The sequence below is a fragment of the Cavia porcellus genome, unplaced genomic scaffold (genome assembly GCF_034190915.1).
Source record: "Cavia porcellus strain 051 isolate PalLab524CR breed Dunkin Hartley unplaced genomic scaffold, mCavPor4.1 scaffold_23, whole genome shotgun sequence".
Taxonomy (NCBI): Eukaryota; Metazoa; Chordata; class Mammalia; order Rodentia; family Caviidae; genus Cavia; species Cavia porcellus.
This window is the reverse complement of record NW_026947506.1, coordinates 15,664,816-15,736,904: the sequence shown is the minus strand read 5'-3', so window position 1 is coordinate 15,736,904 and position 72,089 is coordinate 15,664,816. Positions and strand designations below refer to the sequence as shown.

The 72,089-nt window shown below is 38.0% G+C and overlaps 1 long non-coding RNA gene and 1 pseudogene across 1 annotated transcript; one reads left to right on the top strand and one right to left on the bottom strand.

The window, feature by feature from the left end:
- The first annotated feature begins 19,568 nt into the window (after nt 1-19,568).
- LOC134472321 (uncharacterized) lies at nt 19,569-42,660 on the top strand. The gene is made up of 4 exons (XR_010042155.1): nt 19,569-19,864; nt 20,532-20,665; nt 39,807-39,861; nt 40,810-42,660. It is a non-coding gene; the product is annotated as an uncharacterized LOC134472321 (long non-coding RNA).
- A 27,170-nt stretch (nt 42,661-69,830) lies between these two features.
- The window catches only part of LOC134472261 (macrophage migration inhibitory factor-like), a 2,842-nt pseudogene continuing 583 nt past the window's right edge, over nt 69,831-72,089 (bottom strand).

Below are 72,089 nucleotides of genomic sequence, written 5' to 3'. Positions count from 1 at the left end.
TGCTGGCCCCTGTGACATTTCTGCTGGGCCTGCGGTACTGGAAACCCTTAACATCAGCAGAGTGAAAGTGCAGCAAGCTTGTCAAGTCACAGGAATCAAATTTCTTCTTCACCAGATGGCACAAATTTCACTGCAGTCAGCACTTCCAAGACAGGCAGGGCAGTATGGCAATCACAAGTAGAGAGCCTAATTTATAGATTAAAAGAAATACTTATTTAGAAATAAGCTGACTGAGATTTCCTAGTATATAAGTCAATTCTGAAATGTTTCTTGATCACTCAAAGAAATAGCTCACCAAAAGGCACAGACCTGAAAATATGAAGCCTTGTTGAGTCCCTTCTGAGTTCCTTTCAGGATGCTAATTCATCTGGGCTGGAAGCAAGGATATGTTTTCCAAGTTTCGAGCAGGGAACAGCCTCATCATGGAAACCAAAAGGATTCTTCCTTCTTGGTATCCCTTTTATAACTCTTAGGACAGGATCCACCCTATGGTGGTTCTTTCCACCCTATTCTAATCCAATTGCCCTAGGTGTGTCTCACTCAAAATGTGAGAGTCAGTCAATTTTCATCCTACCTGTCTTTTCTATATGTTTATGAAAACCGTCTGTTTTACTATCCCAGAATTTCTTTGTTCTCATTCATATGGGGGAGTTCTCTGGTCTATCGCCTTCCTAGCATTGACAGAAGATGAGAGGCCGGGGTGGAGGATAGTAACTCCAACATGCCACTGTTCTCAGTAGGCCCTCTGTGTGTATTCCTTTCTGGTGGTAAGGAGCAAAGCAGGACAGAGAGGGAAATAAGGCAACTTTTCCCTTGGGATCGCATGTGGGTGAAAGCCAGTTGCAGGGAAGTAATGTGAAAGGAGCAGATTCAAGGCTCCATGAGAAATAGGTGTACTGGGAGTGAAGAGGTGGTTCTTCTGGTTAATCTGATACAGTGTCAGGAGCAAGAGACATGGATTTGGGAAAGGTACAAACAGGGAATATTGGTAGAATGTCTCTAAATGTAACGTCTAGTGTGGGATAACTGTAAATGCTACTTGCTCAGAGCTCTTAGATCTCCTACTAACCCAGTTCACTCCTTGGACCCAATGTTTGGAACTAGTAACAATACTGAGTTCCACTGGCATTTCTTGGGACATGGGTCATGCTGGGAGTGCCCGGAGTCCAAGCAAAGCCTCTCCCCACCGTGAGCAGCTGTGAGCCTGCCAGCCTGTAGGCTGAGAAACAAACATCACATCTTCTCCCCCCTCCCATTAGCAAGTGGGAGCCAGTAATCTGGAAGTCCCTTGAGAGGTTGACCCTAGGCAATGTAGTAAGGAGGGGATTTCCTTCCATCATCTCTTTAAAGCCCAATACTTTTATCCATGTTTTGCTTTTTTCTATATAATAAGGTCTTTTTTTAAACCTGGTTGTGTTTAACTGAGTTTCCACATACATGAAAGTATGCACAGGTATTTTGAAGCAAAGCAGAGATTCTAGCACAGCCATTAGTGACTTCCTTATTGTCTGATTTTAAAGACCTAAAACTCCTTTCTCATACTGTTTGGATTAATTTTATCCTAGGTTGCTCAGTATGAATTCTCTGTATTGTAAGACATGGACAACTATTTGGAAGAAAACAAGAGACAATATGATAGATAGGGAAGATCTCAGATTATGTAGTTTTGAAATTTGTGTTTTTACATTGAGTTCTTATGTCCAATTTTGCTCTGTTCCATTGTGTTTAATTTTATCCCCTTTGACACAAAACAACAATGCTGATTTGCAGGGTGCGGTCGCACACATCTTTAATCCCAGCACTCACAATGCTGAGGCAGGAAAATCATTGCAGTTTCAAGGACATGTGGGATTAAATACCAACCTGAATCAAGAACCAAAGGAATGAAAGCACAGAAGGAATGAGGATGGAAGGAAGGAAACAACGATGGAATGAAGGAAGGAACGAAGGAAGGAAGGTAGACCTTAAGAAGGGCTACCACTTCAGGAATAGATATCACTGGCTTTCTTCCAAAGCTTTACTTTTTCTGTTTTACATTCTCAGATGTGTGCTCCAGTTTTCCACCAGACTCAGAAGTGTTACATACCCTCAAGTACTTGGGGACCTTATTGGGAGGAGTACAACAGTCCTAATCCCTAACAGAATTTTTTTTTTTGTGTTTTTCATTTTTATTGTTACCAGGGATAGAACTCAGGACTAGTGCTTGCCAGGCAGGTGCTTATCCTGCTGAGAAAAACCCCCAGGCCCTCCCTAACAGATTTTAATACTCTATTTTTGTTTCATTGTCTGAAAACTTGTCTATTACAAATGGGCAGGTAGAACTCATTTAATCATTGCTACCTGGAGAAATAATTGCCTCAATTATTGATAGGTTAAATTCCTTTTCTTCTTCCTTCTACATTGGTGAGTTCAAGGTCTGGAAAAATTAGAGGTAGGCCAGGTGACTCATGGCACACCCATGGGCTGGACACCACAGATTTATATTGGCACTAAGCAACTTAGGGAATGTGAGAAGAAAAATACCCAGGACGTGGATATTTGGACCATAGGAATTGCCTGTGATGCATCTCTTTCCTCACTTGGCAGTGAATGAGGGGCACTGGCATCCATTCTAGGCACTTGTCTACACTTCCCAGCAGTGACATTGAATGGAACTGACTGCCTCTGAAGAAGCAGACCAATCATCAGGATCCTGGAGCAAAGGGAGGGGAAAGTGTTACATTTTAAGAAAAAGGAAAAGAAATAAACAATAATAGAATCAATTTGTGTGTTACACAAGAATTCATGTTCAGGGGTGCAAATTTATTCCCTCCAACTATACTAATACAAAGGTGACAGTAAATATGCCTCCTCATTGTACAAGATTCGAGAGAGTCCTAGTCCAGTAACTGCTAACAGTTACTGCTTGTAAGAACAGAGTATACAATCTTTTCCTATCTTAAAAGTGAGGAATGGAGGATAAAAGAGGAATTAGGAGTTCTAACTTGTAAGGGATTGTCTTGAGAATTTTACCTTTACCAGAAATCACTGTTGGTGTTGTTTTGGAACCAGTCTAAACATTTCAGTTTCACAGGCATTTAAGGACACATGAGAGTAGAAACCCACTTGTCTTCAACAGTTGCATAATGAGATAAAATTGTGTAACCGTGAATTTCACATTCACTTTAATGGCACTCTATGATAATGCAAATGTGAGATAGAAATTAATATAAATACTGAAGAGGCAGGAGGCTCTTCCACTGGCTCTGTTGCTCTATAATTCCCTATGTTTCCTGTTCTTGTTGGTTACACACACTTGTGTGTTCTCCAACCTTGCCAACTCACTCACATAAATCTCACTCTCTTGGGGGCTCCACATACAAGATAACAGTGATGAATGCTAAAAAACCATTTCATTCACTTGTCTTCACAAGATCTATGGTCCTTAAATATTATCAGAAAAGTTTTTGAAGCATTTCAATAAGTTGATTTCTCCTACATTCACTTCCCACTTTTTCTTCAAAACAAGAAAATGCAAAGGAAGTCCATAGAGAAAAAAAAATACGTATTTCCTAATAAATGCTTTTTAAAAATATCACATTTCTTCAGCTGCTTATAGCAACCTAGCTGCCTGTGAAGGAGCCATCTCAGTATTTTCTGCTTAGCACCTCTTCTTACAAAGAACATCCAAATGTTAATTGTTTTCTTCTTGGAAATATAAATTATTGCTGTTATCTAAAAATAAATCTGCATAGTAAAATTACAGGATTTTATCTCTATCTCTAATTAACCAGCAAAAAAAACAACTGATAAATTGAAAATCCCTCTTGGTGAAAGAATTGGAGCAGAGTGGGTTAGAGTCTATGATTGTGCAGAAGCAGTGCCACAATTCCGAGATTCCTAGAGTGTAAGTATGTGTCACAGTGGCCTAGTGTCAAGTGATTTTGTAGAGGCAGACATTAAAACTAAAGCACAAATATAAAGAAATGGTTTTAATTGCAAAGGTAAAGGGAAGCCAGGCAAGGTCTGAAGTTTAGGTGGCTATAGCAGGATCATTGTGATTTGGGGTCTAGTTTGGCACTCTGGCAAGAAAGGGAGGTCAGCTGTTGAGAATTTGCTAGTGGGATTGGGGATGGTTGATCAGTTCCCTAGGGTAGTGTCAACCTTTCAGAATCTTCTTGACAGAAAATGTGTTTGAACCCCAGGAAAGAATTGTCTCTGTATGTCCCAAGCCCCATCACATAGATTTCTGTGTTTTAAACAATAGCAGATATTGTAGTGAAGCTACCAACTGTTTCATTTCTCGTGCTATAAAATGAGTTGATAGCAGAAGACCAACAGGCATTTCTAATCAATTTGCAGTCCTTTTAAGGAAACAAGCCGCTAACTGCACTTGGCAAGTCTGAAGTCACCTCATCAAACCTGTGTGTGTTATGCAAAGATGCCTTGCTACTATCCTTGAGCTACATTTCAAAGAACCCTGTCAAATTTTTCAACACTTAGATGACTAAACAAACAAAATAACAATGTTTCTAGTGGGCCAAGGTGTTGTTTGTGGTGGCAGTACAGTTAGAAACAGAGAAGCTGCGAGAGACCCACTCCCTTTCCATCATTCTACTATAATCACAGATGTCTTGATTACCAATGTGTAAGTTAACTGGAACAGTGAATCATTGAAATTGATATGGTGTGGGATGTCAGTGGAGTTAGAAGGTACTCCCCGTAGTGGGAGGCACCTTCAGCCAGAGGGATCTGGCCACCAGAGCAGGCACTTGAAATAGAGCTGTCTGATCACTATGAAGGGCACCTGAGTGTGATTCCTAAAGTATATTAAGCCTGAATCATTGAGGATCCTGCTCCTCTTTCTCCTCCTTTATACTGTCTACATTCTGCCAGTGCCTGCTCCTCTCATCCTGTGATTTCAATAGACAGAGAATGTTACTTTTTATGAGCCGTATGCTATGTAATTCTTTTTTATTTGTTTATGTATATCTTTGCCAAAGGAACCAGGACAACTGACTGTGACAGCAGCCCCATAGGTGGGTTAAAGGCAGAAGCATCAGTCTCTCAACCTTCATCTATCATTCCAGAAGCCTGGCTTACCAAGCATCTCTGCAGAAAGGCATTACATAGAAACCTGTTCAAGCTTCTATTACAATAATGGAGGTGGGCTTCTTGTGTGTCTTATAGACTCATGGTCCAAACTGCCGGGTGTTTGGGTGTGAGTGCTGCACTTAAGTGTATATTCGGCCTACATAAAATATATGTGAAGGAGTCTTCTCTATGTGATCCTTTCCTTTTGCTGCTGTTGATTGAGCTGCTCTCTGCTGCTGAGATCTGATGCCATATGCCATGTGTCACTCTGACTTGCAGACTGTGTTTTATAGACTGAAGACACCAAAGATGGTAAACTGAATTAATTTAAAGGTCAAATATTTTGTTTCATCAATAAGACAATAGTAACCAACAGAGAATTTGGCACCAGAGGAATGGGGTCCTTGCTTTAACTACCTACCCATGTATTTCAAGAGCCTTTGAGGATGTCTTGTGGTAAGATTTTGAAATGGTTTAGAGATGTCCCCTAATGCCTAACACTACATCAAATTATATCGTTTTCCCCATGAAATTCGGTTCAGAACACAGAAGACCTAAATTTTGATAGAAATCCTGACATTCAAGCCCAGTTCAGGTTTGATCACTGGAACTGAGTATTAAAAGGATCTGATTATTCAATTCCTTCTGCTTTGACCTGAATAAGCAAAGCTTGTGTAGTTTTGCCTGTTATTCTCACATTTGCCTTGGGTGGAGGTGCAGAATACAAACTCTATTGAACAATAAATTCTGTGTGACTTATATTGTTCTGTTCTGATCTACTTTGTTCTGTCCCCTTTTGTCTTAATCTCCTTATAATAAAATTTTAAAAGCAAGAAAATTAACAGAGACCTCTCAGATTTTAATATGATTGAAATATTAGGAGTCATTGAATGGTTGCCATATGAATGGAAATGAAGAAATAAACATTCAATGAAGAAAATGCAAAGAATATTTATACCACAGAATAGTACTCTGGCAGCAAGGCTGATAATCTTGACTCATTTGTAGAAAAATAGATGACATGGGGATCAAAAACTAAGTGACACCAGTGTATATTTGCACCCATAGTTATAGGAGCATAATTTATAATAGCTTCATCTTGCAAACAACCGAAATTCTCATCAACAACAGAGTAGTTGAAAAATTTGACGTATTTTCAGCAATGGAATACTACTCAGCTATAAAAAGGGTGATCTTGAGGACTTCTTAGGTAATGGATGCAACTTGAGACTATCCTCAGAAGTGAAATAAACAAGACACATATTAGTAAATATCTCGGTATCGTTCTAGTGTAAAAAAAAAGTTGAAATAGTAATACGTCCAAAATAGATAATAAAAACTGTAATAATGAAAGGGAAGGAAAGTGCTATAAAGGATATAACTGTATATGTGTGTAAGATAGATGACAATGTTACTAAATTTTTGGTGGAACATTGAACAGATGGTCTCCATTGTGAATGTTTGGGTGTTTATCCACATTTTATGCTTTGATTCTGCAACTTGAACAACTACTTCTAATAAGCCAGTATGCAATACGTCAACTATTATTTGGTGTTATTTCTTTTGGAATTACTTATCATTATATTTTTTATTTTCTTTTCTTCTTTCTTTCTCTTTAAGTACAAACAAACCCAACTAACAGAATTGGGTCATCAGAGTTTAAATATCATACTTTTTCCTTTGTTGGATGCATGGAAAGGGTAATAAAGGAATGCAATGCATGATAAATGCTGAGAATTAAGAAGAATTCTTTGAAATGGGGAAGGGAAGAAGAGAGGAGGCGAAGGAAGGGAAATGAAGCAACAATTGAGTTATAAAATGGAAATTATTGTAAATGGTGTGGGGACGATTAAATGAAGGGAGATGAGAAGAACATGGGCATAAAGCATAATTTTGAAATCTTATGCTCTGGTGCACATTCTCTATGATGAATGTGAAAAATACACCTGAAAAATTTTAGTATGAGAAAATAAAATAATAAGACAAATACAAAAGAAATAAATGTAATAAAAACTTCCAGTACATCTCAAATGTGCCATCTGGAAAAAAGTGAGTTGGTCCTCAGGTCTCCCTCTATTGCATCCCTGATGATATGGCTAGCTGCAAAACAATTAGTTTGCACTGGAGACCTCCTCCAAAGGCAAATGCAAGAATGACAAAATGACAAAACTGTGCAAGCTTTGCAAATTCAAAATTCCAACTAAGAGTAGAAGGAATTGAATAGTCTGAATCCTATGAGCACTCAATTGTGGTGGTAAAAGCTCCTGAACCTGGTCTTTAAGGTCAGGATTTCTATCAATATTTCAGTCTTCTGTATTCTGCACAGAATCTCCTATGTAAAGTAACATAAGGTGATCCAGCTTTACTCATTCAGAGGACATCTCCAAATCTTTCAAAAATCTTCCCAGAAGCCATTCCCAAAGAATGTTGAACCACATGGTCAGGTACAGTCACAACAAAGACGCCATTCCTCTGGTCAAAATTCTCTGTTGGTTACTTTTCTCTCAATGCTGACACAAAATACATGATCCTGTAAATTAGGGATGGAAAAATTTATCTATCTTACTGTCTTTGGAGTTTTAAGTCTATAATCAGAATTCTGCAAATTAAAGTAGAACATGCTAGATGGCATCAGATCTCAGCAGCAGAAAACAGCACTAGCAACAATAGCAAAAGGACAGGATCACAGAGAGATTCTTTTGGTTCCTTATATTATAAGTAGGCCACACACACTTGGGTGTAGTACTCACACCCACAACTACATCAATGGACCTTGAGTCATTCACAAATTATAGAAGCACACTTCTGTGATTGCAGGAGTTTCTGTGGGCCTCCAGATTCAAAACATAACACAGGCTCATTCACACAGACAACCACTATGCATTAATCTCTAATAGTGTTCTAAGCATACTGTAAGTGCTCTGCTATATTAATGCTGGTATGAAAATTATGAGTTTTATTCTTGAGGGCAGACCTGGTATATTTGTGGATATATACCTTGGATCATACTCACAACCTTAAACGTGCCATGTAAGCATGTACACCACTGAGCTAAATACCAGTCCTATTTTTCAATTGTTTTAATATTGAAAACTAACATAAGCTTTAACTTCCATATCAGTTCAATACTCACATTATATATTTTCTGCCCTCGGATAGACACATGTTCCAAATACTCTTTAAAATTTGATCAACTAGCTGTACTTCAGTTCTCTAAATTTTGGTATTTCCAACTCCAAAAATACTTTCTTATGGTAAAGGACAATACACATAATCTTTAATAAGGTCCACTAAGTTTTCATGTGTACAGCTCCTTTTAAAAAGTGCACCACTGCATTCAAAGTAGCTAATAGAAACCTGAGTGTAGTTAAGCTAATAAAATTCCACCACATTTACTCCAATTTTCAATTAAAAGGTGGAGGAAAATTTACCATAACCAGAAAATTGAATAACTGACTTTATCTGGTACACAGGGAAGGCTCTTCCTTCCGTGGAAGTACATGTCAGTCTTGCAAGAAGTTTTGAACAACTTTCCATATAATACATGTCTGCAGAAACACTTGGTAAGCTAGGATTCTGGAACTACAAATGAATGGTGGCAAACTGCTCTTTTTACCTCTACTCCACCACAAAGGCTGATGTTACAGTTAAACTGGCCAAAAATATTCTGCGTTGCTGGGGCAAAACAGAAATAAATATAGAAACGAATTACCTAGTATACACCTCATACAAAATAATATTACAATGTCAATTGTAGCCGTAGGATAATAGCAGCAGAAATTGGCAGAATGTAAACAGGAAAAAGGAGGAGAAAGAGAAGCAGGAACATTCAATATTTCAGGCTTCACATAATGAATCACACTCAAGTGCCTTCCATAGTGGTCAGCCCGCTCTAAACCAGCTGCCTGCTCTGGTGGCCAGATGCCTCTGGCTCCAGGTGTCTCCCATTGTGATCAGACACCACTAAGTTCTCTGGTGTCTCAAACCATCTCTCCCTAGTGTCAAGGATTCAGTGTCTCAGTGTCAAGGATTCATTGTCTTCTTTCAATGACTGAAAAATAACCAAGATATTGTGTTTATAGTTCAGTGAAGAAAAGGTAATGTGTCCCTCAGCTTCACTGTTTCTCACTATACTACCACCACTAACAACACTTAGGCATCCTGGGAAACTAGTTTATTTATTTATTTGTTTTAGTCATTTAAATGTTGAAAAATGTAACAGGATACTTATAGCTCAAAGACAGTAGACAGACATCTTAGGATGACACAGATAACTCGATGTTGTGACTGCAGGCTTGCTAAGTGCAGTTGGTGGTTTGTTTCCTTAAAAGGACTGTAAATTGATGAGAAATGCTTGTTCATCTTCTGCCATGAATTTTTTTATGCATGAGCAATCAAACAGTTAGTACCTTCAATATTACCTTTTGCTTTTTACTTTTAAAATACAGAATTCTATGTGACAGGGCTCACTACACAGAGACAATTATTTCCCTGTGATTAGACCACTTTTCACTCATAAATATTCCAGAAACATGACAGTAGCCTAAGGAATTGGTCAGCACTACTCAGGCTCACTGGTTATCCTTAACAGCTGATCTCTATCTCTTGCAAGAGGGCCAATATAGACCCCAAATATAATGACCCCCACTCACCACCTAAACTGCAGTCCTTACTGCCTTTCCTTTACCTTTGAAATTAAAATATTTTTGAGAATTTGTCCTTTGGTTTAATTTCCATCTCTACAAAAGCATTTGAAACTAAATCACTGTGGCAATTATTTTTACTCAAAAAGCTGGGAAATCTTGCTCTGGTCCTAGATAATCGTACCTGCTCTCTGTATTTCACCAGTGAGAATTTTCAATTTGTCCATTATTTTGTTTGTTAGTTAACTTGAACTATGGAATCCTAAAATTTGTAATTTACAATTTTTTTTTACAAAATAACATTTATATTTCTGAAAAGAACACAATTAACATTTGGATGTTCTGCCTTGTAGGAAGAGTGGCTAATGAGAAGAAACTAGGCTGGCTCCTCTATAGCCAGCTTGTGAGGCATGGACAGTTGAAGAATCTTGGCTGTGATTTTTTTTTTTCTCAAAACATTTAATGATAAAATTTATGTTTTTCTTCTTTATGGTTTTCTTGTTTTAAAGCTAAGTGGGAAAAGAATGGAAAATAAATATCTGGGGAAGGCCCCAAAACTTTTCCCACTATATTTAAGTACAATAGTTCATGCAAAAAAAAACAAACACAGAGTGAAATATTTTTTCAGTATTACTCACGGTGATCCTGCTTGTGGAGGACTAGAAATATTTGTGTGAGTGAGGTTGCAAGGTTTAAGAACACACATATCTATGTAACCAGTAACTGCAGGAAGCATGGAAAAGAGTGCAGCAGGAGAGCCTGAGGGAGAGCCTCCTGCCCCTTTACTATTTATACAGGGTGCTATCTCACATTTCCATTCTCATACAGTGCCATTGAAGTACATGTGCTGACTCATGGTTGCATAATTTATCTAACTACGCACCTGTGCAACACAAGTGGGGTCAAACTCTCCCCTGTCCTTACATCCCCCTGAGCTTTGAAACTTTCAGAGTATTTCTAAATCAACAACAATAGTGATTTTCGTTAAATATAAATTTGTCTGAACACTCACCTACCAGAAAAAAATCTCTTTATTCCTCCTTTATGCCATCAGGCCTCACTTTCAAGAGAGGACAACAGTGTATATTCTGTTCTTACAGTTAGTAATTGCTAATAATGTGGGGACTTTCTTGAATGTTGTACAATGAAGAGGCATTATTCCTAACACTCTTGTACTGGAACAGTTGGAAAGAATAAAATTTGCTTCCCTGAACATTAATTTTTGTGGAATGCACAAACTGACCCTGCAGTTTTGTTTTTCTTTTACTTTTCCATTTTCTTAAAGCTGAGCAATTTTCCTTCCCTTTAATCCAGGGGCCTGATGATTGGTCTGCTCCTTTAGAGGCAGGCAGTTTCTGCACTATCAATGCTGGCATGTGCAGACTACTGGTTAGAATGCATGCCAGTGTCCCTCAGGCATGGCAAAAGCAGCAAAGAGAAGCATCACAGGGAATTCCTTTGTTCCCAATGCCTAAGTCCTGGGTAATTTTCTTCTCCAATACCCCAAACTGCTTCGTGCTATATAAATCTGGGTTATCAATCATATGGGTGGCCTCTAGTCACCAGACCACCATCAGATTTTGCCAAACATTTGCCTGCCAGATGTAGAAATTTCTAAAAGAAGAGAAATCAAACAACTGTACAAAAAAGATTAAATTTTATTTACAGCATAAAGAGAGGGTGACATATAAATGTACTCTGTAGAGTACAGGTCCCAGAGCTGTGTGGTAGGGAAAAAGGCCTGGAAACCTACATTTATGGAGTATGGTCATGATTCCTCCTCTTAAGGCAGCTCCACCCCATGAGATTTTGTGTCTCCTCACTGAAGAATTTTATTTTAGTTTCGGATTCACATTGTCACAATCAGGGTACAAGACATTATATCAGCCATGTTTCCTGTCATCTCTAAGTTGCATACTTAGAACTCCAAAAAAGTTACTCTTCTCCCAAATTCTAAATGATCCATTTTTCTTTAAAATTGAAACGGTGCTCCATCTAACCCTAGAGAGGGACAATTCAATATTTCCTCATACTGCAGTAAGATATCCACAGATTGGAGAGGCTCCAATTGGATAGAGCTCCACAGATTGCCTGATCTAACAAAGGTTCAATGGAAACAACAATTACCATTGTTTGGAAAGATAAGAGAAGAGATGGTTTATTAGGCCAGCCTTGGACACTTGCATAAGGGACCCAGGAAAGCACGCTGCATGGCAACCAGAGACTGGTAAGCTTCAGCCAACAAGTGAGGGTGAGACACCACCAGGCACTTCCACTTGGATGTCTCCAGAATGTCAGAAACATAATAGCTGATGAAATCCAAGTTCCAAATTTTCAATTGATGTGCACTGTGGTGGTCAGCCTACATGAGGAATTCCAGGGAATTCTCCACAGTGAGGCTGCTGCAAAGATGGTTTTCACAAATGAGCTTCAGGGGCTCCAGATCAAACCTATCTGCAGCTGCCAGCAGATCAGATGCAATTCTGCACAGGTTTGGTTCCTTTCCAGTGTAGATGAAGAAAATTACTGCATTGAAAACCTCAGGCTCCATGTTACTAATTTCAACTCAACCTTGTTATTCTCCTGCATTTCATTTTAAAACAGGGCCCTAAAAACTGGGAAGCAAGCTGCTAAGATGGCATTGTAAACATGGAATTCCTGCACAGCCACACGCAAGCAACAGTCTGCCAACAGGGAATTCTTCCACATCCCTGCTAGATCATCTGTCAAGGAGCACTCAGGAACATCCATATTCAAGTCATTCTGGCTAGAGATGTTGGTGGAGTCTTGTGCCACTTTCACCTCACACCAGAAAGTCAGCTTGTGACCTGGGAGAAGCCCATTGCTTTCATCTAAAAGAAACTCTCTCAGCATGAAATTTCTGAATCCCCAGTCTGTGCCTGGCTCAAAACTAAAAATTTCATGACTTGATACACCTTTGGTGTTCTGTCCTTTATCATTTACAATGTAAAATATGAATTTTGCCAAGTGTCTCTCATTGGACAGCTGATCAGTGCCAGGCACAGGGACAGGTAAACTTTGCTTTCTTCATCAACCACACTTGGATATACTCGTAAGCACCATCTCAGTTTATCATTTGGTTCAGATGAAAAGGTTGAACTTTCAATGCCATGACCTCTCTCCCTTAGGCAAAAGCTAAAGTTACTGATGGTCCACAGGTAGGAAGATTTCACTACTTTGATCTTGGTGTACAACTTCTCAGCTACTTGGCCCATTTGACATTTCTTGAACCTCTGCCATCACTAGTGCAAAAGAGAAAGAAGTTTTCCCATGTCACAGAGAAATGATTTCTTTCTTCACTAGATTTAAAAATGTCACACCAGTCAGCAGATCCTAGACAAGTATAGAGATATTGCAGTCATGAAGTACAGAGCCTGATTTGTAGATTACAATATTTAATTAGAATTAGATTTACCAAGATTTGCTAGTGTATCAGTCACTACTCAGTTATTTATTGATTCCTGGAAGAAAAAGCTCACCTAAGAAGTCTCCTTTTTGCTTGTTATCATGATATTTTCCTGTAATTGAACCACTCTGGAGAGCAAGGAAGAAGAATTGCTAACTATTCAAGGAAAGCTGGAACTCCACAGTAAGATTCAGTTCCATTAGCAGCAAAAAAAAATTTTTTTTAAATTTTATTTAAGGAGAGAAAAAAAGCAGAGAAAGGGTACAAGTTATACAGATTTACAGAAAAAAAAATAAACAGGAAATCACTAGTTAATGGATTACATATTGTCATCTTAGAAATAATTGTTCAAGTCACAAAATTAAAGCTTGTAAAGTGGACATTCCAACAATGATACTGCAAACAGTTCTGTTCATTGATCCAATAAAACTCAGTGATATCATTTTCTATCTTATACACTTAAATATACATGCGGTTATATAGTTTAAAGCACTTTCTTTTCCTCTCTTTTGTACAATGACTATTACACATTTTGGGTTTCTTTGCTCCCATAGTTCTTATTACTTTTTTGGAAGAGAGTAAAACCAAATGTGACAGAACAGAGTCGGTCAAATCAAAAGGGTGGACATAATAGATAATGTAAAAACATAACACAAGGTGATCAACATTGGTTACCATAATGCCTCCCGCTATCTCTAATAGAATTGCCTATATCATTAGTTATAATAAAATTGAACAAAACAGTAAAGAACAGAACCGACAAAGCCAAAACATTGGAGACATTGTAGGTCTTCAAAAGTAGATAAAAGTCAACGAGAATGGGCGTCATAATGAATCTCATTATCTTCACAGCTGTTGCCTAAACTTTCAAACCTGATACTATCCAGCAAAACAGAATAGGGGAACATCAGTCAAAAACAAGATGGTGAGAGTAATACAGGGCTTTAAATCGAGATAATGGAAAGTCAAAGTGGGTTACTATAATATATCCTGCTATTTTTATTTATTTTTCCCTTAATTAAAAGGGTAAAAATAAAAAAGTAAATAATGGAGTGGAGATTGAGATAAAAGAGGGCATAACAGCAAAACAGCGTAGATCAAAACATAACCATTTAAGCAGAATAGTGTTTCACCACCAGATAATCCTGACCTAAAAGTAGTTACCATATTGTCTCTTTCCTTGAAATCCTTGAGTACAACTTCATATACTGTAGCATTAAATATATCAAAACAATGTAAAACCATTTAAGAGAATGACAGCATTACAGGCTATTTAGAATCGACTAACAGAAAATGAACAATGGTTTCTGTATAATCTCCTTGTCTTTAAAAGGTTTTTGCTTATACTATCGTACATAATAAAATCCAATAAGATACAACCTATTTAGACCAATGGAGACAGAAGAACAAAAGCTAGATGAGACTTCAAAACAAGATGATACTAAATCAGTATTACCTATTAAGGTGTCATTTTCTCCAAAATAGCTGTTCCTATCATCCAATCTTCTCTGCCTCATTTCTGTTGAGCTCTTTTTCTGTCAGTAGCTGTCAGTTTGTCTTCTTCATTTTGTTCTCTGCTCCATTCGTTGTGGCCTCCCCGCCACTATTTCTGGATTTAGATCTATGTTAGTAATATTTTATGACACAGTCGATTATGTTTTGTTTGTTGCTACTGGAGATTGATAGACTTGCCACTGATTTATGTCTCTCATCCAGTTATTTATTTGGATGAGAAGATTTGGTCCAATTTATTTATTAGACTTACAAAGATGGGATTTACATTTCCGAGCCTTCATGCTAAATTCCCCAGAAATGCTGGGATTGGAAGTGTGTACCAGCATGCCTGTTTGGTCACCTGTTTTTCTAACACACCTTCTCATTGCTGTTAATCTTCCAAAGCAGTCTAGGGCTGTGACACAGATAACTGGAGTGTACTTCAAATAAATGGTGCCCTCTGAAAATGTATGGGGTTTGTTGTGATAATACCTAATTGAACACTGTATTTGATCGCCATTTTCTGCCTATGGCACTATATTCTTCTTAACTTAGATTTTGGAGTGTAACGGGATAAAAAGTTTGGTGAGGATTAGGCAGAAAATGTGACTATCTCTCAGTCCCTTCCTTGGCCATAGAAAGTTTTAATTTGGCAAGCAGATGCCTCTCCTTCCCACTTGTTCTCCTTTGCTCCCTGTTGCATGCCAATTGACTCACACAATTCTTTTCAGAATTCTGTGTTATCAAATCGCCATCCTCCTCTCCTACATGGGTACAACCAGGCCAAGGCAGGTAACTTGCCCACTCCTGCCCCTTCAGCTGATACTGTTGCATTTGAGACTAGATAGGGCACCATGAAGAATAGATAAAAGCAGTGAGGGAGGGAACTGTGTTTCTTATTTCTTTATCCCAGTGCACATCAAGCATTCTAATAATCCCTCATTTGAGCCCTCTGCCCAACTCACCCAGGTCTGTTGTCACAAGGAAAGACCAGCAGCTAAAGAAATCTTGTGCTTAAGGGATGCCAAGCTTGCCCATGCCAAGGGAGAAATTTTCAGGACAAGTAAGTGACAGAAAACTTTCCTTAGTGACATCATGCCAATCTTGGTGTTCACTTGCTATCTTAATGCCCCTGGTGATATCTAATAGGTATCCTTGTGGTTTTCTAAAAGAAATTTATAAAAATGAGATGAAGTAAAATCATGCTGTTTTGGCAAGAGCTCAGACGTGTTATTTATTTTTCTTAAGACAATTTATATCTGGGATTCTATTTCATAGAGCCCCAGGTACACTACCTGAAATATCCCTATCTGTGTTAGACAGTGCTTGCTAGGTAAACACATTAAGTGCTAGTAATCAAATTTACAAGATTTAAATGCTTAACTTAGAGTTGCGGCACACAGAGTCACATACAGTAGAGTCAGAAAGGCTGTTTGCACTCTGGAGACACAAAGAACCCAGTTCAAATCTTGGAGTTGTGTTGAAAACAGGGTGAGTTCTTCTCAAACAGATGTGACCCACCCTTCTTGGATTCCCTATGATACCACTTAGATAAGGATCCACCTTAAGGGGGATCTTTGCAAAGTACTCTAATCCACTTGAGCTCAGCATGTTTTACTCAGATTAACAGATTTCAGTTCATTCTTTCTCTACCTGTGTTCTGTCTTCTTAATGAAAAGGATTTCTTTTGCTGCTGCTGAATTTCTTTATAATTTTCATTAATTTACTTAGTTAAAAATTTTGAAACAGTGTCTTGTTATGTAGTGCAAGCTATTTGTATGCCTTCCATGATCCTGAGACTGTTGTATTCCGGGATTTAAGACAACTCCACTATGCCTAATTCTTCTATTTTCTAGTTTGTAAAGAGGTAGGGCAGGTTTCTGGAATTTGAGTATTCAGGAATCAACAGCAGCAGCCAGGCATAGTAGTACATGCCTTTAATCCTGGAAATCCAGAGCCTGAGGTAGGAGGATCCTAACAAATGTATGACCAATGTGAACCACATAGCTAGAGCCTGTGTCAAAAAGAACAAACACACACACACACACACACACACACACACACACACACACAAATAAACACTAATCAAACTAGTTATGTTGGAATGAAGGAAACAGAAGTACTTCCAATAGGCTTGAGAGGAAAATAATCTCTCATATAATCACAAAATCTCAGAAATCCTCCCTGGGAAAATGTGAGAATAACAGGCAGCACTGCAGGAAGCTTTGTGGATTTGAAGTCCCAGGTAAGAGCAGAAGGAATTGAGTACTGTGAACCCTAAGAACACTCAACGCAGGTTGCCAAAACATGCATGTAGGAAAAAGACCACATTTTGGAGAAACTTCTGGGGAACTACAATCCTACTTCAGCTGGTCAAGAACAGAAAAGGCCAAGGAACCAGAAGTTACAGTCCTAAATAAATAAGAAAAGCTATGAAATCAACAAAAGTGTTTACTGTAGGGTGAGTCCAGTTACTCTTGTTCTACTTTGCCACTAGTAGAGAAATAATTATCTCAGGGCCTGGGTGTGTAGGGATATCAGTGATAGCTTACAGTCTTGCACATGTATGAACACTTGGAAGCCATTTACACACACTCACACACACACACACACACACACACACACACAGAGAGAGAGAGAGAGAGAGAGAGATATATCCAAACACACAATGCATGATACCTGAATAACACAGAGGAAGTAGATCAAACACTGCAATGTAGTGCTGTATTATTATGATTATAAGCAAGATTGTGAAATAGAATCAAATCATTGCACGTTGGAGGCACACAAAGTAACACCAATGATGATAAAAAGGAATATTTTTAATGAAAAATATAGCCTAAAATTGAAGTAGTATATCTGCTAGGAAAGCTCTGAGCATAAATTTTAAAATAGCACAATAACAACTTAAAGATGTAGAAAATTTAACAATACCTAATGACTTTAATAATACCATCCTTAAGGGCTGAATTTTTTTTTTTTGAGGAAGATGGTTTTGGGGATTAAATCTTGGACTTTCATACCAATTTCGATTGTTTAGTTGGAAAAAAAAGATCTCACTAATTAGCTGAGTTGCTTAGGCTTAATCCAATTTTTGGCAAACCATCTCAGTCTACCAGGGTGCTGAGATTACTTATCCACACCTGAATTGAAGTTCTGAAACCCAAAATCTCCACAGTGCATTTTTATCTGCCACTGCTACTTCAAGTACCTTTGGAATAACTGGTCACATGACTCTTGTGCCAGTTAATCCACATCATCAACTTGATGAGATTACAAGTAGGCTGACTTGGCAACTGCAACCCTCAGTGTAATCATCCATGGATGTTCACAGTTGAGTGTAATGTTAAGAGTTGGCGCCCCATGGATCTTGCATATTGTGGAAGAGATTGGGGTGGGGGAGTATCTCTTGCAGCTGTTCATTTTGATCCTTTCCTTGTTGCCATGATAAGAACAAATTTGCACATCCAGGAAGTTCTTCCATGATGTTTGTGCCTTGGAACACCCAAACTCTGAGTATACAAACCAAAGTCTACCACTTGTACTTTAGGTTATGTGTGTCAAGTAGTTTTGTCTCAGCAAGGAAATGCTGACAAGTGGCTCAGCATTTTGTAAAGCTACCTGAACGTATTGCAGATTGTCATGGTTTGGGTATGGTTTGAACTCTTTTTTTCCATACCAGAGATGGATTCAAAACTACTTTCTTGTAAAGCAGGAGCTTGTGCTGCTGAGATAAATCCCCTACATATCTGAACTCGTATTCTAGGATGGGACTCTTATTCTGTGAATTGGGTTCACAGTGTGGCAGGGATAAAGTAATAAAGCCTTAAGAGTTAGAACATTCTGGAAATTAATTAGACTATGACAGCATTACACTCAGGGAAAGTAAAAGTCTGGCTAACTCAGCAGAGCAGCTGAAGCTAAAAATGGATCATATGTGGTGCCAAAGCAAGGCTAGTCTGAAGAACAGGGACTTCCTGAGTCAAGTCACAGGGATAGCTGCTCTTATCCCAAAATCACTGGGTGCCTGAGGCAGGTGATGTGGATAAGCTCTTTGGTGGAGAGGTTTCATATGATACTGAATCTCCCAACTGTATAAATAAATGTGCTGCATCCCATGGAGCTCCCATGTGGTTTCCTCTAGCTCCTTCTTTCTCTCCTCCTGATTCATTGTACTTTCCATCAGGAAAGAGGGCTCCAAATGGTCTCAGGTTTTTGTACTCTTGACTCTTGTGCTTTTTCTCCATGCTCACACCATTTGTATCCTAGGAAACTTGAAAGTTGCAAATCACAGGAGTGGGTCACATTTCATGAAAATGGATTAGTTTCCACAAGAATAGTCATCACACTTGATCCTAACCCAGGCCATTAATAATTCAGTAATAATAACTATTGTTATACCAGTTACCACTAGAGCCTCATCAGAAAGAAATTGATGCATGTACTGTTCTCTTAAATCTCAGAAGCAATGAGCTGACAAAATCACTTCATAAACTACACCACTTCACAAAGCTTTTTATTTAGCACAAAACATGCAAAAATACCAGGACTCTTTGAGGATATGACTGTTTCCAGATATAAGGTAGGCAAAAGATAGATGTCCCTGAGATGTCTTCTCATGTTTGAAAACCACAGTAAAAATGAATAGTGAGGAAACACTCTTCTCTAAGAAAGGCCACAGAAATTGTGTGGATCTCTTTCATCTGCATACTTCCAAATAGAACTTAATCCCATAATCAAACTGTCTGGCCACAAAGGTTAGGTAGTATGAACTATCTGGGCAGCCTATGCTCAGCTTAAACTAGGAAACCAAAAGAAGAATAGGTATTGGTGTTTGTTATGGTTTGATAACTGGTGGTCAACTTAACGCCAGCTGGATTACATCAGTATGCATTGAGAGAAGATTCTCCACCTGAGAAGGGTTGCCAGGATAAATAGGTGGAGAAGAAGAGAGGTGTAGAGAGGGATCGAGGCATTATGGAGTCATTGTTAGTTCTCCTACAAGTTGCTGTCTGAGCTGTTGGTTCTCCTGGAGAAGCTTTGGTCTTCACATCGAGCATTGCTTCCTGGCTCTGGAGGGGAAGACATGTGCTGCCTGGTCTCCAGGGTGAACTCCTTACGCTGCTTCCTGGCACGTTCCCGACTGTGCTTGTCGTTGGAGGAGCTCGGGGCCTCCATGTCGCTGAGGACAGCTGCAGTTCCTTTCAGGACAGCCCCACTCTTTGTTGTGAGTGTGATTTCTCAGCTCCAGTGTAGAACCCTCATCCCACTAGCACAGCTCCTTCATCCTCCTGGCATGGACTTTCTGGCTTCCACCGCTGACCCTTGGGTCTTCCCGGCATGAATCCGTAAAAGAGACTGTCGTGAGTCCTTCTGGGCCCTGGACTTCCAGTTGGACTCCTGGAGGCATTGTCCTGAGCTCTGGGTTTTTATCTGGACTCACGTGGGACATTACCGTGGGGTTTAGGCTCTTGACTAAATAATCTATGTCATTGGTGTTGCGGATAGATTTCCTGTATTCTCCTGCGTTAACTTCTGGTGACTATTATAAAAATATTATAAACTCCATGTCCCACCTGAATTGTTCTCTGTGTACAACCCCTGACTACAACAGTGTTGATAAGCAGTTTCTACCCCTTGTGCTACTCTATTTAATAATCAATGTAAAGTACTGGGTAGACTTCTACTCCAATATAAGTAATAAGTTTAAATAAGTAATAAGTTTTCAACATAAGTAATAAGAAGTGGATAAATTACCTTATTTGGATTAGATAAAATTTAAAATCTGAACCCAGAAAGCAATGATTAAGGATAATAGTGGATTATACAATGTTGTGAATAATTTACCAGGTTCCCATGTCGTGAAGTGATGAAACTAATGTGTTTCATTACAGCAAGGGTAGTTTTTGAGAAAGATGGATGCATAATAACCCCAATGACTGAGCATTTTGCCGTTTACATGGAAAGCACAACTGGACCTTGAGGATATATAATGATGCTGAGCCTGGTAGAAAACTGGAGGACTCATGTGAGTATCTGAAAGCAGACAGAACAGAAGCTTTGGAAGAAAGCAGGAGAGATCTACCCATAAATTATAGTCTTTATTTCTTCCTTTCTTCTTTTTTATCTTCTCTCCTTCCTTCCTTCCTTTCTTTGTTCCTTTATTCATTTCTTCTTTCTTTCTTCTTCCCTCCATATTTACTTCCTTCCTTTCCTTCATTCTTTGGTTTTTTGATTCAAGTTATTATGTAGTGCCAATTGTCCTTGAAAATGTGAATTAGAATATGAGAGCACTACACTCAGGGAAAGAGAAATTCTCCTCCTGAGTGCTGGGCTTATAGATCTGTGCTACCACACCCTGCAACTCTGGATTCTTACTAGTTCCACAAGTTGGGCCCAAAGAGTGAACTGGGGGAGGAGGAGATCTAAGAGCTCTGGGCAAGTAGCATACAGTGATTTCTTACCCTATACTTTAGGTTTAGAGACAGTCTGCTAATATTCATTGTTTGTAACTATCCCAAATCCATGTCCCTTGCTCCTGACACTGGATCAGTTTACAAAGAAGAACCACCTCTTCCCCTCAGCCAACCTATTTCTTTTTTCTTTTTCTTTCTTTCTTTTCTTTTCTTTTTTTTTTTTTTTGGTCCTTTTTTGAGACAGGGTCTAATTTTGCAGTTCAGGCTGGACTTGAGCTCACTTTGTAGTCCTGTCTGCTCTTGAACTTGCAATGATCCTCCCACCTCAGCCTCCAGAGTGCTGGCATTACACGCATGAGCCACCACACCTGGCCAGCCAACCTATTTCTAATAGTCTTGAATCTATTTCCTTCCTATAACCTCCCTGCAACTGACATTCACCAACATGTGATCCTAAGGGAAACTCTAAAGTTTGAATCATTGCCCTCTCTGTCCTGCTTTTCTCATTACCACAAGAAACAAACAAACACAGTCTTTGATAACCTACTCAGTTACTAGCATTCTGGTGTTCCTACCCCATCCCACAGCCTCTCATCTTCTCTCAGATGGAAAGTAGATGATAGATCAGAGAATGCCAAATGTGGACAACCATATGAATCAAGTTTCCCAATGGAAATGGGGAGTGATAATGTCAAAATTAGGCTTATACAAGTGACTAGCAGGACAGAAAAGGGACACATACGCCACTAAGTACACTGTCAGAGATGTGATCAACAATCCACTTCATTTTCTGAATAATTCTTCACTCTTTGTGGCTCATACCCTATAATTTCGAATCTAGTGTACCTTATGTCATTAAACAAAATCTGCATTTAATAACATATTACAGGTAGACAAAAAAAGAACAAAAAGAATAACAAAAATAGGTCTTATTTCCCATGTCACTTCTGATCATGTGAGAGTGTATCTGTGACCTACCCATACTACGTATAAATCTTTCTTGTTGGAAAAGGATACTACATTGGAAATATCCTACTGAGAAGTAATTAAAATTGAACCTAAAACATTCTAAGACACTTGTAAAATGAAGTGTTTGGTGTGAGTCTGAAAATTCCTCCAAAATCTCATGCAGTCATGGAAGCAGGCTTCCGGATTTTGTGAATGACTCATGGTCCAAAGCTGAGATTAAAGGTGTGAGTGTCACTACACACAAGTCCATGTGGTCTACAAGCAAAATAAAGAGCAGGAAGAATTTTCTTCCCATGCTTCATTCATTTTGCTCTTGTTGATTTCATTGATTTTTGCTGCCATGAAATGTTGCCCTTTACCATGCACTACTCTCCCGTGGAGTCAGTTGATTATAGAGTGAAATGTCCACAAAATGTGATATAAACATACCTTTCCTTCCTTGATTTTAAATATTGGTTATCTTGTCTCATTAGTGGGAGAAAATACCCAACATTACATTTGGTACCCAAAGAGTTGGGTTGTTGTGGTGTCTATACCTGAACATGCAGTTCAAAAGCCTTTGGAAATAGTAGAGCTGAAATCCTTTAGGTTGATCTATGTGAGAGATGCACCTCAGATCACAAAAGAACACACAGCTGATACAAGATAGAAATCCTTTCAGGAAAAAAAAATACAGGCTCTGCAAGTTTCTTCTGGGAAAAGGACTTCACTGTATGTTGGACTCCACAGGTTGTGTTTTATTGTTATGGCATTTTCAAGATATTAACGCTTGGGACACTTAGTTCCACAAACAGGTGAGGTATAATTTAAACAGTGCATGTCAGCCATGTGACATTAAGACTGGTGACTACACTGATGCCTTTTTTCACTTCGGTTATAAATTGCTATACAAGTCCACAAGTTTAGAGGGTTGCCATGAATCCCACTGATACAGTACTTATTTTGCTTTGGAATCTTAGAAGAGTTTCTTACATGTCTGGTTAATCACTATGCAAAATGTAAGAAAACTTGCCTTTTGGTGGCTTGAGATGAAAACACTTTTTTTTTCCTTTTCCATAGCTTTTATGACCAGTTATTGCAGAGGAGCAGACTTTGGGGATTTGGCCAAAGTTCACTTAGTATTTCAGTTCTGTTTGCTAACTAGATATCCATATAAACCACAAAGTAAGAGGAATTTTGAAGACCAGGATTTGTGGTATTTCTAGTGCAAAAGCAGAAAAGAGAAACAGTACTGGGGGATGTGAATGCCCTCACATTCTCCACTCAACAATATATTATTTTCTAGGACATAGCTAGACCTTCATGAGGTGGTGGTTACTAGTTCAGCTGACTGGTATTACAGTCATCCAATATTATCATATGTCCTTGATATATACTACTTTGAGTCCTATGTGTTATCCAGTTAATTTTAGGCATGACCTAAATTTGAGGACAACTATGATATTAAATATTGGCCCTGTGATTCCTTCTAGGATTGAGTCTAGTTACACATTCCAATTGAACAATATCATATTGTCCATGAGTATCATTGTGCATTTTTCCCCTTTGATTCTTGTCCTGATTTCTCTAAAGGTTCTATGTTTATCCATTAATTGTTTGCATAGAAACTGCAGTTTCTCTTATTAAAGTAGAATTCCCTGCTTGTTCCATTAAAAGAAGGCTAAGTCCCTTTCTAAATTTGTTTAAATATACATTTGCCAGGGAGTTCACCTGGTTATGAAACAGTTTAATGACTGACTACCCCCACATGATGCTCTGTTGTATGCTGTGTGTTATTCAGTGAAGCCTCTAGAGTCATGTTTCAGAATGGGCTAGTGCTCCTGCACTAATTGCAAGTGTCACAGGATGCATGCCCTTACAATTACTCGCAGTAGAGCAGTCTGCTTTGTCGTGTCTAGTGGTTAACCAAAAGGCATCAGTCGTGACTCCCTACATGTATAGCTGTTACTCTGTGAATGAGCTTTGGTAGTAGGCAAGGTAGTGTCATAGTAAAAATTTGGTCTATGGTTGAGGCATTTGAACAACCCATTAGTAGAGAAAACAACTCTTGAGCCTCCCAGTAGGTGGAATCCTGAACCCTAGTCTGGTTTCATGTAACCTCATTGTCACCCTGTCCTACATGAAATTCTTGTTCATAAACAGTCTCTATCATGAATAAAGGTATGGGTTCTCAGTCTTCCAGGTAACAGGGTATTTGACTGGGTATAACTATGATTGAGGAAGCTATAGGTTCATAAAAGTTTAATTTGGTCTACTAATCATCCAGAAGTTCCTTACTATCATGGGGTGTGACATTTTTAGAAGTTTATTAGTCCTATAAAGTAAATCCTAGATTTTGCACTTTTTGGTCTGGGTCATCTTGCATATATAGCAGGGGTGAGGTATTTCTTTTAGGGGTGCCTTAGGTAATATATTTGCATCAGGCTTACACAACATGCAACATGCAGGAGAGTGTAAGAAAAAATGCAGCAGGGTTTCGGACCAAAATTTCAGTCCTTGGTATGTAAGAAAGAATTCTTTGCTCTGTTCCCTTCCGTATATTTGCATATATATTTGAATGCCCTAAATGAGCCTTCTTGCTCAAATTGGATTATTAATATCCTTGAGTATGATTCAAACCCGCAAACAGAACTTGTCTGACTATGCAGTTCTGCAACGTTGTAACTATTCTCTATATACATGTTAGAACTTGTTATTCTGAGCCCACCCCTGGGTCATTGGATTTTAGTCACTTTTTTTTTCTAATTGTAAGTATAACCCCCCATAATGCCATACCCAGAATCCTATGGTCCTACAACATCACTTTGGACAGTATGCTTCTCTTTTAATATTATAATTCTGCTTCATCTTAGGATTCATATATAATCCATAAGTCACCAGGTTTATGTCACCTAAATTATGCTTAAGTGTCCTTTAGTACCTTCCATGCAGGGAAGTCTTCTATAGACCTTCTGTTCTGCCTTCTGTTGGGGTTCCAAAAATAGCCTATGGGGAAAAAAACACAACAGAGAGAAATCCTGCTTTTATAGCCTGGTTAATTCCAATATTGTTTACTTTTGGGGATTCAATGCTATATTCAGAGGGGTTTATCCAAGTTCATCAGGACTGGCTATTTTTATCTGTGAAATAATGTCATGAAACTTCACCTGCAGGATGAAGAGCAGGAAAGGTGAAACCTAGGTTGTGACTGTTAAGTGTAATCCCAGAAGTATTAATCAGGCTAGCACTAGGAAAATCATTTCAAATAGTTGAATATTTAGTTTAATAAAAACAAGTAGGGATAATAGAACAAAAGCAATCTCCTCTGGAATTTCCCACTTCCCTAGGGACATTGTCCCAAGGTCAACAGCAAACACCATGACATCCAAGAGGAATAGGATCAAGAACCCAATTTGGATAGCAGGACATTGAAGATAACTATAGTCTAGTGTACAGTGTCTCCTCAATCTTCATCTGTGCATTGACTCCTCAGCTTCTAAGCTGATGAGGGCAGGATTTTGGGTACTTTGTCATTTCATTGTGTTCTTTAGGGGAGCTGTTTCATTGCTTGTTGTAGTAATGGATTTCAAGAGAGCCATTACCATCCAAACATGGAATTTATAACATTATTTATGATGGTCATCCAGAGTTTAACAGAAAAAGATGCAAGAAACCTATCCACAATACTAGACTCAGAATACTCATAAAAGGGCCTGTGTCCATCCTTCCTTCCTTCCTTTCTTTCTTTCTTTCTTTCTTTCTTTCTTTCTTTCTTTCTTTCTCTTTCTCTTTCTTTCTCTTTCTCTCTCTCTCTCTCTCTCTCTCTCTCTCTCTCTCTCTCTTTCTTTTCAAATCCATTATATCCAAAGATAAATATAAAAAAGAAGTAAAAATTCACAACATAAATTTTAATGTATAACCATCAGGGGTAACAATGGTACATGCAATGTGCATTCTCATCTCCAAACCGTTCCAGAAGGGAACAAGACATCTACCTTCCACTGTTGAAAAATAGCATTACAAATCTTTCTCTTCAGTGAGCTTAGTTAAATCAGTATCATAACTGATATATATATATATATATATATATATATATATGCTTTTACTTTCAGCTTGCCATGTTAATGAAACAATATGATGTTTGCATGTGCATGTCTTATTTATTTCACTAATAAGTATGCTGTTAAGGTGCATCCAGTTATCTATAAATGTGCATATTTATAATTTTTATGACTGAGTAGTAATCCATTGCAAAAAATACCACATCTTATTTATCCATCACTCAGTAGATAGACATGTAGTTTGGATTCAATATCTGACTATTAGAAATTGTGCTGCTATAAACATGGGTGCACATATATCACTGTGGTAAGGTGTTTTCATTCTTTAAATGCTATTTTTTTTTTTTGGTCTTTTTCATTTTTATCGGTACCAGGGATCAAACTCACGACCGCCTGCTTGCAAGGCAGGTGCTTATGCCGCTGAGCTAAATCCCCAGCCCCTAAGGTGTTTTCATTCTTTTGGGAAGATACTCAGAAGGGGAATAGCTGGGTTGAATTGGACAGCTAAACTCAGCTTTCTGAGAAAATTCCACAGAGATTTTGACAGCTGTTGCACCACTCTGCATTCACACCAAGAGTGAAAAATATTACTGTTTCCACACAATCCCTCCAGAATTTTTTATTGGTTGATTTCTTGATAACAGCCATTCTTTCTGGGATGGGGTAAAATCTCAGTTCTGTTTTAATTTGCATCTCTTGAATGACCAGTGAGGTTGAGAGTTTTTTCACATATATATGGGTTGTCCCTTTACTGTATCCATGGATTCTTTTGCTGTTCATAAGCTTTTTGGTAGGATGAGCTCCCATGTGTTTGTTCTTTGTGATAGTTCCTGTGCACTCTGGGTTTTCTTTATAAAGTCTTTGCACATATGAATGTCTTCAAGAGTTTTACTTACTCTGTCTTCAAGCAGATTCATTGTTTCTGTTTTATGTTAAGTTCTTTTTTCCATTTTTATCTCAATTTAGTACAAGGTGAATGATATTTGTCCAGTTTTAGTCTTTGGCATGTGTAAACCCAGGTTTTGCCGAGACATTTATTAAATAGGTTCTCTTTCTTCCAGTGAAAGTATTTGGCATCTTTGTGAAAGATAAGGTGGCTTAGCATGTCACTTTGAAGTTATTTCTGCATCTTCCAAAGTATTCCATTGATTTCGGGGTCTTTTTTTTTTTTTTTTTTTTTTTTTTTTTAGTTTCAAGTCAAGTATTGTGTTCCTCCCTGTCTTCTCTTTGTTGCCCAGGATTGCCTTTGCTACTCTAGGTCTCTTTTGGTTCCAGATGAATTTTAGGATTGTTTTCTGTAATGCTGTGAGGCATGCTATTAGAATTTTGATTGACATTACATTGAATCTGTGTAACAGCTTTGGAAGTAAAGCCATTTTCACTAAATTACTTCTTCCTACATAAGAGCATGTGATAAATCTCCATTTTCTAATATGCTCTTTAGTTCCCTTTTAGAGAGAGTTATGGTTTTCAACGTACAGATCTTTGCATCCTTTGTTAGACTGATTCCTAGGTATTTCATCATTTTTGATGCTATTGTAAAAGTTATTGAATCACTGGATTCTCTCTCAGTGAGTGTGTGATTCATTTACAAGAAGGCTGTTGATTTTTCATTGTTGACTTTGTATCCAGTTATGACATTTAATTAGCTTATTAAATCTAGGTGTCTTTTGGTTGAGCTTTTGGGGTCCCCTAAATAGAGTATCATATGACCTGCAGATAGTAATAGTTTAACAGCTTCTTTCCTTATCTTTCTTCATTTTATTTCTTTCTTTTTCTAATCACTTCACCTAAATTTTCCAAGACTGTGCTGAATAAAAGTGGAGACAGATGGCATCCTTGTCTTGTTCCTGTTTTTAACATGAAAGCTTTCAGTTTATGTTCATTTAGTATGATGTTGGCTGCTAGTTTTTTTATAGAAAGCCTTGGTTGGATTGAAATTAAGACCCTCTATTCCAATTTTTCTTTAGTTTTTTTTTTATCCTGAATGGATGCTGGGTATTTCAAAGTTTTTTCTGCATCTATCAAGATGATCATATGAATTTTGTCATTGGATCTGTTAACAATGTGTATTATTTTATGGTTTTATGTATGTTGAAAAATACTTGCATCCCTGGGATGAGTCCCACATGATCATGTTGCACAATCTTTTTGATGATTTACTGCAGTCCATTTTCCAATACAATGTTCAGTATTTTTGCATCAATATTCATAAATAAGATTAGCATATAATTTTCTTTCTTATTTAAGTCCTCTTGTGGTTTTGTAATCACAGTAATGCTAGCTATCTGAATGAACTGGGAGTGCTGATATCTTTGCAATTTAATTAAAGAATTGAGAAGGACTGGGCTTCAGTCTTCATTAAATTTCTTGTAGAATTCAGCAATGAATCCATCAGGGCCTGGCTTTTCTTTGTTAATAGTTTTTAACTCCATCTTTGATTTTATGTAGTGATTTAATTTTTATATCTTCTTGATTTAGCTGTGGTAATTCATATGTAACATGAAATATGACCATTTCTTTTGTATTTTTTCTTACTATAATGGAAATTTTCTTTTTTTAATCTAAAAATTTAAGATATAAGAGGACATAACAAAGCAGGTCACAAGAGAACAATTTAAGTATCACAGTGTTTCTCCATAAGACAACCCAACATAACAGTGTCTGCCATAGTGTCTCTTTGCTTGAAATGTTTGAGTATACCTTCATACACTGTAGTATCAGACATAACATGATAGTATAAAACCATTCAAGAGAATGAATATATTAAAGAGTATTCAGAATTAACTAACAGAATTTTTTTTTTTTATTTAAGAGGAAAAAGAGAAAAACAAAACAAACCAAAGCGGTGTAAGGGTACACGTAATACAGGACTACAAAAACAAAACAAAACAAAACAAAACAAAAAAAACAAAACAAACAAACAAAAAAAAATAACAGTAAGAAATCACCTGTTAGTAGATTACATATTATCATCTTGAAAATAGTTCCTCAAATCACAGTATCAAAGAATACAAGGTGGACATTCAAACAGGGAGACTGCAAACAGCTGTGTTCAATGATCCAAAAACTTTGATATAGTCAGCTATTTAACACCCCTAAACACACTTGCTGTTATATCCGTTAGAGCTCTTTTTCTTTTTTTTTCCCCCTGTCTTTTTTACAACAAAATTTACACATTTTGGATTTTATTACTCCTTAGTGCTTATTACTTTTTTGGTGGGGGAAAGAATACAGTCAAATATGGCAAAACAAAGCTGTCAGTCAATACCAAGGATAGACATAGCACATGGTGTAGAACAGAGTACAAGTTTATCAACAATGGTTATCAACGTTGTTCCTTGTTTCCTTAAAAAGAATTGTCTATCTCATTAGATATTATAAAGTTGGACAAAACAGTAGAGAACAAGACCAATAAACTTAGGCATTGTAAACATTACAGGACTTCCAAAGAAGACAATAGTCAAACCAGAATGGGTATCTTTGTGAATCTTATTGTCTTCAAAGTAGTTGTCTATGTCTTCAAACTTGATACTATCATATAGAATGGAACAGAGTCTAATCAGTCAAAACAAGATCGTGGGAGTACTACAGGACTTCAAAACAAGTTAATAGGAAATCAAAAAGAGTTACTATTTATATATCCTAATTTTTTGAATTTTTTCTTTAATTAAGACAAACATAAGAAATGACTAAATAATTTTTTTAAAACAATAAGGGGGAGATTGAGATAAAACAGGACATAACAATATAACAATAGAGGTCACAGCATGACTGTTTCAACAACCTAGTACTTCACCACCTTATAACCTGACTTAATAGTAGTTACCATAGTGTCTTTTTCCTTGAAATATTTGGATAAAACTTCATATACTCTAGCTTCAAATATTTTCATATCAAGAAGCCCAGAATAAAGCCTTTCTAATTAATGAGTGAAAACTTTATAAGGCTCCAAGGCCACCTAATGGGGAATCATGATTACCACATATTTTTATATATTTGAATCATTACTTACATTAGGGAAACTATTCGAAATTAACAAAGGTGATTTTACTATCTCTTTGTACATAAAATATTTTGTTTATAAAATCACATGAAATAAAACTACTAAGATACAACATGATAAAACCGATGGAGAGAGAAGCAAAAAAGCTTCTTAGGACTTCAAAACAAGATGATATTGAATCAGCACTAGATATTATAATGGCTTGTTTTATTCAAAATACCTGTTCATACCATCACAGACAACAAAATGAAACAACCCAGAATAAATCAATTCTAACTAATGAATGAAAACATTTTAAAGGCTTCAAAGCAATGTAATGAGGATTCATTATTACCACATTCCTTTATATATTCTTACCACTACTTACACAGGGAAACTATTTGGAATTTATACATGTGAGTTTGATTTATTTAACTTATGAGGATGATCTGAAGCTGCATCCATTTATTTATAAATATCTCAAAGTGATCATTCTATATGGCTGAGTAGAACTCCATGTATAAAATCCCCACAGCCTTTTAATCCATTCCTCTGGTGATGGACACTTAGGTTGTTTCCAAGATCTGGCTATTACAAATTGTGACAAACTGTGCTGCTATATACATGGGTGAACATATATATTGTGCTATGATGTTTTCCATTCTTTTGGGAACATGTCTAGAAGTGGAATAGTTGGAACAAATGGGACTTCCAATCCCAGGTTTTGAGAAATCTCCAGAGTGACCTCCACAATAGTTGCACCAGTCTTCACTCCCACCACCAGTGCAGGAGTGTTCCTTTTTCCACATAGCCGCTCCAGCATTTGTTGTTGGTAGTTTTCTTCATCCTGACCATTCTTTCAGGAGATGGAATCTCTGTGTAGTTTTAATTTGTATTTGTTTAATGAGTTACACTTTTCAAGTATTTGTTTGCCATTTGTATTTCTTTATCATTTGTATTTCCTCATCTGAGAACTGTGTATTCATTTCAGATGCCAATTTTTGAATGGGATCTTTGAATATTGAAGGTTAGATTTTTTTAAAAAGTATTTTTATGTTTTAGATGGAAGTCCTTTGTCTGAGGGAGAGTTCACTAAGATTTTTTCCCAGTTTTTGTGTTTTGTTTTCACTATGCTGGATATTTATTTTGATGTGCAAAAAGTTTTTAATAAAAGGTGATCCCAGTTTTTGATTCTGGGAAGTATGTCCCATGTAATTTGATTCCTGTTCAGGAATTCTATACCTACTCTTATGTCTTCAGGGTTTTAACACAATTTGTCCTCGAATAGATTTAGTGTTTCTGTTTTAATATTTGCATCTTTGATCCATTTAGATCTTTATTTCATACTTGGTGATAGGCATGGGTCTAGTTTTAATTTTCGGCATATGGAGAGCCAGTTTTTCCCAACACCATTTATTAAAGAGACTGTCCTTCTACAAGTGAACTTGTCATGCCTCTTTATCAAACATAAGGTGGTTGAATGTGATTTTAGTTTTGTTTATATCTTCTAATATAATCCATTGATCTTTGGGTCTGTTTTCATTCCAATACCATGATGATTATAATACAGTTGCTTTGTAGTATATCTTCAAGACAGGGATTGAGATTCCTCCTGCCTTGCCTTTGCTGTTTAGAACTGTCTTTGGTATTCTAGATCTCTTCTCACTCCAGATGAATTTTAGGAGTGACTTTTCTAGATCTATGAGTATGTTGATGATATTTTATGGGGATTTCATTGAATCTGTATAACATTTTTGTGAGAATGGCCATTTTAAAAATATTTGTTCTTCCTAACCATGAGAAAGGAATGTCTTTCCATTTTCTGAGATCCTCTTTAATTTCATTTTTCAGTGTATCATAATTTTCAGTATATAGATCTTTTGCATCGTTCATGAGAATATTTTTTAAGTATTTCATTTTTGTGGATGCTAGTTTGAAGATGTGCCTTCTCTTATTTCTCTCCTCTGTGATTTTGTTATTAGTGTATAGGAATGCTATTAATTTTTGAGTATTGATTTTGTATCCACCTACATTGCAGAATTCATTTATTATATCTAGGAGTCTTTCAATTCAGTTTTGGAGGTCTTCAATATAGAGTATCATGTCATCTGCAAATAATGATAATTCAACTGCTTCTTTTCCTATCTTTGCCCCTTTGATTTCTCTCTCTTGTCTAATTGCTTTGGCTAGTATTTTTCCTACTATGTTAAATAGGAGCAATGATAAGGGATATCCTTGTGTTGTGCCTGATTTTAAGGTAAAGGCCTTCATTTTTTGGACAATTAGTATGATACTTGCTGTTGGTTCATCATAGATGGCCTTTATCATATTGAAGTGAAGACCATCTATCCCAATTTTCTGTAAGGTTATTATCATGAATGAATGTTGGAACTTATCAAAAGCTTTTTCTGCATCTATAGAAATTATCATGTGATTCTTACTTTTGGCTTTACTGATATGGTGGGTTACATTTACTGATTTACATATGTTGAACCATCCCTGCATGCCTAGAATGAATCCCACTTGGTCATGGTGTATACACTTCTTGATGATTTGCTGCATCCTATTTGCCAATATTTTATTGAGCATTTTTGAGTCTGTGTTCTTGAAGGAGATTGACCTGTAGTTCTCTTTGGGTCTTTCTCAGGTTTGGTACTAGAGTATTATTTGCTTCTAAGTATGACTTAGGAAGGATTGCTTCCCTTTCGATTTCATTGAAAATTTTGAGGAGGTTTGGCAAGTGTTCTTTTTATTTCTTGTAGAATTCTGCAGTGCATCCATCTGGACCTGGCTTCTTCTTTCTAGGTTAGCCCTTAATTACATTGTCAATTTCACTAATAGAAATTAGGTTATTCAGCAGTTTTACATCTTCTTGACTTAGCTTTGGTACTTCGTTTGTTTCCAGGAATCTGACTGTTTCTTCTGTGTTATCAAATCTATGAGAGTAGAGGTTTTCAAAACAAGTGTTGATGATCTTCTGCATTTCTACAGAGTCTGTGTTGATTTCAACCTTTTTGTACCTTATTGCATGAAATTTGAGCTTTTTGTTCCCTTTTTACAATAAGATCGACTAGGGGTTATCAATTTTATTTATTTTTTCAAAGAACCAACTCTTTGATCCATTGATTCTTTGGAGTTTTTTCTTAGTCTCTATTGTATTTAATTTCTGCTCTGATTTTAATAATTTCCTCTCTTTTTTGGCTCTGGGCTAGACCTTCTCTTCTTTTTCTAGATGTTTGAGGTGTAGCATCAGGTTATTTATTTGTATTCGTTCTGTTTTCCTGATGTAGGAACTCAATTCAATAAATTTTTCTCTGAGGACTGCTTTCATTGCATCCCACAGATTCTGGTAAGTTTTATTTGTATTTTTGTTTGCTTGTAAGTATTCTTTAATTTCTTCTTTAATTTCCCCTGGGACCCAATGTGCAAGAGTGTGTTTTTCAGGTTCCATGTCTTTGTGGCATTTTTGCAGTTTCTTTTGTCTGTAATGTCTACTTTCATCTCTCTATGATCTCATATCTTTCATGGGATAATTTCAACTCTTTTGCATTTATTTAAATATGTTCTGTGGACTAATATGTGGTCTATTTTAGAGAATGTCCCACGTACTATTGAGAAAAATGTGTATTCTGATGTTGTCGGATGGAACACTGTGTATATGTCTATCAAGTCCATTTGTTCACTGATGTGATTCAGTTCTGTCATTTGTTTGCTGATTTTCTGTCTGGTTGATCTGGACCTTGGCGTCAATTGTGTATTAATGTCTCCTGTTGTAATTGTGTTATTGATAATTTGAATTTTCATTTCTATTAATTCTTTCTTTGTATAACTTGGTGCTCTCGAATTTGGTGCATATAAATTTAACATTGTTATCTCTTAATCTTGAAGTTTTACCCCCAACCAGTATGTAATGACCTTCTTTATCTTTTCTGATCATTCTGAGTTTGAAGTTCACATTGTCTGCAAGTAGAATAGCTAACCCACTTTCTTTTTTTGGGGGGGGGTTCTTGTTGCATGAAGTATTGTTTTCCATCCTTTGACTTTCAGACTGTGAGTTTCCTTTTGGTTAGATTGGTTACTTGTAGACAGCATATGGGTGTGTGTTGTTTCTTGATCCATTCTGCCAGTCTGTTTCTTGTAATTTGTAAATTGAGACCATTTATATTAATGGTTATAACTGTTATATATTGGTTTCTTGTTGATATGTTATCTTTCTGCTATTGCATCTTTATCTTTCCATTCTGTTAAATTGACTGATTTCCTCAGGGTTTTTTTCCCTAAGTGTATCTAAACTGTTTTTCAGTATTCTTTGCAGGTTTGGCTTAGTGATCATGAAGTTCTTCACCTGTTTTCTGTCATGGAAGTATGTTATTTCTACATCCATTTTGAAGGACCGCTTTTCAGGGTATAGCATTCTAGGCTGGAAATCATTTTGTTGTAGGAAATGCAATACTTCATTCCATGATCTTTTTTTCTTTATTGTTTGTGCTGAGAAGTTCACTGTAATTCTTATAGGTTGTCCTTTATTGATGATTTGTCTTTTTTCTCTGACAGCTGTTAATATTGCATTCTTTGTTGGATTTCTGTGATGATGATTATTACATGTCTGAGTGTGGTTTTATTTTAGTTATGGATATTTGGAGTTCTATATGCTTCACTGGTCTAATATCAGTTTCCATTCTCAAGTTTGGGAAATTTTCTGGTATTACATCTCTAAATATCTTCTAGATATCCTTTGTGTTGTCCCCTTCTTTTTCATTTATTCCTATTAATCTTATGTTATTGTTCTTTTGCATCATTTTGCAGCTGTTGAATTGTTATTTCCTGGCTTCTTGTTATTTTTAAAAGATCTTTCATTTCCTGTTCACTAACTGCTATCTTCTCTTCAAGGTCTGAAATTCTATCTTCACTTTCATTGAGGTAGTTTTGAACACTTTCAATGAAACTTTTAATTTCCTGTATATCCCTTTGAATCTGCTTCATGTATTCTGTTTGTTTCTTAAATTCTTCATTCAGGGATACTATTTTTTGTTTTGTTCTTTTAATTTTTTAAATGTGTCTTCTTTAGATGTGTTCAGCATTTCTTTCATTTCTTTCATCATTTCTTCTTTTCCTGGAAGATTTTTTCTAGTTTGAATTCCTCTAAAGCTATCCAGAATTGCTTCTTTATTCAGTTGCTATGTTTTCAAGTATTTCAGCTTCACAGCATATACGTTCTGCTAAGTACATAGTGCTAAGGTTTCTTGGGATGGGTTGGAAGTTTGAAATTGTATTTTGATCTTTCATTTTGTCATTTTACTATACTTCTGTGTTTCAAGTGCTGTTCTAAGCCTTCGCTGGGCCTGTTGGAAATTGTCTTCTATGCCCTCAGCTCCTGAGACTCCAGCCACCCCACTTGCCAAAGTGAGAGGACCACTGGGGTTGAATCAGTTAGGCTCAATCTTGCAGAGAAGGTCCATTGTGGCAGCAAGCTCAGAAGTTACTTGGCCATTGGGAGAAATGGTTTTAAACTCCTGGGACATAGGATGGTGTGGGGACAATCACCTCAGCCCACCCTGTTTTCAGGATAGAGAAAGGTTCACTGGGGGTGTGGTAGGAAGCTCGGAAGTTCCTTGGCCATCTAGAAGGTAAAATTTTAAGTAGGTCTAGATGATTTTCTTGATGTTTACAGTTTGTTGTGATTTTGCCTGTTTCACTCATAATTGTCTGGACAAGAGTCTTTTCTTGCCTTCTTTTGATAAGGTTGACTAAGGTTTTGTCAATTTTTTTTTTTTACGTTTTCAAAGAACCAACTCTTTGATTCATTCTTTCTTTTTATTCCTTTTTTGTCTCCACTGTATTCATTTCTGTTCTGATCTTTATAATTTTTTCCATTGTATGAGATTTTGGATTAGCACGCTTTTCTTTCCCCTGAATTTGAGAATTCACATTAAGTTATTTGTATCTGCTGGCACTCTTTTGCTGATATGAGCATTTACTGTTATAAATTTCATTCTTAGGACCGCAATCATTGTGTCCCATAAATTCAGGTATGCTGTACATCATTATCCTTCAACTGTAAAAACTACCTAATTTATTCCTCAATTTCATCTGTGAAGCAGAATTTTATAAGCTGATCCAGGCATCATAGTCCATGCCTTAATTCCAGAACTGGCAAAACTGTGAGGATTACTTCTACACCTGGTTAGGATTACCATGATTTAGTTGCCAGCATCTTCTATATGTTGGAATCTACGGAAACCTGAACTGTATAGCAACACTTTGTCTCAAAAGAAAATAAAAAAGAAAGGAAAAAGAAGAGAGAGAATGAGAGGGAAATGCAAGGGAATGAAGGAGAATGGAAATACTACAACCTAAATCCAGAAACACAGATGAATGAATGAATAAAATCTCTAGTCAAGGAAAATTCAGGACTTGAGGCTTTTTCAGCATATATTATTTAAAGAACAACTGCAATGTTTCTCAAACTGTGCCAAAAGTTAGAAAAGATTGCATTTCTTTCAAACTGTTTTAGGTGATCAATCATAACCTGACACACAGTCAGACAATTTCATTACAAAATTAAGTACAGGCAAATATTTCTTTTGATAACTGATATAAAAATCTCTAACAAAATATCAGCAAATTGAATGTAAAGCACCACTACAAAACAAATGAGCTCTCCATTTTTGAATATCCTGAACAATTTATATATTATTATGAAAAAGAGAATGCATAGGACTCCAAAAATTAGATTCCTAAAACATCAATGCTTTATAAATGGAGAAAACAGTACAGGTTGTCAGGAATTCAGGTGGATTGACACAGAGGTGAATAGGTAAAATAAAAAATATCCAAAGGAACAATTCTGTGTAGTTCTACACTAGTTGATGTGTTACATATGTTTACCAAAGTCCTGCAGAAAAGATGAATCTTATCAGCTTTAATCAATAATAATATAACAATGTTGCTTCATCAATCATAAAAGGTTTATATGAATAGAAAACATTAGTTATGAAAGGAAAAGTAAACTGTATACAGAGAATGAATTAATAGGTGTTTAGAGAAATTTTGCTCAATTTTCTATACATTTCAAAATAATTTCTTAATTATTAAATGCAGCAATGTAAGATAAAATAACTGAAAGAGAAAAGAAAGAACAATACAAGTATAAGTTGTTTTTATTTTTTTTGTCCCAGTGAAGCCAAGGAGTGCAATAAAATCCAAATAATCAAAGAGTAAATTGGTCAAAAAAATAATAGAGATGATCCTTTTAAACTAAAAAGAGATAATCAAGTAAATCAACAATATTGAAAAAAAATTTTTATTAATGCATCCCAGAGACTAAAAACAATGATGGAGAATGGTACTTAGAAATTTGTCAACAAATTTACTCTATTTTGTGCAGTGTTAATGTGTCCTCTGCTTTCCTTAAAAGCATTGAGAAAATTTCTACTACATTTGATCTTTTTAAAAATTGGTTTTGTGTTTGGAACATTTGCTTCACTCATCTAGAAATGGGCATGGAGATTTCAGCTTTCATCCATGCATGGTATCATGAACCAGGATTATCCTTCTGCCCTAAAATCCTTAGGAAATGTAGAAAAATATGTGAAGGTGCAATACTGAGAATCTGAAAAACTACCCATGACAAAGAAGGGAATTGAAGTAGGCTCTAATGATGTGAAATTTTATAGACTTTCCATGTCAAATTATAAAAGAAGAAACCCAACAAAGCACACCCTGATTGTTCAGGAGGCAAAGTTCACCTTGGTGTAGCCACAATTCCTAGAATTCATGGGGGAAAGGAGTGGAAAAAGGCAACAACACAGTACAGGTTTAGGGTGGGTAAGAGGCTCCACATGTGCTCAGAGGGTCACCCACAATTGCAGAGTGGTTTTCCCTGTCCATTCTGAACCTGTACATTTCTTTTTGCCTCACCCAGCTGACCAGAGAGCCATTAAATTAGAAGGATCTGCAGAACTTATAAAGTAAATTCTTAAGCTGAAAGAGGGAAGATTTACCAACACCTTCTTCCAACCTAATCTTTTTTATGGTTCTAAACTGTATTCCTTTATTAGCATTTGAAAATTATGTCCAATATTTACACATAAACTCATTTCTTTTTTCTCTGCATAGGTATCCAGGTGCTTGTCCTATAAGCTTTGCTGCTCCTTATAGGTATGAAAAGACAAGTACTCTGTATAGTCAATGAACTAGATCTGATTTGATGTAAAATTGCTAGTAACAAAATCTAGAAACTTAAATTCACCTGAAAGCCCCGGAAACATTTCAATAGGATGTAATAATCACAATTAAAATTTTCTATTACAAGTACTGATATACCACCTTTGGAATTTAAGGCTAGTTCTGGAAACCTGTCTCCTTAATTAGGACTTTCAGTAGGAGCTTGACAGAGGACCAACTTCATGGTTCCTCACTCCAGGGAATCTGTGTATTACCCTAGTACTTATTACTTTAAATGACAGAAAGTAGGGTAAGTGGCCACAGCATGAGCAAGCAGCCAACAAGCCAGGAACAGAAGTCAGTGTCTTCTGAGATCCAGCCATGTTGGAACATATTTGGCTAAGTAAGAAAGCAGCATGTCATCCTTTTTTGCAGCAATCATTTCCCCAAAAGCAGCAGGTGAGCCAGGAGGACAACAAGTCAGCATCTCCTGAGATCCAGGCATGTGGGAACTTAGTAGTCTGAATAAGAAAGCCACATGCCCTCCATCTTGGTAAGCACCCATGTCATGAGAAAGCAGTTGGTGAGCCAGTTAGAGAAGAAGTCAACATCTCATGTGAACCTATCTCTGCATGAGCTGAGAATCAAATGTTCCATCCACCTCCACCCCCATTTAGCAACTGGATGGTTTTGAGGACAGCTGGAATTGATAGCAGCTAAGGCACAGAAAGCAACTAAATGCTTGTCTTGTTGTGTTGTGTTGGTTGTGCTGACCTGGGGACAGAGGTCTGAGGATCTCTTGGGAGTATCATATGCAATATAGCATTTATGGGGGATTTCTTTCTATCTTCTCTTTGAAGGCAAATATGGTTACACTGTTTTTGCTTCATTCTTATTAAATGTTTGTTCTATTCAATATACTGTCTTGATAGGTTTTGTAGTATTCTGTTTTTGGTTTGATTTTGTTACACCTGATTGAATGGACAACTATTATGAAAATAATAGGATATACTATGGTACCTATTACTGATATCCCTGTATCCCACTCTGAAGTTATATACCAATCTCATTGCACGGTCTTGATTGGCATTGCCTTGTTTTGTTTTGTTGTATTTTTACTACCTTCAGAATAAAAATAAATAAATGAATAAATAAATAAATAAATATATCACAGAATGTAATGTACTCAACAGAAGTTATTAACACAATCTTGTTTAGATGAAAGGATACACAGAATTCAATTGATTTATCTTTTTTTGCAGATATTATTAACTTGGATCAGGGTTATGTCAGTCAATATTCTTTCCAAGTGACAGCAGAAGCATGCCATGAAGTAGACTTTCTTTTTTCCTTTCTATCTTTGTTTTTTCTGTGTTAGTTTTGCTTTATTTTTGTTCTTGTTTTTATGTGAGTATGAACATGATTTCTACTATTCATTTCTTTTCTGACATGCTCATTTTCTATGTTTTTTTTTTGTTCATTTGAGGCAGTGATAGAAACTCATACTTTTTAATTTCCACATTTCATTTACAAGATAGTAATTATTTATATTTTTTAAAAGAAATAAATTAACATTTATGTTTTCCTTTGTAGAAAGAGAAGTGAATCAGAAGCAACTGAGATGGCTCCTACACAGGCAGCAAGCCAGGTATGGACAGCTGAGGAAGCTGTGTTGTGAAAGTTTTCACAGAGAAGTTCATAATAAAATTCCCCTTTTAAATTTTTTAATTTTGTTTGTGTTTTATGTGCCTTAATTGGGAGGAGAGAATGGAAGAGAAATAAAGCTAGAGTGGGATAAGGCCAAAAATTTTTCCCACAACATCTAAGAACCACAGGTCATTTCAAGATATATGCACAGAGTGCATTGTTTTGTCCCATTTTCAACAATGTCAGCCTGCTTCATGTGTATAAGGGAGGTTTCTATGTGTGAGTACACAAGGATAGGACACATGTATGACAAATATCTGCAAAAGCCATCAGTAAGGCTAGGCAAAGAGGCACTTACTTGGCAAGTACAAGGCTGTGAGATCAACCCATGGAAAGAAGAGGAAGAGAGAAAATGAACACCTTTAGCATTTTTATTGTATAATTATTATACAGGTAGTTATCTCATTTTTATACTCTTAAAAGATGTACACAACCAATGTATAAGTGGTGACCTGTAGTAAGCCATAGTTAAACAAATGGTTCCAAATGTGTACCTGTTCACTAAACCTGGAATCATATCTTTAGGGTTTTTTAGAGAGCTCAGAGCCATTAAAGAGTCTAGTAGTTCCAAAACACCACCACTAGTGATTTTTGCAAAAGTCAAAACATTGAGATAGGGTCTCCTGTTTTCTCTTTTTTCTTCTACTCCTCACTTTCAGGATAGTATAGAAATATATATTCTGTTCTTTCAAACATTAAATGTTCACAGTGAGAGAGCTCGTTTTGAAATTTGTAATGTGAATTTGTAAACACGTTTTAGGGCAGTTGTAAGGAATAAAATTTGCTTCTCAACATGAATACCTCAGAAATACACAAAAGGATTCTACATTTAATCCCATTTCTTTGCCATTTTCTTAATTCTGAGCACTTTCCTCTCCTTTTTCTCCAGGAACATGATTGGACTGCTCCCTCAGGACGACAGTTTTTGCTCTACCACTGCGGGAATGTGTGATAGTGCTTATGGTGCATGTCTGTGTCACTGGGCCAGGACAACATGAGCAGAGACACGCATCATGTGATTGTCCCTTGGTTTCAGCAGCCTGAGTTGTGTGTCATTTATTTCTCCCATTCCCTATGTTAATTAGTGACACAGTTCATCCATTGTGTCCATTCCCTGGATGGGCCTGAAGTCACCGGCACACCCTGAAATTTTCCCCATATTTTCACTCTAACACACAGACAAAGAAGGAGGTGTCATACAACTGTATAAAGTAAGGTTCAGTTTTATTTATAGAAAAAGGACAGGGAGAGAAAAAAGCCACTTTGAGAAGTAGGGTGTGAGAATATGGGTGACTGCAAAGAAAGCCGGGAAGGAGTCTTGCAGTTATGTGACGAAGTTCATGGTTCCTCCTTGTGAAGGTAGTTACATCCCACAGGTTTGTCTTCCTCTTTGCTGAGGGAGACTTGAGAATGCATGACCCAGTACTCCTAAATTCTCAAGATCCCACCTGCATTTTCTGACATTAAGTGGGTTCCCATCTGTCCCTAGAGAGCCACAATTCAGTGCTTCCTTATAAAAGAGTGAAATTTCTCCTGACAGCCCTATAAAATTGTGATTCACTATTAGCAAATGTGGCTAGTTTTTAAGATGCCAAATGGATAGGTCAGATCTTAGGACGGTCTCAGACACTTGCATGGGGTCCCAGGAAAGTACACTGTGTGGAAACCAGAGAGTGAAAGGCGTCAGCCACTAAATGAGTGTATGACATCACCACGGACTTCCACGGAGAGGTCTCCAGGATGTCAGAAACATGATAGTTGATGAAATACTGTCTCAGCTTTCAACTGATGTGCACTGTGGACATCAGCCAAGATGAGGATTTCCACGATATTCTAAAAGGTGAGATTGCTGCAGAGGTGGTTCTCACACCTGAGCTTCAGGCACTCCAGACCAAACCTGACTGCAGCATCCAGAAGTTCAGATGCCATCATCCCTAGTTTTGGTGCCTTTCTAATGTAAACAAAGTATATCATTTCCTTAAAACTTCAGGTTCCATGTCACTGATTTCAGCATGATTCTTTTTGCACACTTGCATTTCATGTTCAAACAAAGCCATGAAAACTGAAGAGCAGGCTGCTAAGATGGCTTTGTGAGCCTGGAATTCCTGTCCAGCCACACACAAGCAACAGTCTGTGAAGTGGGAATGCTTCCATAGCCCTCCTAGATCTTCTCCCAAGCAGCCCTCAGGAACCTTCACATTTTTCAGATTCTGGCTGGAATTATTGGTGGGATCTTGTGCTACTTTCACTTCACAGAAGAAGGAAAGGATGTCACTGGGGAGAAATCCATTGTTTGCATCCAAAATAAACTCTTTAAGATGAATTTTCTGTATCCCCAGTCTTTTTCTTGCACAAATTTATAAGCTTGTTGACTTGAGATCTCTTTTGTTTTCTCTCCTTTGGCATTCAGAATGTAAAAGATGAATTTTGCATGAAATTCCCTCTTTGAACATCTGAGCAATATCAGGTATAGTGACAGGTAATCTTTGCTTTCTTCATCAATCCCTTGTGGGTATACTCATAAGCAACATTTTAGTTTATCATTTGCTTCAGATGAAAAGGTTGGAGTTTGAATGTATTTGTCCATTTCCTTTAGGCAAAACTAAAGGAATTTAGTTTTGCCATATGTAGAACAATTTCATTATTTTAAATTTTGTGGTGCAGTGCCAGTCAGGTTCTGGTGCATTCAACATTTTCCTGTGGCTGGAGCATTTGGAACACTTGACATCACCAGTCAGGGTGAAAGTGAAACTAAGTTTCCCAAGTGACAACAAAAATTTCTCTCTTCAACTGTTGGTACAAATTTTCTTTAATGCATATAATGTATATAATTATACAATAAAAATGCTAAAGGTGTTCATTTTCTCTCTTTCTCTTCTTTCCATGGGTTGATCTCACAGCCTTGTACTTGCCAGTAAGTGCCTATTTGGCTAACCTTTCTGATGGCTTTGCAGATATTTGGCATACATGTGTCCTAACCTTGTGTACTCACACATAGAAACCTCCCTTATACACATGAAGCAGGCTGACATTGTTGAAAATGGGACAAAACAATGCACTCTGTGCATATATCTTGAAAAGAACTGTGGTTCTTAGATGTTGTGGGAAACAATTTCATTATTTTAAATTTTGTGGTGCAGTGCCAGTCAGGTTCTGGTGCTTTCAACATTTTCCTGTGGCTGGAGCATTTGGAACACTTGACTTCACCAGTCAGGGTGAAAGTGAAACTAAGTTTCCCAAGTGACAACAAAAATTTCTCTTTTCAACTGTTGGTACAAATTTTCTTTCAATCAGGAAATCTGGCACAAGGAGGATGACATAGGAGTTGTGAAGTAGAGAGCCTAACAGATTAACATAATAATGTAGAAATATATTTACTAAGATTTTTAGCATATCAGTCAATTACATGTCATTATTGATCACTGGAAGGGATAGGTAATCTATGAAATCTCCTTTCTACTGGGAGTGGTGGGGCATGCCTGTAATCTCAGCCCTGAGAAAATGGAGGCAGGAGAATTGCTAACTGCTCGCAGACAGCTAGAACTACAAGGCAAACCCTGCCTTGTGAAAATCAAAGTTTTAAAAAGGAAATCTCCTTTTAATGATGCTAAATGACGCAGGGCATTAGGTAACATTTTTGATGATACTGGGAATTGTACCTGAAACCTTTCCTCAGAGTTATGAATCTGCTCCTCTTAGTTGTTTAAAAAAAAATTCTTATGAATTTAGCACATTTGCAAATCAGAGATGAAACTTGCAGTCCTCCTGCTGATGCTTCCTAAATGCTGGCACTACAAAAGTTCACAGGCATATCCAGCCTGGTTAAGAGGTTCTCTAACTACAAGAGCCGTTTGGTTTTAACATTATGAAGCACACCAAGGCTGTAACACAATTACCTAAAATGACCTACAAAGCAATTAGGCTCTCTGAAAATTTATGGTCATTGTGATACCGGCCTTATTAAGATCCTTGATTTTTTGCTTCATCTTAAGCTTGCAGTAACATATTGTACTCCACTCAGAGTTTGTAGCACAAAGGTTTAGAAACTTTGCTGAGAATGAGACAGAAAAATTAAGTAGCTCTCTCTGTTGTCTCTAATCTGAGCATGGGAATTTGCAGTTTGGTCAGCAGCTTTTTATGCTTCAGTCTTGCTAACTCTCCCACCCCAATTGACTGGGACAGTTCCCTTCAGTATTCTCTGGCGTTTCCATCCTCCACTTCAACATGAGTGCAGATACATCTAGCTGTGAAACTTCCCCACTTTTGGTTCTTTGGTTGATACTGTTGCATTTGAGAAGATACAAGGCACCTAGGAATAACTAAAAGCATCATGGGAGGGACGTGTTTCCATGATTCTCATAAACAGCTTGCACAGCAACATTCTAGGAGACTCCTTTATTTGGGCCTTCAGCTTGTCTGACTCAAGTGTGTCATTCTCCAGTGAAGATCAGCATCTAAAAAATATTGTACCAGTTGAAGAGCAATGTTTCTTTTTACAAGGGAGGATAGTTGAAATTGAGGATAATCAAGTGACTAAATTTGTCCTTGGTGTCAAAATGCCAAACCTAGAGCTCAAGTACTCTCTGAATGAACCTGGGGATGGCCAAAATGTATTCTTATTGCTTTCTAACATAAATGTCATTAAGATGAAATAAAATAAACTGGCGTTATGTTTCAAAATTGAGTGTAATTTCAACTTGTAAATTCAGCTTAAATCGAGGATCCTGTTCCTTCTAGTCCAATATGACCTATCTCAAATATCCCTACCTACATCAGTAAACCCACATGAAGGAAAATGATTTAATGCAATATAAACAAATCTGCAAAAAGTTACATGACTTACTTACAATTAACACCCAAAAAATCACATGTATGAGAGGAAAAATTTCAGTCTGCATGTTGGAGATATAAATGACACAGTTGAAATACTGGGGTCCTGTTGAGTCTGGCCTGAGTACCTCTCAGGAGACTGAAGTGGTTTTGATGGAATCTAGAATAGGGAGTCTAAGGTCCTAGCAAGGTAGAGATCCTTGAACGAAACAGAAGCTACCCTTCCTTCTTGTTAGCCCTTTATACCACTCAGGTAAGGATCCACCTCAGGGTTGATCTTCCCACCCTATTCTAATCCAAATCAACCTGGTGAGCCTTACTAAAAGTTTCATTCTCAGTTACATTTCCTACCACCTCTCTTTTCTATATATTTAGAGAAAAGTGATTGTTTCATGGCTTTTGAATTTATTTTATTCTTATTCAACAACTAACAATGTTAACATTTTGGAGGCATCATCTTGCTCTCTATTCCAAACTAGATTTTTTTTTTTTTTTTACTTTACTGATCCTCCTGCTTCAGGTTTCTGAGTGCTAGAATTGCAGATATCATGACTGTGCTTGGCTTCTCTATTTCTAAATTTCTAATGAGGCAGGGCAAGATGCTGAAATGTGTGTTCAGGAATCACCAGTATCAAAACTATACTCAAGAGAGTGTGGAGTGCATACAAAATAAGGGACAAAATGCATCTTTCCTCCACGCTCCTCCCTTTTTCCTCTCATTCCTTGTGCTGTTTCCTGCTCCAAGACCTGTTGCTGCCCTCCGCCATTTGCCATACTGCCTGGGAACCAGGCAATTTTAGACTGAATCCTCCTCCGAATGTGAGGGATATAATACTTCCCTACATTAACCTTGAGTGTTGGCTATTTTGTCTCAGCATCATAAAAAATATAACCAAGACATAATGTTGCAAAACTATGGAATATTGGTCTCATTATTAAACTCTGTCTCTTTCATCAATCAGGTTCTTCTCTGGCTTTTTGGAAGCTCCTCTGGAAGTGTTAATCTCATGCAATAAGTGTTCAGGTCTGAATTTTCCTATCTAGTATTGATTCTCTTAGCAAAATTTCAGCGTTTCAGGTTGAATAATTTCCTTCTCCTTTTATGGTTTATTAAATGTTTTTGCACATTCACATCTCAGAATTTGTCTTGTGACTTACACTTTGCTGGTTAAAAGAGGGTTTTGTCAAGAAAAAGAATAACTTGGTCGAAGTGAAAGTGGCAGAGAAGGAGAATGGCAGATACAGGCCAGAAACACTAACAATAAAGTATGTGAGAGTATGAAACTTGATGCATATTGGTGTCAACATGGAGAGCTTTGTGGTTTATCATCTGCCTCCCATGTGAGAGAGTATGGGAGGGCAGGGGGCAGAATCACCTGTGTGCTGCCGTGCTGAGTGGTCCAGGACACACTGTCTATTTTTCCTATCAAGTGCTGATGGGCAATGCAGGACAGAAAATCCTGTGAGGCTACCATGACGAGCAGAGTTTTCCCTCAGCAGGCTCATTTGAGTAAATTTCAGCTACAGAGAATATATAAATGCAGTAGATTCTGGACTACAGAAGAAATAGATGGGTCTACACTGGTATACACATTCACCAATAAATGTAGGCTGACTTACCACATCTAGGTACTAGGGGTTGCAAGAACCCCATATCCTCGAGAATCATACAGAACAAGAGGGGTGAGGAAAACAGCATTGATTTCGGTGAGGAAAGTTGAAAAATGCTTTGGGAATAAATGTCGTTTAAACTCAGGAGCACAACAGAAATAAATTGCGATGTGGGTTGTTAAAGTAGCTGTTTATGTGGTAAGCATTTTGAGCAATGTTCAGGAATATTACCTAAATATTCCAGAGACATACTCCTTAGATTCAGCCACCTCTGAAAAATCCCCAAATATGACTGCATAGGAATATGTAGACATAATCTGTAACAGGCTTATTAAATTACTAAATGCCCCAGGCTGAGATAATATTTCTTCTGGCTCAGAAATCAAGAGTGCTGGAGTTAAAGGTATATGTCACACTGATGGGTATATTGCTTATTATTTTTCTATGCTATTTAGCTTTCTGTCACAAAAAACCTGAGGAAATACATTTAATAAAAGAATTGTTTTATTTTATCTTACAGATTGAGAAGTTTAATCCATATTTGCTTGGCCTGTGTGCATTGGGCCTGTGGTGACCCAGTTCACCATGAAGTGGCTGTGTGGTAGAGGATCTAGTTCACTAGACAGTAGCCATGGTGGAAAGAAAAAAATTGGCATAGGTCTGTGGTCCCTGTATTCTTCTCAGGGATGTATCCCAGTGGTTACCTTCCCTGAAATAGACCCTAACATTTCAAAGTTCACACCTCACAACTGGGGCTGGGATGAAACCAAACCTTGGAAAACCTTGTATTCAAAAGTTCTTTTAGGTTATTTCAAACTCAACCCATATCCTGTTTCCCTCTCCGTCATGTGAAGAGGTCTATTTTCCATTGTCAAACTTTGTGCACAACTTTGGCCTTGCAAACAGTCACTGAAAATACAAGCCCAAATTTTCAGTTGTTTGGAATTGCCTTTATCCTTTTCTATATGTTGATCCAGTACCTACTCTTTTGTTTATGTATAAAATTATGTAGTATTGATTTTACTTTGTTTCTCTAATTTTTCATCTTCATAAATAACACTTTTTCTAAATTTGAAGGATAGATTCTCATAGAAGTAATATTACCGTGTCAATTGAGACCACAAGATAAGAGTAACAAGAATTGTCAGAATGTAGAAAGTAAAAAAGGAGAAGGAAGAGGAGCAGAAACCTCAATGATTTAGGCTACATGTACTTTAGGAATCAAACTCAGGTGCCTTCCATAGTGATCAGACAGCTCCAGTCAAGCTGCCTGCTCTGGTGGCAGATGCCTCTGGCCGCAGGTGCCTCCAACTATGGTGAGACCCCTCTGACTCTTCTAGCATCCCATACCGTCTCTCATTAATGTCAATGATTCACTGTCCCAGTTAACTTATGCATCAATAATAAAGACATTTGTGTTTATACTTGAATGAAGGAAAGGGAATGGGTCCCTCAGCTTCACTGTATCTAACTGTACTGCCACCAGAAACAACACCTTGGCCCCCTGGAAACCTTGTTAATTTCTTTGCTTTAGTCATCTAAGTGTTGAAAATGTAACAGGATGTTTTACCATGTAGCTCAAGACTGTAGCCAGGCATCTTTCAATATCACAGATAGGATGATGAGGTGACTTCAGACTTGCCACGTGCAATTAATTGCTTGTTTCCTTAAAAGGACTATAATTTGTTTAGAAATACTTGTTGGACCTCTGCCATCAAGGAGTTTTTATACCATGAGAAGTCCAACAGGTGGTATCTTCACTAGAATCTTTTGCTATTGTTTAAAACACAGCAATCTATGTGACTGGGCTTGTGACACACAGAGACAAATCTTTCCTGGGGTTCAAATCACTTTTCAGCCATAAAGATAAAAAAACAGGGCCACCAGCCTGAGGAACTGATCAGCCATCTCCAGCCCACACACAAATTCTTAACAGCTGACCTCCCTCTCTTGCCAGAGAGCCTAACTGGAACCCAAATCACAATGACCCTGACTCCATCCACCTAAACTGCAGACCTTGACTGGCTTCCCTTTCCCTTTGCAAGTAAAATTATTTCTGTATATTCGTGCTTTAGGTTTAATTTCCATCTCTACAAAATCATTTGGCACTAAGTCACTGTCACACATATTTGCACTCTAGGAATCTGGGAAGTGTGACATCAGCCCTGCACAATTGTTGGCTCTAATCAACTGTGCTCCATTTCGTTCACCAAGAGGGATTTACAGTTTGCCAGCTATTTCTTTGTTAGTTAATTTGACTTAGAGATAGAACTCTGTAATTTTAATATACAGATTTATTTTTTAAATAATAGCAATAATTTATGTTTCCAAAAGAAAACAATTTACATTTGGATGTTCTGCTTTGTAGGAAGAGGGACTAATGAGAAGATACTGGGATGGCTCCAACACAAGCAGGTAGTTTGTTATGGGCAGCTGAAGAATCTTGATTTTTTTCAAAACATTTAATGATAAATATTTAGTTATCTTCTCAGTGACTTTCCTTGGCATTTTCTTGTTTTAAATAAAAGAGTAGAAGAGAATGTAGGATAAATAAATTTGTAGAAATGTTTTAAAAACACATTTCTGACAATATTTAAGGACCATAGATCTAGTGAAGGCAAAAGAGTAAGATGTACTTTTAGCATTCTTCCCTGATATCCAGTTTGTGGAGCCCCAAGAAAGAGAGAGATTTGTACGAGTGAGGTTGCAACGTTAAAGAACACACATGAACATGTGACCAAAAACAGCAGGAAGTATGGGGAAGTGCACAGCAGAAGAGACAGAGGTAGAGTCTCCTCTAGCAACTTATATAAGTTGTTATCTCCCATTTACACTCTCATAGAGTAGCAATGAAGTGAATGCGTAATTCATAGTTATACAATTTTATCCCACTACACACTGTTGAACTCAATGGGTTTCCTACTCTCGCATGTTCTTAAGTACCCCTGAGTTTGAAAGATTCACAGTGGTTCCAAACCAACACCAGTAGTGATTTTTGTTAAAGGTAAAATAGTGAGAACACTCACCTACCAGATGAAATCTCCTAATCACTCTTCTTTCTTCCATCTCTCACTTATAGCATAGCTAAGGAGTGTATACTCTGTTCTTGCAAACAGTAACTGTTAACAATGTGAGGACTCTCTTGAATATTGTACAATAAGGAGGTATGTTTACTATACCCTTATACTGGCATAGTTAGATGGAATAAAATTTGCTTCCCTGAACATGAATACTTTTGTAGACATAAAACGACTCTGTTATTGTTTCTCTTTCTTTTCCTTTTTCTTAAAACTGAGCACTTGCCCTCCCTTTGCTCCCGGAACCTGATGATTGTCTGATTCTTCACAGGAAGGCAGTTTCTGCACTATCACTGCTGGGAAGTGCAGAGCAGTACCTAGAATGCATGCCAGGGTCCCACAGTCATGGCCCAGGTAGCAAAGAGATGCATCACAGGTAATTCTTTTGGTCCAAATGTCAAAGTCCTGGGTATTTTTCTTCTCTCATTCCCTAATTTGCCTAGTGCCAATATAAATTTGGAGCATCCAACACATGGGTGGTCCCTGAGTCACCTGGCCAGACTCAAATTTTCCCAGACTTTTAACTATCCAATGTAGAAAAAGGAAGAGCAGTCCAAAAATTCTGTAAAGTGAGATGACATTTTATGTATAGAAAAAAAGTGCAGGAAGAGGCCAAGATCCTCCCTGCTAAGGGCAGCTATAGTCCACAGGTGTGTCTGTTTCCCTGCTAAATGCTTTGGTTTTACTTTGAGATCATCATTGCAACAATCATGGTGCACCATATTATAAAATCCAGGTTTCCAATTGCCTCTAAGTTGCATTATAAGTGCTTTGCAAAAGTTACTCTTCTAAATTCTAAAGGTCCTATCTCCTTGTTATTAAAATTGAAAAGTGGTGCCATCTATTCCTAGAGAAGCACAGTTCAGTGTTTCCTTGTAAACGTATGAAAGCTCCAAATATTTTCCTCTCCAGCAAAGGTTCAGTCGTAACCACTGTGACCACTGTTTTGGGAAGATAAATGGTCAGGTGGGATCTTAGGACAGCCTTCCATGCTTGTATGGGGAGTCTTACAAATGTGGGAAACACTGCAATTGACTGTCATCTTATGTTAATAAGACACCAAGCATCTTAAAGTTGTTTCTCTTTAGTAGTTAAGTTTCCAACTCTCCTCACCTAGCCTGTCACATGTCCCATTGGTTTGGCCCTTAGAGCAATTATGCTAATTAGCCTGCCTTATGGGTCCTTGTGCAGGAGACTGGAATTACCTTATAGCTTCCAGTATCACTAGAACTTCCTGCTGTTTCTAAGTTAACTGCTGATGTGTCAGAACCCAGACCCTTCCCTTATACACTAAATATTTGTTTCTCTTTCTTTGAATAAATGAGACTTGATCGGAGCATTGTCTTGTCTCCATTCTTTGGGTCTCTTATTTCTTCAAAACACCATTGGCCCTCTGGGGTCTCCAAGGACTTACTCACAGGTCAGGACACAGGAAACACACTGTGTCGAAGCCAGAGACTGGTAGGCTTCAGCCACCAAGTGAGGGTGCGACACCACTATGGACTTCCACTTGTCTGTCCCCAGGATGTCAGAAATATGCAAGTTGATGAAATGCACTGCACAAAATTTCAACTCATAGGCACTGTGGTCAGCCAAGATGAGAATTTCCAAAACATTCACCACACAGAGGTTGCCACAGAGGTGTTTCCCACACATTAGCTTCAGACACTGCAGGTCATACCTGTCTGCAGCTGCCTGCAGATCAGATACCATTCTGCCGAGTTTTGGTGCCTTTCCAGTGTACATGAAGAACATTAATTCCGTGAAAACTTCAGGCTCCATATCACTGACTTCAACTCAATTATTTTTGCTCTCTTGCATTTCATGTTCAAACATGGCCGTGAAAACTGGAGAGCAGTCTGCTAACATGACTTTGTGAGCCTGGAATTCCTGGCCAGCCACAAACAAGCAACAGTCTGCCAACAGGGAATTATTCCACAGCCCTGCTAGATCACTTGTTAACCAGTGCTCACAAGCCTTCACCATATTCTTGTTATTCAGGCTAAAACTGTCCGTGGAGTCTTGTGTCACTTTCACTTCAAAGAAGAGGGTCAGCTTGTAATCAGGGAGTACGCCATTGGTTGCATCCAAAAGAAAATCTCTAAGGATGGATTCCCCATTCTGTGCCTAGATCAAATCTATGAATTTCTTGACTCGACATACCTCTGGTGTTCTGTCCTTTATCATTCACAATGTAAACTTTGAATTTTGCCCAAGCTTTTTTCCTTGGGCAGCTGATCTCTAGCTGACATAGGGACAGAGTATTTCTCCTTTCTCAATTGATTCCTCTTGGATATACTTGTAAGCATCCTTTCAGTTTATTATTTTCTTCAGGTCAAAAGGTTGAGCTTTCAATTGCATTACCTATTTCCTTTGGATTAGCTAAAGTTACTGATGGTCCATAGGTAGGAGAACTTCACTGCTTTAATCTCTGTGCTGTACTGGATGTCAGCTACTGGTCCACTGGACATTTCTTGAACTCCTAATATCAGCAATGTCAAAGTGAAGGAGAATTTCCCAATTCACAGGACAAAGATTTCTTTCTTCACCAAAATGTAGACATATCACTCCAGTGAGCAGATCCAAGACAAGCAGGGAATTATGTCATTCACCAACTTGAGAGCTTATTTGTAGATTAAAAAAAAAATTATCAGTTATGTTTACCAAGATTTCATAATTAATTAGTCATTACTCATTCATTTCTTGTTTACTGTAAAAAAATAGCTCATTGGTCTGGAGGAGGAGGAGTCCCGGGTTCCCGAGGCACCTCGGCCCGTACCCAGCCGCGCCTGGCCGTCGGTGTGCGGAGGAGGAGCTGCGCGGATCCGGAGCCGCCTGCAGAGGCCCCTTCCTTTGTCTGGAGGAGGAGGGGTCCCGGGTTCCTGGGGCACCTCGGCCCGTACCCAGCCGCGCCTGGCCGTCGGTGTGCGGAGGAGGAGCTGCGCGGATCCCGAGCCGCCTGCAGAGGCCCCTTCCTTTGTCTGGAGGAGGAGGGGTCCCGGGTTCCCGAGGCACCTCGGCCCGTACCCAGCCGCGCCTGGCCGTCGGTGTGCGGAGGAGGAGCTGCGCGGATCCGGAGCCGCCTGCAGAGGCCCCTTCCTTTGTCTGGAGAAGGAGGGGTCCCGGGTTCCTGGGGCACCTCGGCCCGTACCCAGCCGCGCCTGGCCGTCGGTGTGCGGAGGAGGAGCTGCGCGGATCCGGAGCCGCCTGCAGAGGCCCCTTCCTTTGTCTGGAGAAGGAGGGGTCCCGGGTTCCTGGGGCACCTCGGCCCGTACCCAGCCGCGCCTGGCCGTCGGTGTGCGGAGGAGGAGCTGCGCGGATCCGGAGCCGCCTGCAGAGGCTCCTTCCTTTGTCTGGGGAAGGAGGGGTCCCGGGTTCCTGGGGCACCTCAGCCCGTACCCAGCCGCGCCTGGCCGTCGGTGTGCGGAGGAGGAACTGCGCGGATCCGGAGAGCCTGCAGAGGCCCCTTCCTTTGTCTGGAGGAGGAGGGGTCCCGGGTTCCTGAGGAACCTCGGCCTGTGCCCAGCCGCGCCTGGCCATCGGTGTGCGGAGGAGGAGCTGCGCGGATCCGGAGCCGCCTGCAGAGGCCCCTTCCTTTGTCTGGAGGAGGAGGGGTCCCGGGTTCCTGAGGCACCTCGGCCTGAGCCCAGCCACGCATAGCCATCTGCGTGCAGAGGAGGAGCGGGGTAGATCCGGAGTGCCCGCAGGAGGCCCTTCCTTTGTCTGGAGGTTTGTGGATATCTCTGCAAGCAGGGAGGGATCACAGGCTCCTGAGGCACTGCGGTCTGTGGTGAGTACCCTAACCCGGCTGCGATCCAAGAGCTGTGGATCTACCAAGGGGCAGGTGGGCGCACAGTGTCCCTGAGGCCCAGCTTGTCTGGAACCGCGGAGTTCTGAACAAGCAGAGGAGGGCCATTGGTTCTGCAGGCCCAATGGCCTGGGGTAGAGTGGTGCCAGAGTCTCAGTAGCTGCAAACATAGAAGGGGATTTTCAACAGATCCTGAGGAGGCTTTCAAATAACACTTGAAACACAGAAATATAGGAAAATGACAAAACGAAAGACCAAATTACAACCTCAAACCTCCAGCCCATATCAGGAAACCCTAGGAGAAGTGTATTTAGAAGAAAATATATCCCATCCTCCTCATATATTAGACACAATAGCTACTGAAGTTGACAAGCAACTCCAGGAAGCTTTAAAGAAATTCAAACTCGAAATAATTTCCCAGATAAAAGAAGAAATGATAAAAGAAATGAAAGAGATTCTAAATATATCTAAAGAAAACACAGATAAAAAATTGGAGGAATTAAACAAAAAGATAGAATCCCTAGACGAGCAATATAAGAAACAAACAGAATACATAATGCAGATGCACAGAGATATACAGGAAATAAAAAACTCCACTGAAAGTTGTAAAAACCGCCTTAATGAAAGTGAAGATAGAATTTCAGACCTTGAAGACAGGATTGCAGCAAGTGAACAGGAAAGGAAAGATCTTTTAAAAATAACAAGGAATCAGGAAACAACAATTCAACAACTGCAAGATGATGCAAAGAAGAATAACATAAGAATGATAGGGATTAATGAAAAAGAAGGAGACAACATAAAGGATATCAAGAGGATATTTAGAGAAGCAATAGCTGAAAACTTCCCAAGCATGAGATCAGAAACTGACATCAGGATCAGTGAAGCATATAGAACTCCAAATAGTCATAACCAAAATAAAACTACACCCAGACATATAATAATCACCATCCCAGAAATCCAACACAAGAATAGATTATTAAAAGCTGTCAGAGAGAAAAGACAGATCACTTATAAAGGAAAACCTATCAGAATCACAGCAGACTTCTCATCACAAACAATAAAGTCAAGAAGAGCATGGAGTGAAGTATTCCAGATCCTAAAGCAAAATGATTTCCAACCTAGACTGATATATCCTGCAAAACTATCATTTAAAATAGATGGTGAAATACGATACTTCCATGACAAAGAACAGCTGAAAAACTTCATGAACACCAAACCAACCCTGCAAAAAATATTGAAAGACAGTTTAGATACACAAAGGAAAAAACCACTAAGCAAAGCAAATAATTAAACAGAACAGAAAGATAAAGATGCAACAGCAGAGAGATAAGAATCCTACAATTAAACAACATTTAACAGTAATAACCATTAATGTAAATGGTCTCAATGCACCAATCAAAAGAAACAGACTAGCAGAATGGATCAAGAAACAAAATCCAACCATATGCTGTTTACAGGAAACCCATCTAACCCAGAAGGATACTCACAGACTGAAAGTCAAAGGATGGAAAACAATTCTTCATGCAGCAGGAATCCAAAAAAAGGCAGGAGTAGCCATTCTGTTTGCAGACAACGTGAACTTTAAACCAACAATGACCATAAAGGACAAAGAAGGTCACTACATACTCGTAAGGGGAAAACTCCAAGAGGAAGAGATAACTATCTTAAATATATACGCACCAAACTCCAGAGCGCCCAGTTATATAAAACAATTATTAACAGAAATGAAAACTCAAATTATCAGTAACACAATTGTAACGGGAGACCTTAATACGCCATTGACACCAAGGGACAGATCGACCAGACAGAAAATGAGTAAAGAAATAACAGAACTGAATCATACCTGTGAACAAATGGATTTGATAGACATATACAGAATGTTCCACCCAACAACATCAGAATACACATTCTTCTCAGCAGTACATGGATCATTTTCTAAAATAGACCATATATTAGCTCATAGAACATATTTAAACAAGTGCAAAAGAGCTGAAATCATCCCTTGCATGTTATCGGATCACAGCGCTCTGAAATTAGAAATTAATGATAAAAGATACTGCAAAAATCCCACAAACACATGGAAACTGAATAACACACTCTTGAGTAATCAGTGGGTCACAGAAGAAATTAAAGAAGAAATCAAACAATACCTAAAAGAAAATGAAAATGCAGATACAACTTACCGGAATCTGTGGGATACAATGAAAGCCGTTCTGAGAGGAAAATTTATTGCACTGAGTTCCCACATCAGGAAAACAGAACGAATACAAATAAATAACTTGATGCTACACCTCAAACAGCTAGAAAAGGAAGAGCAAGTCAAGCCCAAAGCCAAAAGAAGAGAGGAAATTATAAAAATCAGAGCAGAAATCAATGCAATAGAGACTAAGAAAACAATCCAAAGGATCAACAAATCAAAGAGTTGGTTCTTTGAAAGAATAAATAAAATCGATAAGCCCCTAGCCAACCTTATTAAAAAAAGGGAAGAAAAAGCTCAAATTCATGCAATAAGAAATGAAAAAGGAGAAGTCACTACAGACCCAATAGAAATACAGAAGATCATCAACACCTATTTTGAAAACCTCTACTCTCAAAAGTTTGATAACACAGAAGAAATAGACAGTTTCTTAGAAGCATATGAAGTGCCAAAGCTAGATCAAGAGGATGTAAAACTGTTGAATAACCCAATCTCGGTTACTGAAATTGAAAATGTAATTAAGTCCTTACCCACCAAGAAGAGCCCAGGCCCAGATGGATTCACTGCAGAATTCTACAAGAAATACAAAGAAGACCTAATGCCGACACTCCTCAAACTATTCAATGAAATTGAAAGGGAAGCAATCCTGCCTAAGTCATTCCTGGAAGCAAATATCACTCTAGTACCAAAACCTGAGAAAGACCCAACTAAAAAAGAGAACTATAGACCGATCTCCCTAATGAACACAGATGCAAAAATCCTCAATAAAATATTGGCAAATAGGATCCAGCAAATCATCAAGAAGATTATACACCATGACCAAGTGGGATTCATCCCAGGAATGCAAGGATGGTTCAATATACGCAAATCAATAAATGTAATTCACCATATCAATAAAGCCAAAAATAAGAATCACATGATCATTTCTATAGATGCAGAAAAAGCCTTCGATAAGGTCCAACATTTATTCATGATAAAAACTCTACAGAAAATTGGAATAGATGGTCTTTACCTCAATATAATAAAGGCCATCTATGACAAACCAACAGCCAGCATCATACTAAATGGCCAAAAATTGAAAGCCTTTACTTTAAAATCAGGCACAAGACAAGGATGTCCTTTATCACCACTCCTATTTAATATAGTACTGGAAGTACTAGCCAGAGCAATTAGGCAAGAAAGAGAAATAAAAGGGGTAAAGATAGGAAAAGAAGAAGTTAAGTTGTCATTGTTTGCAGATGACATGATACTCTACATAGAAGACCCCCTAAGCTCCATTGAAAGACTCTTAGATACAATAAATAAATTCAGTAATGTGGCTGGATACAAAATCAATACTCAGAAATCAATAGCATTCCTATACACGAACAACAAAACCACAGAGAGGGAAATAAGGGAAACTGGACTATTCACATTAGCAAGCAAAAAAATGAAATATTTAGGAATTACTCTTACGAAAGAAGTGAAAGACTTATACAGTGAAAACTATATTACACTGAAAAAGGAAATTGAAGATGATCTCAGAAAATGGAAAGACATCCCTTGCTCATGGATAGGAAGAACAAACATTGTGAAGATGGCCATTCTCCCAAAACTCTTATACAGATTCAATGCAATCCCAATAGAAATACCATCAACATACCTTATAGATCTAGAGAAATCACTCCTAAATTTCATCTGGAACCAGAAGAGACCTAGAATCGCAAAAGCAATTCTAAGCAACAAAGACAAAGCAGGAGGCATCACAATCCCTGACTTGAAATTATACTACAAAGCAACAGTAGTAAAATCAACATGGTATTGGAATCAAAACAGAGCTGAAGATCAATGGAATAGATTAGAAGATACAACCACAACTACAAACACACTCAACCACCTTATCTTCGATAAAGGAGCCAAGCAGGTTCACTGGAAGAACGACAGTCTCTTTAATAAATGGTGCTGGAAAAACTGGCTCTCCATTTGCCAAAAACTAAAGCTAGACCCATGTCTATCACCATGTACTAAATTAAAATCTAAATGGGTCAATGATCTGAATATTAAAACAGAAACGCTAAATCTATTGGAAGACAAATTGGGTAGAAACCTTGGAGACATAGGAGTAGGTAGAGAATTCATGAATAGGACTCAAACTGCACGGGAAATACTTCCCAGAATCAATAACTGGGACCACTTCTTATTAAAAAGTTTTTGCATGTCAAAAGAAATCTCCAGCATAGTGAAAAGAAAACCCACAAACTGGGAAAAGATTTTAGTGAACTCTCTCTCAGACAAGGGACTCTTGTCTAAAACATATAAAGAATTAAAAAAACTCAGACCTTCAAAATTCAAAGATCCAATCCAAAAATGGGCATCTGAGATGAATACGCAATTCTCAGATGAAGAAATGCAAATGGCAAATAAATACATGAAAAAATGCTCATCATCATTGGTCATTAGAGAAATGCAAATTAAAACCACACTGAGATACCATCTCACTCCTGAAAGAATGGCCAGGATCAAGAAAACCAACAACAACAAATGCTGGAGAGGCTGTGGGGAAAAAGGAACTCTCCTGCACTGTTGGTGGGAGTGTAGACTGGTACAGCCTTTGTGGAGATCTGTCTGGAGGTTTCTCAAAAAGTTGGGATTGGAAATCCCATTTATTCCAGCTATTCCACTTCTAGGCATATTCCCAGAAGAACTGAAAGCATCATACCGCAGGGATATATGTGCACCTATGTTTATAGCAGCACAATTTGTAATCGCCAGATCTTGGAAACAACCCAAGTGTCCATCAACTGAGGAATGGATAAAAAAGTTGTGGTATTTCTATACAATGGAGTATTATTCAGCTATAAAGAAGGATCGCATTGAGATATTTATCAATAAATGGGCGCAGCTTGAGACCATACTCATAAGTGAAATAAATCAATCTCGCATGTATGAATACCGAATAGTTTCCCTAATGTAAGTAATGATTCAAATATATAAAAATATGTGATAATCATGATTCCCCATTATGTGGCCTTGAAGCCTTATAAAATTTTCACTTATTAATTAGAAAGGCTTTACTCTGGGCTTTTTGATATGGAAATATTTGAAGCTATAGTATATGAAGTTTTATCCAAATATTTTAAGGAAAAAGACAGACACTATGGTAACTACTATTCTTTAAAAAAAATTATTTAGCTATTTCTTATGTTTATTTTAATTAAGGGAAAAACTTAAAAAATTAGGATATATAGTAGTAACTCTTTTTGATCTCCTATTAACTTGTTTTGAAGTCCTGTAATACTCCCAAGATCTTGTTTTGACTGATTAGACTCTGTTCCATTCTGTGCGATAGTAGCAAGTTTGAAGGTATAGGCAACTAATTTGAAGGCAATAAGATTCACAAAGATGCCCATTCTGGTTTGACTATTGTCTCCTTTGGAAGTCCTGTAATGTTCACAATGCCTAAGTTTTATTGGTCTTGTTCTCCACTGTTTTGTCCGGCTTTATAATATCTAATGAGATGGACAATTCCTTTTAAGGAAACAAGAGACAATGTTGATAACCATTGTTGATGACCTTGTACTCTGTTCTACATCATGTGCTATGTCTATCCTTGGTTTGGACTTACAGCTTTGTTTTGTCATATTTGACTTTATTCTCTCCCCCCCAAGAGAGTAATGAGAACTGAGGAGTAATAAAATCCAAAATGTATAAATTTTGTTATAAAAAAGAGAGGGAGGGGAAAAAAAAAAAGAGCTCTAACGGATATAACAACAAGTGTGTTTAGGGATGTTAAATAGCTGACTATATTAATGTTTTTGGATCATTGAACACAGCTGTTTGCAGTCTCTCCGTTTGAATGTCTACTTTGTATTCTTTGATACTGTGATTTGAGCAACTATTTCCAAGATGATATTATGTAATCTATTAACAGGTGATTTCTTACTGTTATGTTTTTTTTTTTGTAGTTATGTATTATGTGTAACCTTACACTGCTTTGTTCTGTTTTGTGTTTTTCTCTTTTTCCTCTTAAATAAAAAAAAAAAAATAGCTCATTAAGAAATCCCCTTTTTAAAATTTTTGTTGTGATATATGCGTGTGTTTTCACCACTCAAATGCCTGAGGCATGAGAATCAAAAAGCATTCAGAAGAGCTGGAATTCCACAGCAAAACTCAGTCCTATAAGCAGCAAAATACTTTATTAAATAATCCACTTTTTGATGATATTTTATGATACAGTGCATTTTGTTTTAATTTTTACTACTGGAAATTGAGCCTAAAGATTTCCCACTTAGTTACATGTCTCATCCTTTTATTTATTTTGGGGAGGACATTTGGTCTAATTAATTTGCTAGACTTCCAAAGTTGGGGTGAACATTTCAGAGTCCTCCTAATTAAATCCACCAAAATTCTGAGATTACAAGAGCATGCTAGCATGCCTGCTTAGTCAACTGTGTCTCTAACAACACCTTCTCATTGCTATTACCATTCTGAAGCAGTCCAAGGCTCTGACCCAGGTAACTAGAGTGTACTACAAAGAAGTTGTGCCCTCTGAGGTCATTGTTATATGGGCCTAATTAGACATCTTTCCTCATCTCCACTTTTGGCCTATGACAATGTATTGTACTTCACACAGAATTTGGGCTTTGATGGGTTAAAAACCTTGCTTAGAATATGACAGAAAATGTATCTACCTCTCTCCATTGTCCCTGCTCTGGCTATAGGAGGCTGTGATTTGGCCAGCAGATGTCTACCCCACTCACTTACTCTCTTTTGCACCTCTTGCATCCCAATTGACCGGGACAATCTCTCTTCGGTGTCCACCTTGGTTATCAAAACACCATCCTCCTCTCCTACATGAGAGCAGCCAGGCTTAGTTGGGTAACTTCCCCACTCCAGACCCTTCAGTTGATACCGTTAGATTGAGAACATATAGGGAAACTGGAAACAACCAAAGTCACTGAGGGAGAGACCAGGGATCCTTATTCTCAGAAGCAGTATGCATATCAAGCTTTCTAAAGGAGTCCCTCATTTGAGCCCTTTGCCTGGCTGACATAGGCCTGTCACTGCCAGGAAAGACCAGCAGCTGAAGAACAGTTGAGCCTAGGGGAAGAGAAGCTTGCCCATGACAACAGAAAAATGTTTTCCAGGACAATGACAGAAAATATCCTCAATGACATCATGCCAATCTTGGAGCTCACCCCCTGTCTGAATGCCCTTGAGGATGTCCAATAGGTATTCTTATTATTTTCTAATACAAATGCCAAGAAGATGAATTAAAGTGAAGCACTGCTGCTCCCACAAGTGCTCATCTATTGTTTGTTTTAGCTAATGCAATTTAAATCTGGGATAGTATTTCATAGAGCCCAATGTGTACTACCTGAAATATCCATAACTGTGCCAAGCAGTGCTCTCTAGATAAACAAATTTAGTGCAAAGTAAACAAATCTCCAAGAAGTTCGAAGACTGACTTACAGTTGTTGACCACAGAGTCACATATGGGAGAGAAAATACGGTTGTTGACAAAGTGGAGACACAAAGAAACCAGTTGAAATCCTGTAGCTATGTTGTATGGTGCGAGTTGTCCTCAAACACATGTGACCTGCCGTTCTTGGCTACCTTCTTAAGCCATCCACATAGGTGAGGAACCACTCCTAGGGTGGGGCTTCACACCTTATTCTAATTCACTTGACCTGGGCATGTTTTCCTTAAATTGACAGATTCAGTAACTCTCACACCACCTATCTTCTATCTCTTTACAGAAAAGGATTTGTTTTGGATTCTTCTGAATGCATAGTTTTGATTATTGTTGATTTTTTTAAAACTTTTTTGAGAGAGAGTCATGCTATGTGATTCAGGCAGGACTTGGGCTCACTTTGTAGTCCAGGCTGGTCTCGAATTAGCCGTGATCTATCTTCCTCAGGGTCTCCAGCGAGCTCTGGGATTAGAGGAGTGGGCCAACACACCCTGGTACTGTTTATTTCTGAACACTCACATTTCAGCTTCTTTAGGAATTCAGAATCAGGCACTGTGGCCTTGTCTACATTCCCAGCAGACAAAAGCCTCAGGCAATACGAACATAGAAAGTGTAAGGCTAGTTTGCACTACAGAACAAGAGCCTGTTTAAAAAATTCTACCTAAATAAATAAATTAAATATAAACAATAAATTAATCAGAGGGACTCATAACCTCCATGTTGCTGAGGGTGGCTGTGGTATTTTCAGGGTAGCCCTGGTATTTGTTTTGGGCATGACATCTCAGCTTCATCACAGAACCCTTAACCTACAAGCACAGTTCCTTAAACCTGCTGGCATAGTCTTTCAGGCTTTCACAGCTGACCCTTGGGCCTTGCTAATGAGAATCCATAAAATAGGTTAGTGCGAGTCCTTTATGTGTGCTCCATACTTCCATTTGTGGATGGCACATAAACTCATGGGGGGCAGGATAATGGGCTTTAGCATTTTGTCTGAGCTCATGCATGACATTGCTGTGGAATTCAGGCCCTTGGCTGAATATTCTGAGTCTTTAGTGTGGTGGATAGACTTCCTGCACCTTTTCTGTTAAACTCTGTGTGATCTTCATAAAATAATATTATCAATTCCATTTCCTGATGCTAATGATTCTCCTTGAAATCCATTACTATTACACACAATGAGACAGCTTCCATAAAGGTGACAAAGTACAAAGTCCCGCCCTACTCACCTCAGAATTTGATGAGTCAACGCACAGATGAGGACTGAGCAGACACTGTATCAGACTATTGATATTTTCAATGTACTGCTATCTTATTGGTTCTTGATCCTTTTCCTCCTGGTGGTCATAGTGTTTGCTGTTGTCCTGTAGACTATGTCCCTAAAGAATTAAGGGATTCCAGATGAGATTGCTTTTGTTTCTTTATATCTAGTGATTTTCATTAAAGTAAATATTCAACTGTTTAAAGTGATTTTCCTACTGCTAACCTGATTAAGACTTCTGGGATTACACTTTAGAATCACAACCCAGACTTCTCTCCTGTTCCTCATCATGTAGAAGTTTCTTGACATCATTTCACAGGTAAACACAGCAACTCCTGATGAACTTGGGTGCATCTCTGTGAAAACAGCATTGCATCAAATAAACAATATTGGACTTACCAGGCTATAAAATCACCTCTCTTGTGGCCAACAGTCTGTTATGTTTTTTATCCCTATCAGCTTTTTTGGAACCCCAACTGATGGCAGAGCAGAGGGTTTATAGAAGGTTTCCCTGCATGTAAGGTATCAAAAATACAAGCACAATTTAGGTGACATAAACCTGGTGACTTATGGATTATATATGAATCCAAAGATGAAGAAGAATTATCATAATGAAATATAAGCATACTGTCCAAACTGGAACTGTAGAATCATAGGATTCTGGATATGGCAGTATGGTGGGGCACACCTAGCAATTAAAAAAAATATATACCTAAAATCCATTGACCCAGTGGTGGGGTCAGAATAACACCTTCTATCATGTATATAGAGAAAACTGATAATTTTGCTGTACTGGATAGTCAGACAAGTTCTGTTTGCAGGTTTGAATCATACTCAAGGATACTAATAATTGAACTGAGCACCAGGGCTCATTTGGTGCATTCATACGCATATGCAAAGAATAGGGAGGGGGACAGACCAAGGAATTCTTTCTCACATACCAACAACTGAAACATTGGTCTCAAAACCTGCTGCCTTTTTTCTGGGACTCTCCTACAGGTTGCATGTTTGTGAAAGGCTGATGCCAAAGCTATTACCTAAGGCACCCCAAAAAAGTAATACCTCATACCTGGTAGATATGCAGGGTGAAATATACAAAACAAATGTAAAACATAGAATTTGCTCAACTGGACTAATAAACTTATAAAAATGTCACAGGCCACCAGAGTAAGGACTTGTTTGATGTTTATTGGATCAAGTCCATCCTTTTATGAAGCTATAGCTTCCTCAAACATAGATATACAAAATCAAATACTCTGTATTTGTACCCTCAGAGACATAGAATCTGTACCTTTAGTCATGATAGAGACTGTTTATGGATGAAGATTTTGTGTGGAACAGGGTAATATCAGATTACATTAAACCTGACTAGGACTTTCTTCCCACTGGGAGCATCAGAAGTTCTGGTTTGCTCTACTAATGGGTTGTTCAAATGTCTCAATCAAAGAAAATACTTTACTTTGGCAGTACCATGCCTCCTAACAAAGGTTATCCACAGAGTAACAGCTGTACATGGAGGAACCCAGGACTGAGGTTTTTTGATTAACCACCAGACATGACAAAGACAGACTGCCATTTTGCCAATAATTGTGAGGGCAAGCATACTGGGATACCTGCAATGAGTGCAGGAGCACTAGCCCACTCTGAAACAAGACTCTGGAGGCTTCGCTGAATAGCCCACAGCAGACAACAGAGCTTGATGCAGGTGATGTCAGTAGTTAAACTGATTCATAACCAGGTGAACTCCCCAGCAAATGTAGTTTTACACAAGTTTAGAAGGGGAATTAGCCTTCTTTTAATGAAACAAGCAGGACATTCTGGTTTGATAGGAGAAAAAGCAGTTTCTATGCAGACAATTCATGGATAAACATAGAAACTTTAGACAAATCAGAACAAGAATCAAAGGAAGGGGAAAATTGTATTATGACACTCAAGGACAATAGGACAAATTGTTTAATTGGAATGTGTGTGTAGACACAATCCTAGCAGGAATTACACGGCCAATACTAATACCATAGATGTCCTCAATTTTAGGTTATGCCTAAAATTAAGTGGATAAAAGATAGGATACAAAACTGTAAAAATCAGACACGTATGATCATATTGGATGACTCTATTACAAGTTACACAAATTAGGAACCACCACCTCATAAACTACTATGTATATCCTGGAAAAAATACGTCCTTAAGTGGAAAATATGAGGGTATTCATAACCCCCACTATTCTTTCCTTTTTCTGCCTTTTCTATTTGAAATCCGACAAACACTGGTCTTCAAAATTTCTGTTATTTGTGACCAATAAAATATAGTTTATATATCTAGTTAGAAGTTATAACTGAAACAGTGAGTGAACTTTGGCCAAATCCCCAAAAGCTCCACCTTTTCATTAATGGTAATAAAAGCTATGGAAAAGAAAATCAAATAGGTTCATCTCAAGGTGCCAAATGGCCTGCTGCTCACATTTTGCACTTTAATTTACCAGAAATGTAAGAAGGTCTTCTAAAATGCCAAAGCAAAGTTAGTGCTGCATAGGTGTGGTCCAAGGGAACCATCTAAACTAATGGACTTATATAGTGATTTATAACAGAGGTGAACAAAGGAATCCGCATAGTCAGCAGTCTTAATGGCACATGGGCTTATCTTTGCAGTTTGAATTAAACCTCATCTGTTTCTGGAACTGAATGTTCCATGTGTTAATTTCTTTAAAATGCCATAACAATAAAACACATCCTGTGGAGTTCAACAACCAGTGCATCCCTTTTCCCAGAAGATACTTCCAGAGCCTGTTTTTTCCTGGCAGGATTTCTATCTTATATCAACTATGTGTTCTTTTGTTACCTGAGGGGCATCTCTCACATAGAACAGTCTAAGTGATTTCAGCTCTAATATTTCCAAAGGCTTTTGAATTGCATGTTCAGGTATATCCACAGCAAGAAACCAACTCTTCTGATACCAAAAGTAGTCTTGGTTATTTTCTCCCATAGATGAGACAAGACATCCAATATCTAAAGTCAAAGAAAGAAAAGTTTATTTACATCACATTTTGTGGACATTTCACTCTATATTCAACTGACTCCAAGGTAGCGTAGTACAAGGCAAAGGGTAACATTTCATGGCAGCAAAAAACAAAAAAAAATTAACAAGAGCTAAATGAATGGAGCACAGAAAGAATATTCTACTTGTTCTTTATTTTGCTTGAAGGCCACACCTAACTGGGTGTAGCATTCACACCTATAATCCCAGCTTTGGACCATGAGTCATTCACAAAACCTAGAAGCCTGCTTTCATGACTGCATGATATTTTGGAGGAATATTCAGACACAAAACATACTATTCATTTTAGAATATTTTAGGTTCAATTTCAATTCCTTTTCAGTAAGACATTTCCACTGTGGTAGCCTTTTCCCAAAAGAAAAACTTAGAGGTAGTTTGGGGAGGTCACAAATATACCCTTACATGATCAGAAGAGACTATAGGAAACAAGATCAATTTCTGTTATTCCATTTGCTCTTTTTTGTGTATCTATCAGATGATATTAAAATGTTGATTTTCTTCAAGGAAATAAGGTACACTAGACTTGAAATTATAGGGTCTGATCTACAAAGTGTGAAGAATCATTGAGAACGTGACAAAGATTTTTTGATGACATCTCTGATAGAGAACTTACTGGGCTATGTGTCCCTTGTCTACCCTGTGAGGAATTTCTGGAAGCTGGATTTTTTTCACATTATTCTCCATGTCAATAGGGGAACATGATTCATATGGTGGTCCTTCTGGGGAGTTCTCTGGTCTATCATCTTCCTCCATTCTGACAGAAGATGTGAGCCCTGGGTTGGGGAGAGGAATAACTGCATGCCACTGGGCTGAGTAGGCCACACTGTATTTATGTTTCCTGTGGTAATGAGAAAACCAGGTAAGAGACTCCAATCAGTCAAACTTAGGGTTTCCCTCTGGATCACATGTGGGTGAATGCCAGTTGCAGGGAGGTAATGTGAAGGGAGTACATTCAAGGCTCCATGAGAAATAGGTGTGCTGAAAAGGAACGGTGGTTCTTCTGGGTAAACTTCTGAGTCTTCTGTGTGAGGAACAAGGGACATGGATTTGCACAGGTACAAACAGTGAATATTGGCAGTTAATATCTCTAAACCTAAAGTCTAGAGTAAGAAACCATATATGTTCCTTGTTCAGAGGTCTTAGATCTCCTCTTCACCCAGTTCACTCCTTGGACCCAATTTTTGGCACTAGTAAAAATACTGAGTTCCACTGGCATTTACTGGGACCTGCACCATGCTGGTAGCATTGGGAATCCAAGCAACCTCTCCCCCCACCATGATCAACTGTGAGCCTGCCAGCATGCAGGCTGAGAAACACACATCACATCTTCTCCCCTTCACCTCTTAGCAAGTGGGAGGCAGTAATCTGTACATCCATTGAGAGGTTGACCATAGGCAATGTAGTAAGCAGGGGGTTTCCTTCTATAATCTCTTTGAAGGCAAATACTTTTATCTGAATTTTGCTTTGTTCTAATTAATGGTTTTATTTTAGCCTGTTTTATTTAATTGAGCCTCAATATACATGAAAGAATAGAGAGCTAATTTCAAGTAAACTAGAGTCTCATTAGTAACTTCCCTATTGTGTGATTTTGAAGACCTAAATGACTTTCTCATTCTGTTTGGATCAGTTTTATACTATGTTGTTTTGTATGAATTCTCTGTCTGTGAAGACATGGACAACTATTTTGAAGAAACAAGAGGCAATATGATAGATAGTGAATATCTCAGCTCATGTAGCTTTAAAATTTATATCTCTCACATTGTGGTCTTATGTCCAATTTTGTTTTGTTTTGATGTATTTAAATTTATCCCCTTTTAAAATGAAAAAAAAAAAAAAAGAATCCTGAGTTGCAGGGTGCGGTAGCACACATATATAATCCCAGCAATCTGGAGACTGAGGCAGGAATATCACTGCAATATCAAGGATATTTGGCATTACATAATAACCTAAATTAAAAAATGAAAATAATGAAAGGACAGAAGGAAGGAAGGCAGGAATTAAGGAAGAAGAAAGGTAGAAAGGAAGAATGACTACCACTTCAGGGATAGATGTCATCGCTTTATTCCAAAGCTTCTCTTCTGTCTTCTTTCACATACTCAGATGTGTGCTTCAGTTTTCTACAAGGCTCATAATTGTTATATACTCTTGTGATCCAGTTCTGCTTTCCAACTGAATGTCAAAATGCTTAGTCATTGGGGTCATTATGAGTCCATCATTCTCAGCCACCACCTTTGTTTTACTGGGATACATTTATTCTATCACTTCCAGACATGGAAAACTGCTAAAGTATTCAAAACTTTCTATAATCAATTATAATCCTTAATCATTGCTTTCTGAGTTCAAAGTTCAATTTTTATGTAACCCACATATGGGAACTTATCCACTTCTTATTACTTAAAATGAAAACAGGATCCTATTTATCCCTTTGTCTTTAGGTGTTTGGAGTAGAATTCTACCCAGTAACTTATACTTGGCTATTAAATAGAATAACACAAGATGTAGAAACTGCTTATCAACACCAATATCTATTCTGATTTTGGTTTCCTAATGTTTAGCTGAGCACACGCTGCCCAGACAGATCATATTATCTGACCTTTTTGGCTGAAGAGTATGATAGTGGGATTAAATTCTATTTGGAAATATGCAAATGAAAAGGATCTGTATGGTTTCTGTGGGCTTTCTTACAGAAAAGATTATTTCCTCACTACTAATTTTTACTGTGGTTTTCAAATATACAAAGACATCTCAGGGACATTTATCATTTTTCTACCCTATATCTGGAATCAGTCATTTCCTCAAAGAGTCTTGGTATTTTTCTGTGTTTTATACATATATAACAAGGCTTTCTGAAGCAGTATAGTTTATAAAGTGATTTACTTAGCTTAATTCTCTTGAGATTTAAGAGAATGGTTCAGTTATCTATTTGTCTTTGGTGAGACTCTAGTTATACAGGTGGTATAAACATAGTTACTATGACTGAATTATTCATGGCCTGGGTTAGGCTGAAGAATGATGACTCATTCTTGTGGAGACTAATCTAGCCTCATGAAATGTGACCCACACCTGTGAGTTGCTTTTTTTTTTTTTTTTTTTGTATTTTTTCAGAAGGGGTCTAGCTATGCAGTTCAGACTGGCCTTGAGCTCACTTTGTAGCCCAGGCTGGTTTTGAACTCACAAGGATCCTCCCAATTCACCCTCTCCCCCAGTGCTGGGATTGCAGGAGTAAACCACCATAGCCAGCTCCACAGGCCTGTGAGTTGCAACTTTCAACTTTCCTAGAATACAAATGTTGTGAGCATGGGGAAAAAGGACAAGAGTCACAGTACAGAAACCTGAGACCATTTGGAGCCCTCTTTCTTGATGGAGGAGAAAACTGGAGGAGAGAGAGAAGGAGCAGGAAGAAGCCAAATTCCATGGGATGCAGCACATTTATAAATACCATTGGGAGACTCAGTATCATGTGAAACCTCTCCATCTAAGAACTTATTCACATCATTTGTCTCAGGCACCCAGTGATCTTGAGATTAGAGCAGTTATCTCTGTGACTTGACTCAGTAAGTCACTGTTCTTCATACTAGCATTTCTTTGGCACCACATGTGATCCATTTTCAGCTTCAGCTGCTCCCCTGAGTCAGCCAGACTTTCTCTATCCCTGATTGTAGTACTCTAATATCTTCATTAACTTCTAGAAGGTTCTACCTCTTAAAGTTACATTACTTTATCACTGCTACACTATGAACCTTGTTCCCTGAAAATGAAACTTATCAATTTGATCTCTGGTACAAAAATAAAAAATAAGAAGAATCCAAACCATAACCACAGCATGGCAATCTGCAATAAGTTCAGGCAGCTGTACAAACTGCTGAGCGTTTCCATTGTTGAGACAAACATACTGGACACATATAACCTTAAAGCAGGAGAGGTGTAATTGGGTTTGTATCCTCAGAGTTTGGATGGCTACAAGGCAGAAACATTGTGGAAGAACTTCCCTGTACATCAAATTTGTTCTTTTCATGGCAACAAGGAAAGAAGAAAAGATGAACAGCAGCAAGAGATTCTCCCCCACTCCAGGCACAGCCACAACAACTCAGCTTCATGGTTCCCCAACTCTTAAAAGCACATTCAGCTATGAACATCCAAGGATGAATCCACTGAGGAGTATAATCCCCAAGTCAGGAGACTCTTAATCTCATCAAATTCAAGATGTGGATTAACTGGCACAGGAGTTGTGTGACCAGTCACTCCAAAGGTACTTGAAATGGCAATGGCAGGTAAAAATGCTGTGTGGATGTTATTCGTTTTAGAACTTCAATTTAGATGTCCCTAAGTATCTCAGCACCCTGGCAGACTGTAATGGATTTGCTAAAAAAATCTGATTAAGCCTAGGAAACCCCGAAATTTAGCAAGAATTTGTTTCAAACTAAACAATCTAAATTCGCATGAAAGCCCTCAATTAAATCCCCAACACTTTCCCTCTCCAAAATAAAAGCAGCTTGAAAGGATGGTATTCTTTTCTTTTTGGTCACCAAACCATTTATTTGTCTTGACATGGCTGGGGTGTCCCTTGGGAAAGAGGGTTACAAATCACTGTAGAACTCTGGAGCCATTGGTGCAGAAACGGCCTCAAGCGAAGGTGGAGCTTTTCAAGCTCATGTTGGCAGCATTGATGTCATAATAGTTGATATAAACCCTATCGGGACTGATGCACAGGCACTAGGACAACAGACCACACAACAGCTTGCTGTAGGAGCAATTCAGCACTTAACCTATCTTGCGGATGCTGTGCAGGCTGCAGAGCATGCATGGCTTCCATGAGCCCGTGAAGGTCATGAGCTGGTCTGGGAGCACATGCACTGTGATGTACTGGGTGGGCTTGCCGGTGGCCTGCGCAAGCTGCTGCGTGAGTTCGGAGAGGAATCTCTCCGACATGGACTGCGGGGCACATTGATATTCAAGATGAACATAGGCAAGTTGGGTGAAAGACGCTGGACGAGGGCAGAAGAGAAAGACTGCACACCCGGCCCCTATGCAGGAACCTGAGCTACATGACTGCTGCGATAGTATTCTTAAAGTACTTAGAAATTGTTAAGTTTTCTGGATCTTTAAGTAGTTATTGTGATATTTTCAAAATTATGCTTAGAGATTTTTCTAGCTGATATACTACTACGTATTTAAGGTACACGTTATTAAAAATATACTTTTTATCTCCATATGTGTAACTTTGGTGTGCCTCCAATTCGCAGTGACATTTCTATTTCACACTCTTGTTTATCATCATAATAACACTGCATTACATTGAAGTGTATGATCTACTTGCTTTATCTTGTTCGATAGAAATGAAATGTGTGTTTAAATATCTGTGTGTGTGTGTGTGTGTGTGTGTGTGTGTGTTTATAAATGGTCCCAAGTCTTCACACATGTACAACAATGTAAGCTAACACTGACATCCCACATACCCAGTCCCTCACATAATTATTTCTCTACTAGAAGCAAAGTAGAACAAGAGGAACTAGACTCACCCTACAGAACATCCTTTGGCTTATTTCATAGCATTTGTTCTTTATTTAGACTGTGAATTCTAATCCCTTGGTGCTTTCTGTTCCTGACCAGCTCAAAATCTTCACCAGAAGTTTCTTCTAAATGGGAATTTCTTCCTACCAGCATGTTTTAGCCACCAGAATTGAGTGTTCAGGCTAATCAATTCCTTTTGCCCTTACGTGGGACTCCCAATCCGCAAAGCTTCCTGCAGTGTTGACTGTTATTCTAACATTTTTCTTGGGAGAATTTCTGAGTTTTTGTGATGGTATGGCAGTTTTATTCCTTTCAAGCTTATCAGAAGACTTTCTTGCTTCATTCAGCCCTTCATGCATAGTCTGATTACTCTGAGACAAGGCCTAACTATGTTGTTCACACTGGTTTTAAAATAGCAGTGATCCTCCTACCTCAGTGTCTGGAGTGCTGGGATTAGAGGAGTGCACCACCACACCCGGGTGCTGTTGATTCTTGAATACTCAAATTTCAGAAACCAACCCTACCTCTTTAGAAATTAAGAAATAGAAGAAAATGGTATAGTGGTCTTGTTTACAATCCCAGGACACAATAGCCTCAAGCAATAGGATAATGGAAAGTATAAGGGTTGCTTGAACTACAAGCAAAACACTTTCAAATTTCAAATAAAGAAATACATGATAAATAAAAAAGAAATTCAAAAGTAGCAAAAAGAAATATGGTTCTGTAAGGAGACAAAAGGCTGGTGGAGTTAAGCATTAACTTAATCTTTTAATTTGAGTTAAGCATGCCTACCTCAATTGGATTTGAATAGCATAGGAATATCCACCCTAGGGTGGATTCTCACCTAAGTGGCATAAAAGGAGAGTCAAGGATGAAGGGTCACAGCAGTTTGAGAAGAAATCACATCCAACTCAGCACATCTCCAGGATTTCAACTGGGTTCTTTGTGTCTCCAGCCTGCCAACAACCTTTTCATCTCTCTCATATGTGACTCTGCATGCAGGATCTGTAAGTCAGTCTTGGAACTTCTTACAGATTGGTTTACTTTGCACTAAATCTGTTTATCTAGAGAGCACTGCCTGGCAGAGGTAGGGATATTTTAATCTGTGTACATCTGTGTATATGAAATAGTATCTCAGAATTAAATTGTATTAGGAAAAACTAATAATCAATGAGCCCTTGTAGGAGCAGCACTATTTAACTTAATTTCATCTTCACAGCATTTCTGTTAGAAAACAATATGGATACTATTGGACAACCCTCGGCATTAAGACAGTGGGTAGCTTCAAGATTGGCATGATGTCATTAAGGAAAGTTTTCTGTAATTCTCCTGAAAAACATTTCTCCCTTTTCATGGGCAAGCTTCTCTTCC